General features: G+C 44.0%; 3 protein-coding genes across 4 annotated transcripts in view; all 3 read right to left on the bottom strand.

Annotated features, from left to right (window-relative positions):
* Positions 1–295: 295 nt before the first annotated feature.
* On the bottom strand, positions 296–33,557 carry lrp2b (low density lipoprotein receptor-related protein 2b). The gene is made up of 78 exons (XM_053866186.1): positions 33,530–33,557; positions 33,031–33,147; positions 32,822–32,932; positions 30,658–30,774; positions 30,458–30,574; positions 30,235–30,378; positions 29,734–29,850; positions 28,099–28,227; positions 27,694–27,863; positions 26,949–27,172; positions 26,637–26,843; positions 26,370–26,572; positions 26,140–26,280; positions 25,572–25,781; positions 24,609–24,801; positions 24,389–24,514; positions 24,130–24,260; positions 23,867–24,004; positions 23,248–23,526; positions 22,921–23,160; positions 22,725–22,847; positions 22,452–22,568; positions 21,994–22,371; positions 21,483–21,731; positions 20,967–21,175; positions 20,710–20,894; positions 19,725–19,953; positions 19,438–19,615; positions 19,194–19,322; positions 18,950–19,116; positions 18,664–18,807; positions 17,865–17,974; positions 17,569–17,746; positions 17,274–17,487; positions 16,758–16,994; positions 16,492–16,683; positions 15,933–16,405; positions 15,189–15,636; positions 14,909–15,074; positions 14,693–14,851; positions 14,344–14,633; positions 14,060–14,263; positions 13,752–13,994; positions 13,432–13,557; positions 13,220–13,339; positions 12,595–12,726; positions 12,291–12,492; positions 11,663–11,958; positions 11,068–11,584; positions 10,546–10,701; positions 10,006–10,176; positions 9,720–9,943; positions 9,471–9,648; positions 9,092–9,288; positions 8,767–9,012; positions 8,437–8,562; positions 8,193–8,312; positions 7,985–8,101; positions 7,801–7,917; positions 7,253–7,390; positions 6,972–7,094; positions 5,754–5,882; positions 5,532–5,663; positions 5,327–5,452; positions 4,986–5,129; positions 4,751–4,916; positions 4,549–4,677; positions 4,263–4,483; positions 3,694–3,876; positions 3,424–3,543; positions 3,256–3,343; positions 2,861–2,922; positions 2,653–2,788; positions 2,492–2,549; positions 2,292–2,420; positions 2,102–2,188; positions 1,914–1,967; positions 296–638 (listed from the first exon to the last, which is right to left on the bottom strand). Exons 1-78 carry the CDS (start codon positions 33,555–33,557, stop codon positions 600–602), a joined length of 13,473 nt encoding a protein of 4,490 aa, XP_053722161.1. The 3' UTR covers positions 296–599.
* A 9,940-nt stretch (positions 33,558–43,497) lies between these two features.
* On the bottom strand, positions 43,498–44,883 carry LOC128759308 (translation initiation factor IF-2-like). The gene is made up of 2 exons (XM_053866185.1): positions 44,875–44,883; positions 43,498–44,796 (listed from the first exon to the last, which is right to left on the bottom strand). Exons 1-2 carry the CDS (start codon positions 44,881–44,883, stop codon positions 43,498–43,500), a joined length of 1,308 nt encoding a protein of 435 aa, XP_053722160.1.
* Positions 44,884–60,428: 15,545 nt separating this feature from the next.
* The window catches only part of znf281b (zinc finger protein 281b), an 8,889-nt gene continuing 8,369 nt past the window's right edge, over positions 60,429–60,948 (bottom strand). For both annotated transcript variants that reach the window (XM_053865206.1, XM_053865205.1), the window contains exon 7: positions 60,429–60,948. This exon is cut by the window's right edge and continues 2,371 nt beyond it. The gene's annotated coding sequence lies outside the window, so the exon portion shown is untranslated.

The following is a 60,948-nucleotide window of genomic DNA, read 5'->3' as shown; positions in this document are numbered from 1 at the left end:
CAAAATGCTCTTGGTGCAGGTTCAAACCACACCAGCATCACGAGACTGACGTCTGGTCACAGGGCAGCTGCAGTATCTCACAGGCGCATCTGACGCCTCCACTGGGGACCAACACCTTCAAGAAGTGGCTAGTATTTTTATTTATTCATTTATTGTAATGAGTGCATTTTTTTCTTTCAAAGTGTATCTGACAAATATGCACCACATTCTTGTTTTCTTCACACTTCTATGATGACTTTTTAGCGTCTAGTGCTATAGTGACAATGAAACCGACAGTAGTTTTGGTTTGGCACACTTTCTGGGTTTATTATGTGAAAACAATATTGACAATAATCACCACCACATGCACGTCTTGATTTTCGCTGGACATGACTCGATTAAAGCAAACAGAAATTATGACTGAATCATAGGCTTCTATGAAGTTGCACACCAGTTAAATTGTAAAGATGGACTTACAGGATTGTTTCACTCAGAAGGGTCACTGTTATAAAAGTGGCCAGCAGATCAGCATATTTGCTCTATAAATATGAAATGGGAGAACAATATGCAGCAATAGTGTCCAAGGTGAAGTGGGACGAACATAACGTTGGCGACACGTCTTATATCTCAGAGTCTGAAGAAGTGCCGCGCATGTTTTCCTGTTGGGCAGCAAAAGAAAAGAACCGGTCAACTTGTACTCTGCGTACACAAAGTAGCAACAGTGTTATTCAGAAATGTAAGTCAAAAATAGAAAAAAAATAGCTCAACCAAAACAGCTGGGAGGCTATATATTATAGCACATTTGGAATAAATTATGACTAAATAAGGGGGATCGTCATCCTTTAGCAACCAGCTTTGAAAAACAATATTAATATGCTGTTTCTGCACAAAAGGCTAGCACCACTAAAATGTAGATTTCCATCGCTTTCATCATGTTCTAATGAGTCTATTTACATCATTACTATGCCAGGTTCCAAGCCAAGCACACTGCCCATTGGCAGATTTTTCTCATGGCTTAAATGGCCCGAAAATCTGGAAATTGAAGGGCTACATCATTGTTCTTCAAAGATCTGGATCTCTGTAACTGCAGAAATTCAAATGAAGCTGGGACATCATCAACAACACAATGGGATTAGATGAAATGCTTGGCTTATATTCAGATATGAAAAAGGGACAGATGCCCACTGCAGAAAACGACAAATACAAACTGGGTTAGTTGATGTCAATCAAATGACTTTTCAAAAGGACATTCAAATTATGATTTCGAGTACAATTTTATGTCCATTTCCAACCTCATGCAAGGGGACAAAATCTCAGCTACAGACCAAGTCGTGGGCCGAACAAAACATGACTGAAGGAAGACCACAGCAACAGAGACCAAGATATTCGGAGGTCGAGACCGAGACAAGACCAGACAGTAAATCTGAGGAGTCTCAAATGGCTCCACAGATGAGCCGCAGTGGGTGCCGGCACACATTGGTTCACCAATCAGGTGTCAACACCAGTCTGACATTTAAGTCTCAAGACACCTGATTGGTGCTTGGGTATCCTCCTGTTCAGTTGCAGGAAACACCAGCACCCAATGCGGCGCATTTGTGGATCAGTTTGAGACCCTAACAAAAAGACCAATCTCGAGTACTCCAACACTAACTGAAGGCTAATTTTAGCATCAGGCGACTGTCCACTTAGCCATCAGCTTAAATACACTGAAACTGTCCTCCTTCACCACCGCCCCCCCCTCTCAGGAGACAGCGGCTTTATCTTTATCTTCTTCAAACATTCATCCTAGGCCATGTGATCCAGCTTTTGGTGAACTTAAAATAATAGAATTTGACTTGAAATATATGTTTATGTAGCTCTTGCAGGCCTCAACTTGGCGGCCCAGGTTTGACACACATATAGTTCATTGTCATGGTTCATCAAGAGTCACCTACAGTGTATGCTGGGTTTTGGAAACCAGGAGTGTCGTCTATGATGGGTTCAAACTGCTGTAAAGAGAAAATGAAAGCTTGATAAGTGCAGTTCAGACACTAAAATGGAAAACATTTTCTCATCATTTTGGAAAACTTTCATGAAGTCACTGCCAAGACAAAGTCAATTATTGACATGTTTCCATGGTTACCAGTGCATTTGGTGGAGCGAGCTGTTCAGATGGAAATGAGTCTGCATTTGTCCTCGCCACGCTGTAGGCAGGGTTTTCAAAGGCCTCCTGGTGAGGACAAGATAGAGCATCAGAATAATTGCAAAGGAGAAAAACATCCAAGAACAAACCAACTTTACTAACTTAAAACATAAGGGACAGTTTTAATGACCTTGTCAGCTGCAGGATGAGCTTCAGTGGCAGCTGCCACGTCGCCTTCGGCTTGTTGGTCTGCTTCATAACCAGGGTTCTCAAAACTCTGGCCATTGGAGTCCATAATGGACACAGACATGCACGGAACCTGATGGTAGGAGAATGAGGGCTAAGCACAGTCGCACATCTTGAACAAAAAAAAGTGGCTGAAAGACTGACCGGCTCAGGATTTTCCCTCACGGCACCATCTTGTTCTGGCTGGCGGTTTGTCTTTGTTCTAGACCGAACGCAGCCGCATATGTCCATTACTTTCATTTATCGTTCACCTCCTTTTAGTCATGTCTTCAGGGAGACACATTTGAAAACTTGTTTGTTCTCACCTGAGGCCCACCAGGGTGGGCATGGACGGCATCCTGCTCCTCACGCTCTGCAGCAGGTGTGGCTTCTTCTTGTGGGCGCACACTGCACTGACCAGCAGAATGACCAAAATGATGACGACAGCGAGGACGATCCCAACTGTCGACATCCAAACAGGTTGTTAAGAGTCTCAGAAGAGCGGAAGCCTCAATAAAATAGCCACAAACATACCTGTTGATGCAACTGTGAAAATGCTGATCTGGCACTGGTCACCGCTCCACTTCGGTGGACACCTGTGACAAATGTGTATGAGCAACCACAAATTCTCAGGGTTAAAAAAATATCAGTAGTCAAATTCGGCGACGCGTGATAATAAGTTCAGTTACAAAAGCTATTGATTATATTGATATTTCTACTGTACAATCCATGTAGCACTAACCAGTGCTCAGTACGTTGACAAGACATCCAGTTAAATCAGTTAGACAATTTCAAACATCAGAAGCACAAAACTCTTGTACTTCACATAAGAAGTGTACAGAAAAAAGCTTGTTGAACATTACATGCAGATGCACACAGAAACTTCATTTCCATTATCTGTTAGATAGTCGGAAAAAATGATGCCATACATGCAAAGAGCCTGGTTGTCGTTGAAGTAGCACGTGCCGCCATTTACACATTGGCAAGGTGGAGGCATGGTGGGCGGTGGGTCAAATCCTGAAATTGCAATCCAAAATTATAAACGATTTCACCGCAGTCGACTGTTGATGTGAGGAGAAATCCCTCGTTTCTCCTACCAGCGTCACAGTCTGTTCTACTTCCAGTGAGGAAGCCGGTTCCTTGAGGACAGGCGCAAGAGTAGCCCCCAGGCCTGAGCAGACACAGATGACTGCAGGTTCCTTTGCAGGGATTTTTTGCTGTCGACAAAATAAATAGTTCAATAAGCAGAAACTGAACAGAACCCACACCCCATATTTCCTTCTTGCTTCGCTATCCAATAACAGTTTATCTAAACTAGATGCAGGACCAAATGCAATGTTCTCTGTTCATGGTTCAAGTCCACTTACTGTCCAGTGAGTTGTATCTCTGCTGCTGGAACACAGACACCTGGGTCAGCCAGGGCCCAGCTGTCAGCAGCTTCACTTTGGTTCCACGCCCAAACTTGTCCTGTCGGAACACCTCGCCTTTCTCCTGAGTGCTCCAGTAAACGTGGTCCTCAAAGACAGCTACACTGAAGGGGTTCCTCACATCTGCAGGAGACACCGGAAACGATAAGTGGAAGCCAAGGCTCTCGGTGGACTGCTGCAGCTGATGGCCGCGTTGGTTCTTCCAGCCATATATAAAATAAGGACACACGGCAACATGGATTTCTATACTATTCCAGAGGGCCAGAGAATGCTTGGAACCTGCAGACTCAAGAGTTGTTTCTATGGATGTGTTGACTGAAAAGTCAACCTTTGGGTTAGAGTTACAATTTCTCATTCATACTCAACATGTTCCCATCACATGTTGAGTATAAATGGGTTTCCGAGGTTGATCTACAATATTTTGAGGAAAGCAAAGTTCAAAGAAAAAATATTGTACTTGAATTTAAGTTGGAAGAATTTGATGAACACACAGAGAACGCCCTCCTCACCGATGTAAACAGCCGTCCTGCGGTCCTCCCCTGATGGCAGAACAGACTCAATACGACTCTCTTTGGAGTCTGACCAGTAAATCCTGTCCCCGTTGGTAAAGTCAACAGACAGGCCAGTGGGCCAGCCCAAGTTACTGTCCACCAGGACCGCCCTCTTCTGTCCATCCATCCAAGAACATTCGATCTTGGCCGCTTCGCCACGGTCAGCCCAGTACAACATCCTGTGGCCATTGAAAAGGGAATGAGAGGCGTAAATACTGAACCAGTGAATCAGAGTCTGTCTCACCCCAGTCGCGGGTTGATGGCCACAGCAGATGGGTGACCCAGCTCTGTCGTGACCAGATGCTTCCTGTAGCGTCCGTCCAGCAAGGCCACCTCCAGCCTCTTTAGCTGGGAGTCAGCCCAGTACAGGTTCCTACAGGAACGGTTTGGCAGGTGGATTAAGAAAAGATGAAGTCTAGATATTAAGTCTACTGCCACCGCCATACCTGCCCACCCAGTCCACAGCAATGCCATCGGGCTTCGTGATATATTTGACGCCCAGATCCACAGCGGCACCAATGTTGTTACTGCCATCGTCCACAGATGGAATGTACGCCCTCTTTATGGCTCCAGGTTGAGCGTCCTTGCTGGCCACCGTGAAGTACACCATGCCTGAGACAAATAACATTTTCGATCGGACAAAGTCAGTCAGGCTTCAGCGTTTGAGTCAACGGGTCCTACTGTAGCCGGTATTGTTGTGGTCCCAGTCATAGTCCAAAGACATGATGCGCTCATCCTCTTGGATGAAGTCGTGGTAGACCTGCGTTTGCAGGTTGAACCGGCGGATGCGGATGTTCTCTGGCAGGAGGAGCACGGGAGGCGCACCTGTGGAGGGCAGTAGTTACTTGACTGGCTGTGAGGGCATCAATGCCCACCAAGGAGGTGATGTTCTTGCATGTGGAGTAGAAGGCTACTGCCACCTGCTGTCCAACTGAGCTCATTGCTATCAACAACATTTCAAATGTGAAAATGGTCTGGATGACATGACTGTAGACAATCTATTTTTTATTGAATGAAATTACCTTTAGCTTCGCACATGTCTCCGTTGCCAACTTTGCGATAGCCAGGAGCACATTCGCAATCGTAGCCCCCTTTTGTGTTCTTGCAGTTCTGTGGGCAGGTCCCGTAAATCGCACACTCGTCAATGTCTAGTGAAGCACAAAAGGTGGTTCATGTCATCTGGAGACGACTGAATCTAAATTGGTGATGGTGGATGCGAGGGTCTACCCAGGCAGTTGTAGGTGCTGTCCGGGTTCACCATATACCCGGGTCGGCAGGAACAGATGAAGCCAGTGCCGTTAAGGTTTGTACAGTCCTGCTGGCACAGATCCTCCTCACAGTAACGGTCATGGCCAAAATCTGGAGCCAGACAAGGAGCATTTCAAACATCCTCAAACCTATCACTGAGTCAGTCCACTAGTTGAGCTTGGTTGTAAGAAAAAGACTCACTGCAGCCAATCTCATCACTTAGATCTCCACAGTTGTCGTTGTGGTCACACACGTAGGGCAGAGCCACACAGTGTCCATTAGTGCACTTGAACTCGTCCAGTGTGCAGGGGGCCAGTGTTGGGGCACGACCTTGACAAGAGTCAGAAGTGTATGATACTCAGGTGAAATCTGTGAATCTCAGACTACAATACAATAAACATCAGATGTCCCCGTATTGACATTAACCACTTTTTTTAAAGGGTTGTAGCTTTAAAAGTGCTTCCATGGAGTTATATTTTGTGACAATGTAGATGCGCTTGTTACAAGCCGTCATAATAAGAATGTTTCTTTTCTTTATAGGGGTATAATAAACTCCAGCTGGTGTGGGGCAGTATAATATACAAAAATAATCAAAAATATGAAGGTAGATTTTTCCACAAAGGCCGACATAAGTGGACGTTTTGACTGTTGAAATCTTGTTTTTTTTTTTTTTTTTTTTAACAGAGCTCTTGGCCAATGCATTACAATGTGAGAGCTGCAAATGCGTCCCACACCACATCAGTCGATTCATGGCAGATCGTCTCTCAAAGTCAGCTGCAATGTGCACCACTGATCTTTGACCTCAGCCTATCCAGGTTAAGCAGACAAGAATAACTGAATGGGGATTGACCTATCTGATCCATCATAACAAATTGATTTATATAATCAGATCCTTTATACACCGAATGTTTAATCTCTTCTCAAAATAATTTGCTCTGATTGATGTTTAAGCTGATTGTGTAATCTTTCTGTAAAGCAGAATACTGTATTATCCCGGCGACACAGTGGCATTTTGGGATTTCCCAGTCTGTTTAACCCATAGGTAAAGTATTAGTGATGTTCATGCTAATCCTAAACCCTTGCTCAGCAGCCTTTTATTGTTTTAGTTTCTTACATAAGTAAGCGCAGATTAAGTACAGAATGTGGTTATTCTTGACCTGTCGGAAATGTCCAAACACATAAACTACAAGGAGAGAATATTTATTCTGAACCGCTCCAACTTCAATAGAAATAGCTGGAAGGAAATGGCTGAGTCAGCATTACTCATGCTCATCTTTTTTTTTAGGAAATAGTGGCGAGAGACACTGTAAAAAGTAACTAAATTAACTATTGAACCAAGGAGTAAATAGATGACAAAAAGTGATATTCACTATAAAAAGCTATATGTCAGATAAGTGTGTTTGTGTGAGTGTGCCATACAAAGCTCTTCCTTTTCATCGCTGCCGTCTCCGCAGTCATCCTTCTGGTTACACAGCAGACCAGAGTATACACAGTAGCCATTAGCACAGCGGAACCTCGACGGCATCTCACAAGTGACGGTCACTGATAAAACACAAAAACTCGTGTTAGGTTAGCAGCACTTCATCACGCAGTTCATGGAGCATCACTTTATCACCATGTATCTTGTATTTTAATATGAACCGGCAAATTCAGCTTTCTATCTTGCGATATAAAATTGTGTACGGAACAGAGGAACTCACGGCATAGGGATAGCTGCTCATCAGATCTGTCCCCACAGTCATCATAACCGTCGCACACAAAGTTCTGGTTCACACACAGATGGTTGGCGCACTGGAACTCTTTCTCAGGGCACCAGCGTCCTCCTGGGAAGCGAGTAGCTGAGAAGAAGGACACAAAAGAGTTAGGTTTGCTCATCCACTCGTATAAATCTTTTTGTTTCACGGTTTAATTTATGTAACATATCAAACAAAGCATAAAAGTGAAAACGCTATTTTCATTTTTGATTTGTGTTTGCCATGTTTCCTGCAAGCTTTTTCTCAGAGCTTACACCTGCCAAAGGGTCACATACTGGACACAGTGGGGTTGCAGGTGCTGCATTTGTATTTCAGCAAACGAAAAACAGCTTTAAAACTTGTAACACCAATAATATGGCATCACATTTTTTATTGTGAAACATTTGAGGCTTTGATGCAGATATTTACTATATTTAACTTTATTTTACTTTCACCGTTTATGTCACTGTATTTCTGTAACACTTTGTTTCTTCCTAAACACTGTAGTCACTCACGGCAGTTGGTCTCATCTGAGAAATCCAGACAGTCAGCCCGACCATCACACTGCAGCTCATCAGAAATACAGTGTCCTGAGTCGCACCGGAAGGTCCCTGGACGGCATGGGCGCAACTCTACGGAAAGCAAAAAAAAGCTTCTTTAAATATCCTTATTTGGAGGACACTTGCTGTGCTCACTCACCGCAGTCTCGCTCATCTGAATTATCTCCACAGTTGTTCTCATGGTCGCAAACCCAATTTCCAGGAATGCATTGAGAGTTGTCGCATCTGAACTCGCTCTCTGAGCAAGGCCTCGGCTCTAAACCAACCAAACCCAAAGTACGTCTCTCTCAGTGGGAGGGAAGGAGTGTATTATTTGAGTGCTGTTAGGAACAAACTGGAACACTCACGGCAGTTCCGCTCATCTGATCCGTCGCCACAGTCATTGTTTCCGTCGCATTGCCACCGGATTGGAATGCACCTGTGGTTGTCACAGCGGAAATCCCCAATGGGGTCGCAAGTTACCGCCTCTGTTGAGAAAGATGGGTCAATAAGGCGTAAATGAAGCAGCCACATTGATTCTATAAAACTCAAAGAAGATCCAATTTTTTCTTCTCATTGATATTCAATTTGCTCAGCAACAGCAACACTGACCGCAGCCTTGCTCGTCGCTGTTATCTAAGCAGTCGTTCGTGCCGTCACATCTCGCCCACTGAGGAATACAGCGATAGTTGGTTTTGCAGGAGAATTCACTCTCATCGCACCTGTGGTCTGGACCCACTAGAGTGAGACAGAAACAAACTTGATGGAACTTTGTACAAAAAGGATTCCATTCATCCATTGGTTCTCGAGTAATCCGACCCTTGTTTGGTTTATTTTGTAACAATCAGGTGCCATTAAAAGCTACATCCAAAGTGCATGAAGAGATGCCTACAATACTTTTCTAATCTTGAAATTGAAAGGGCCAAAGTTGTTTGAACTCACTGCACGTTTCATACGGTTCATCTGATCCGTCTCCACAGTCGTCCTGGACGTCACATACATAGCTCGATGGTAAACAGCGGCCGTTGTTACACTGGAACTCTCCTGGTTTGCATGTTTTCTGCGCACAAGTCTCGGGGTCCTCATCACTACCATCTGAGCAATCGTTGGTTCCATCGCAGTGCCAGGACACAGGAATGCAGAGCTTGTCTTTACACTGGAACTGGTTCACCTGGCATCTGTGGTCACCTGTCAAGACAGAGAACGCAGTCACAACACAGTTGATTTAAAAAAAAAACAACTCTGAAAACAATAGAAATGTCCGCACTGCAGAGGGCAGCGTCCTCATCAGAACCATCGGAACAGTCGGCGTGTCCGTCGCAGAGGAAGCCCGGGTGGGTGCAGTTGCCATCATGACACTGATACTGGCCAACAGGACAGACGCGAGGTGGACATGTTTGAGGCTCATCAGATCCATCACCGCAATCTGATTGGCCATCGCACTTCCACCATATTGGGACACACCTGGTGGTAGGAAAACAGTATTGGTTGAACAACCGGTGACAATGAGAACTAATGTACCGGAAAACGCAAATGAAACAACCGAAAAAAGCATGCTGATTTATTATTATATTATTGAGCTTGTACATTGAGTCCTTCATTTTCTGCTTCATTTTCTTCTCCAAATTCTAGGTAAAAGCACTGACTTCTCGTTGTCCCCACAGCGGAACTGTGTGCTGGAGCAGTCCGCGACACACTGGATCTTGAATCCAACAGCGAGGCCGATGAAGTGATCGGGACACTCACAGGTAGCCCCCTGGCCACCCGGAGCAATGAGACACAGATGGCTGCAAGTCAGGTGGTGGGAGGAACACGGGTTCTCGCCTGCAGAAATCAAAATGATTTCTCAGCTTCTGCAATAGATGGAGGGAATCTAGATCTCAATTGAATCATACTTCGGGGTTGTCTGTAGGGGTGGTAGACATGAATGTCATAGGGTCGATGCGTGTTGTTGCCCATCACGGTTCTCTGTTCACCGCTGTACTTGTGGGCTTTTTCCACAGTGTGTGTGTTCCAGTCAGTCCAGTACACCCAGTCCTCAAACAAGGACACAGCAAACACATGTGGAAGCGAACCGGCTATGGCCCGGTGACGATTCTGTCCATCCATGTCTGCAAAACTAAGATTTGACAAGGCATGTTAGCATCATATATGAAGCAGAGTTGGACAGATCCAACTCACTCCAAAAAGCTGAGGTGAGAATCAGCGAAGAAAATCTTGTTTGTTGTGTAGTCTATAGTCAGAGCGTTGGGCCACTCCAGTTTGGTTGTGATGATGGCTGTCACGTTGGTTCCATCCATGCCAGTTCTGCCAATGTACGGTGTGTCGGCCCAGTCGGTCCAGTACAGCCACCTGCCCCATACATGAAAGAAACATCAACAAAGGTTAATGACCTCTGGTTATCTCTTTCCAAGCTTCATGCTGAGAAGAAAACGCACTTCACATTTCACACTTTTCTACAATATCTTCAGCAAATATGATGACAGGAAGAAAGCCCATTTCTCTCTGGTTAGTTTAAGTGGAAGCTTGTTGCAATTTACACTGCCTTGTTTTTTAAAGGTTTATACCTAAACTTCAGATACATCAAATTGCCAATCTGCTCCTAGTTTTAGATTTAATTATTAAACCTGTAGTGCAACTATATTAAGTTGTACTAGTTAACTTTCTTTTAATTGTATGTATTGACTTTCATATTCCGTCATGAATATTTTTCCGCCGTACCCATATTTGGGGTTCACAGCGACAGCACGAGGCCGACTGATGGTGTAAGTCTTGTTTCCAGTTGTGAAGGTGTCAGTCAGCAGCTTTCTCTGATAACGTCCATCCAGTTCCATCACATGAATTGAACCATAGAAACCGTCTGTCCAGTACAACTTCCTGTGGAAAAAATTGAGAAAAATAATATATAAATAAATTTAAAAAAACTTCAGAATCTCCAGAATGTGTAATATATTGAATATTGAAATAGTGCAACTTAGTTAAATGTTAAAAGCAAAATTAAATATGACTCTCATGTAAAAAGATACATGAAAAATAGTCGCACACAGACGTAGAGAGTGCTTATTTAGCACACTGAAGTTTGTGCGTCTCCCATTGCTACTTAACATTCTGATAAATAATGTTTGTTCCATGAGCAATTTAGCATTCAATATTGCTAACGCTTTGTAGGTTCTTATTTGGACTCTCCACTTGCACATTCCTTGAAGGTAATGTATACAGTATAAACAAAACAAAGCCCATTACCTTCCAACCCAGTCAAGTGCCAGTCCCTCTGTTCCGATCACTCCATTATCTATCAGTGTCTCTTTGCCAGTGCCATCGAACTTCATCCTCTCAATCCTTCCTGTTCCGGCATCGAACCAATAAAGTCTCTTCTCATAGTCATCAAAAGCCAGTGCCACCACATTGGACAGCCCCTGCACTGGGATGCTCAGCTGAGATCCATCGGTGGTCAGATTGCGGATGTAGTATCTGTTTGTGTACAGCAAGTACGGGGCAATGCCACTGTTCTGGCGACAGGTGCGTCCATCTGCCTCTCGGATGTATCCGGGGGCACATTTGCAGTAGTACGAGCCCACGCTGTTTTCACAGATCTGGCTGCAGACGCCCGGCATGTCGACACACTCGTTGACATCCTCGCAGGCTTTTCCGTCTGGCATCAGCTGGTAACCGGGGTTGCAGGAGCAGTAGTAGCCAGTGGGTGTGTCCGTGCAAATCTGAGCACACTGGTGAACGAAAGAGTTCTTGCATTCATTGATACCTTGATGGAAGAAGATGCTCACGTTAGATTCTTCACATTCATCTACAACAAGTGCCCAAACTGGTTTCATGGACTCACCACAGCCCTTTTCATCGCTGTTGTCCTGGCAGTCCTTTTCACCATTGCAGACTTGGCTGGAGGGAATGCACTGGCCTGATGTGCACATGAACTGATGAGGCGCGCACGTGGGCTGAGGTGTGGAGCACAAGCTGTCCGCCTCATCCGAACCGTCCAGGCAGTCGATTTCACCGTCACAAGTGAAGGCAGAGTAGATGCACGCTCCGTTGCCACACGTGAACTGATTGCTCGTGCAGTTTTCGTAAGTACATCCTCGCTCATCGCTTCCGTCCCCACAGTCATTCACACGATCGCAGCTGGAAGAGAAAATCATCCCAAAACAGCGCCAGTAAACAAATCTTCTCATGATGTTTTCCTAACACCTAATCATTCCTTCAGTATTCGGTGTGTTTTTCAAGTGAAGTATAATGGTTAACTGAAGTCTGTTGCGCTCGGAACATATGAAGAGGCCTCTTATGACCTTTACCTCTCATAATTAAAAAGTCATGTTTTTACTGTGCAAGTCAAAACGTTCCCCTCAGATTCATTGTTTCTCTGCTACTCTGCCACTGTTTCACTTTCGGGACACTTTTTGTCTGACTGCTTCACATATATGAACTATGTAAGAAAACAAACAAAAGACACTCACTGGAATGGAATAAGAATGCAGCGACCATTTGAACAAGTAAACTCATCCATGTGGCAGGTCCGGTTGGGGCAGTTCTGAAGCTCGTCTGCGGCATTTGCGCAGTCTTTATCTCCATCACACAGGTACGACATGGGCACACAGCGTGGGTGACCCGGATACCAAGTTGGGCAGGTAAAGTGGTCAGGACTGCAGGTTCGTTCGCCTGCGATTGTCAAAGAAAACTGTTGCTCTTTTCTGCCTCACATTTAACTGAATTGACAACTTTAGTACAAAACAATATCATTGAAAGAAATAGATATCTCACCACACATCAGTTCTGGGGCTTCATCACTGTTGTCCCAGCAGTCATTGTTGCCATCACAGACGAGGGATGAAGGGATGCAGTTCCCATCTGTGCAAGTGAAATCATCCGGCTTACATGTCCGCACTACATCCTCTGAAATACAAAAAGCAATTCAAGTTTAGGACCTTAAAATATATATCAATGGAAATAATCAGCATTTGTACATTACATTATTGTACATCATTCAAACTAAAAACTAGAGTGATTTGGGGTCAAAACCCTTTGAAAAAGATGCCGATGTCAACCCAAAGATCTAAGGAAAGAAATCAATTCAAAGTACACATAGATGGGATCTCAGTGTTGTTGCACTGGTATGCAGTCAAATGTTGAAAAACAGTAGGTTTTGTCTGTAAACTTTAAGTTAAGCTCAACACAGCTGCACTGAAAAACCTGAAAAAGATTTTGAGTCTTGACGACAGATCACTGTGGTTGTCGCACTGAGGCCTGAGTGTAATGTGGCCCATGACTGCAAATCATGACCGATGCGACTAAAGCAGTTTACCATTAAAAACCTGGAGTTTGTCAAAGGTTCACTTTGATGGTTTGCTTTACTACTTGCTACGCTGCTTTGCAAAAATGAGCTCACCACAACTTGAGGGTTCATCTGTTCCATCGTTGCAGTCCAAATACGTGTCACACACCCAAGTGGCAGGAATGCATTTGATCTCGTCACAGCGGAACTCCTCAGGAGCACACGTCCGGCTAGCTGTTGAATGGCACCATGATATATGTGAGATCGCAGATCATATTTCCTAAGAACATTTTCATACAGCTTCTGTAAAAAGGACAAAACTTTACCACAAAACAAAGGATTTTCATCACTATTGTCTCCACAGTTGTTGATGCCATCACACAGATTCCTTGGGTTAATGCAGATGTTGGTATTTTCACATTTCACCTGGCCTTCGGGACATGTTCTGTCAGCTGCAGAGACATCATGACAGGGATGAATGGTAACAGTTTTTCAAGAAAAATGAAAAACATTCTTCACAAAGCACTTCATGTAAATGCAAAAGAAAATGAAAACACATTATATTCTTACCAATGAAGAATGTTTTTTTGAAAAGGAACATAAACGCAACATAAATTGTGTGTTGGGAGGAGAAGGAAATACTCACGGCAGTTAGTTTCATCTGAGGTGGCGTTATCTCTACAGTCATTGAAGCCATCACAGACAAAAGCAGCATTTATGCAGCGGCCGTTGCCGCAGGTGAACTCAGTGGAGGGGTTGCAGGTGGGGAAGGCGCAGTCCTTCTCGTCACTGTTGTCACCACAGTCGTCGATGTAGTCGCAGGCGTAGCTGAGCGGCACACATCGCCCATTATCGCAGGTGAACTCGATGGCAGAACATGTATGGAAGGCTGCAATGCAAGAAGGTTAAGTAATTCCACGCAACACACTCTTGGATTCAAAATCAATTTCTCACCGCAAACCGTTTCCCGCTCATCAGAATTATCCTGGCAGTCATTATGACCGTCACACTTCCACTGTGCAGTGATGCAGTTTCCGTTTAGACAGGTAAACTGCTCTGCTTGACATCGTTTCCCAGTGTCTTGAATACAGTCTTTGCCGTTGTTGGCCAGGTACCACTTCCCCTGGTGAGGACACTGACATTCTGGACCCACAGGACCTAGATAGGTGATGAAGGAATGTGAGAGGACTTCCCCTGAAGACGAAGTAAGACAAACTGGGAACATGCACAACTCTTACCAGCTACACAAACATGACTGCAGCCTCCATTGAACTGTTGACATGGACTGGAGCACATTTCCTGTTTTGATGCGGCATAGACATGGATGTCATTGGGTCTGTACTGAAGGTCTTGGGCTAACACAGTCAACCCAGAGCCATCGTCCTTTCCAGCTCTGAAGACACCTTTTTCCGTCCAGTCAGTCCAGAAGATGTCCTGCTTGAAAACTGTCATGGCAAAAGGGTATTGGACCCCCTGCACAATCACTTCTCTATTTTGACCCGTCAGTGTTGCTCGTTCAATTTTGTCCCTGAGGAAGAACAAACTGGTTAGAAGCCTGCTGCAAGTTTCGGCCAAAAACAAACATACAATGAAGCATCAGCCCAGTACAACATCCTCTCCTCGAAGTCTATGGACAGGCCATTTGGAGTTGTCAAGCGGGTATCAATGATGGGAGTCCTGAAGTTTCCACCCAGTGTTGCCCGTTCAATCTTGGCAGGACCGGCCCAGTCCGTCCAGTAGAGGTAGCTGAGCGAAATAATGTGTTAATAACATTCTATAGGTCTTGGTGAAAACATGTTATACCCATAGCAGGGGTCCACAACGATGCCTCGTGGGCGATTGGCATGGGCAATGACAGAGCGATTCATTCCATCCACCCCAATGGATTGGACATTCTGGCTGTAGTAGTCAGTGAAATAGAGACGCTTGTGGACCCAGTCATAAGCCAGTCCCTCTGGGTCATCTAGATCTGAACAGGAAACACAGAGGCAGTGCTTTATAAACATGGTACAGTATGGGTGCTTCTCACCGGTCATACAGAAGCTTTAAAAAAAAAAGAGTTTAGAACACCGACGGTACTCACTTGCTGCGATGATGACGGGCGGACTTGGGATAGACGTCGTCGTGATGTATCCAATCCTGCTGCGGCCAATTCCCAGGTACTGTGTGAAAAAAACTCTCTTCTCCCTGAAGTCATAATCCAGGGCCACCAGGTTGTACCCGATATTCACTGTTGGAAATGGGCTGCTGTGGTCCTCGGGGTCTAACCTCATGCTGTTCAGTGTGTAGTCAGTGGTGAAAACTAAGAACTCATCCAGTCCATAACCACACGTGACTCCATTACTAAGAAGCGACCCATGAGCGCAAGCACATTTTGGTGCTTCCTGAGCTGGTATGGCAAAACAGAGCTGCTGGCAGCGGCCGTTGTCTTCGTGGCACGGGTTGAAGCCCACCTGGCCGGCAGATGTCGGTTGGAGGTGGGGATCGAATATAGAGACATCCATCAGACCGCCAAGATTGTCGCGGATTACCTAAGCCAAACACAATGTTCACAAAGCAAACATGAGGGATTAAAGTTGAAATGGTTCAGCACACAAAAAGAGCTCCTGAACAAGGGTTGTGTTGGAGGAACGGAGAAGGAAGAAGTACAGGTGAATTCCTATGGAGGATATCGGTGATGATAGGATGACTTGTCATCATTTGACATGTGGTGCAGTATTTGAAGCCAATGTGTTACCCTCTTCATGTTGAACAGAATATCGTGGCAGTGTTTTTTTCTATTGGCCAGTGGCTTGTCATCTGAAGAATGGAAAAATGCATCCCTCACCTCTGGTTGATCAGTGTTGTCCGGTTGTTTGCTTGCTTGGAAGAGTTTCCCGAGCTTGCTATCCACCCACAGCATGTAGTTTCCAAATATCGCAAGTCCTCTCGGAGATGGATACCGACTTCCATAGCGAATTATCTGTCTCATGGAACCGTCTGCAGCCATACGGGAGATCATATCCAGAACGTCGTCCGTCCAGTAAAGAAAGCCGTTGGTGTAATCGACGGTCAAGCCACGAGGCGACGCCAGGCTGTCTGAAGCCAGCACTGTGCGATTAGTGCCATCCAGCAAGGCCTGTTCTATCTTAGGTGTTTGACCGCCATCCACCCAGAAGAGATAGCGAAGCTTCGGGTCGACTGCCACGTCACGAGGCTGATCCTCTGAGGTCTTGAAAAGAACCATTCTGTAGGTGGTGTTTATGGAGAGCACTTCCATGAAGGTCTCACTGTCAAAGGCATTGGTGAAGTACAGGTTGCCTGGGAAGGCGAGAGAAAGAGATTTCCGCATTGACTTAAGTTCTTCAACGTGACTTTGGAGGTAAAAATATACCCGCAATACTAACCAGAAATCCAATCAACAGCAATTCCTTGAATACCTCTTCGGCCAACACCTGAATTAACCACAGCTTTGTAATGCCCACCATCTGTTTTGGCCCGAAAGATGCCCCTGTATGATATAGAGGTACTGTTGTCTGTCCAATAAACAAAGCCTGACGCTATGTGGAGGTCCAGTTTGTTCTTGTTAGAATATGAGGCTACAAAAGAAAGAAAAAAGTCATGTGATTTGAGCAGCATCAACAAGCTTCAAAAGACAAAGTGACAAACTCACGTCCACCGATCGGCACCATGGCCTCAGAGTGGTCGGAGCTGTTAATGTGGAAGCCTCGGATGTGCGTCTGTGTTGAAACGACGGCAAACGATTCATATTGTTGACATTTGGAGCCATCTTGAGAAGGGTAGAAGCCAGTGGTGCAGGCACAGCTCTTCTGGTTTTCTGGCTTTGGTAGACAGAGGTGTGGGCAGCCTCCATTATTGGAGCTGCAGGCGTTGCTGGTTCCTGCCGTGTCTGAGGAACAAAAATGGAAATATTCGTGCGGGACCATTATACTGTGGTTTTATTTTGTTATAGGGAATGTGAAGCCCCTTCTCATCGCAACAAATATGCAAGGATAAAATTCATTGATAAAAAACAAATGATCCAAAACAGAGGACATATTTATATTTTTGTCACACACAAACAAGGTTACATGTGCTAGACATCACAACTCTATAACATTTTGCAATCTGAGAGCAGTTTTAAGCATAAACTTGCAAAAGTGTCTGAATTGAAAAAAGAGTTTCGTACTGTCTCTGGCGTGGACTTTAAGTGCTCGTAGTCCAGACATCCCGCTCCTCATCACGACCATATTTGCACCAGAGTCCTTGTCCACCCTCTCGATCACCTCGAAATCTACGTCAGTGTAATAGAGGTGATTCTGGTAGATGGTCAGCCCCCATGGATGAGACAGCGAACTGACCACAGTCACCCGGCTGTAGCCATCCATCGTGCCGCTCTCAATCTGGGCAAAACATTTCCTAGTGATTAATGAGCAATGCGCATGACTTTGGCGATCGCGGTCAACATTATTACAAGCGCTCACCATCCCAGTGCTGGCCACAGTCCAGTAGAGTTTTGTTGCAGACATATCGGCAGCCAGATATCCAATGTTTGCCAAGTTGCCTGTGTAGAGGTTTTTGAGATTGCTGCCATCCATATCAGCGCTTGCAACTTTTGGAGGAACGCCATTGTCGGAACCTTTGTCCGTCCAAAACAGTTTCCTTCAGAAATGAAATCATGTTTAGCACAGCTCATAACAGTTTGTTTTCAACTGGAAATAGTTTGCATCATAATGAAACAACAGTTTAAGTTTTTTTAGACAGAGGCAGAAGCCTTTACCCTCTTGCTGGATCCACCACGATTCCAACTGGCTCTCCAACTCCCTCAGGTTTCCCAGTGGACACGATCAGCGTTTTCCTGTAGTGCTCATCTCCATCCACACGGATCACCTGGTTGCATTAACATTTTTCACATGGCTAAATTACAATGTCAAGTATGAATTGTCTCCAAGATTTATTCAGTTTCTAGTCCATTGCATTTGATATATAAAGACACATATGAGTGACATAGAAAGCAATGGAGCTCTACAGATCATTCACCATGACAGAATGAAGCATGACCTCCCGCAAAAATACACTAAAAGACTGATCAATTCAATATGTCACACATACATATACTAGATGAGGCTTGAGTTGAATTTCAAATTCTTTTAGTTTTTTTTTTCTTCACTGAAAAAATCTAATTAAGGTCAACTCCTCCTTTTTTTTCTTTGTTTATTTGTACACCAGCATTCAGATATGCAATATAAAGTTGACAGTAAATACTCATGTACCACTAACTGAAGTGTAAATAAAAAGAGGACTTTTAAGAAGAGATTCTTTTCAACTCTGATACTTTAATGGGCATAAAACAAGATTGCTAAAAACCTGAGACATAGTCACTTTGTGCTGGTGATGTAGAAAATATAACACTATTTGTCAAGGCCTGCTGTGAAGGTCTCAGCAAGTTGTTTTTTCTCCTTATATGTAATGTCTGGGAGTGAACACTTTCGTCAGTACGCCTCTCAGCAAATCAATGGACCGTGCTGCAAAATGAAACATCCCTTTTATCTGTATTCACTGATCACCACACAACTTACCTCTATCGCTTTATTAGTAGGGTTGGTGTAAAACATGACTCGGCCAATCCAATCAAAAGCAAGACCAGAGGGTGAGCCCAAAATAGCAGCTGGCGCAAACTCAGACCTGTTGGTGCCGCTGGTTTTAACACGCCATATGGATCCCTGGCATGCGAAGAAAAGGAAAATATGGAGGCAAACACTTCATCACGATTTAGCTTGAGCTCTGAATCCCAAAGCGTCAGAGGGCCCTTTATCATTCAGTATTTACAGACAACATTAACTTCACAAATGTGTTTTCACTCACTGTGCTCTGCACCCAATAGACAAATTGCTCCTGGTCATCAAAGTCAATGTCCCGGCCATGGCTGATGCCTGACACTGGTGCCATGGCGTTGTCAGAGGGGTCATTTGGGTCAAGAGGAATTCCAAATATCGCAGAATCTCTCACCACCATCAAGAATGGAGTCTCATCTACACAAAGAACCAGGATATACTCATAACAACGGAAATGAGAGCATCATCAGAGAATATAATGTCTAAAAATGGACCTTTGATGCAGGTGCGCTGGTCTGAGTCCAGCTTCCAGCCAGACTGGCAGTGGCAGGTGTAGTAGCGCGGCCTGATATTTGACAGTAGGCACAGCTGTGTGCAGAGATGATCTCTGCAAGGGTTGAGCGCTGAAAAGGCATAAACCAACTTGAGAAAAAACCATTCGTTGAACAGTTAACTGAGGACCATTTACTGAAATACCACCATGCATTGTTTGGTGAGTGAGATGAAGATGGTGTTTACCTGCCGGCTGTTTCAGTGGATGGTCCATGACTATTCCCATTGGCTGAGACACGCTGTTCATCAGGATCGTAATGTTGCCTCCGTGGAACTTGTTAGTCTGCATCACTTTTGCTGTGTAGCGCTCTGACCAGTAGATGTGGTCCTCAAAGATGGTCATACCATGTGGGTGTTGGAGTACCTGATATTTCAAATTCCACACTTCAACAGTGAGTCATAACCAATGTAAAATAATGACTGAATATTAATCAATAACTTTGGTATTAACTTTGCATCAAAGAGAGACTCACCATGTCACTTGCCATCACTTGCTGACGGTTATTCCCGTCATAGTCACAGTAGTCAATATATTTCAGATAAGCGTCGGCAAAGTACAGCCTGCGTGTTGTGTAGTCCAGTGCTAAACCGCTGGGCCAGTATAACTTTGTGCTGACAATGACTTTTCTCGCGATCCCATCCATGGCTGCTCGTTCGATTCTCGGGTTCTGACCCCAGTCGGACCAGAACATCAGGTTTGTACTGAAAGGAGTCAGAGAATTTATTAGGTTTGGCACTTTGTTCTTGCAATAACGTCAGTATAAAACACCATTAGTGACGCTTGATATATTTCCCAGAGAAATACAATCGGTTGAATATGAGTGGGCAAAAGGAAATAAACTGGATGGGAAATTAGAAATTATGTAAATTAGATGCTGACCAAACGTTTAAGTGATAAAATAATTCATACATCAAAGGAAAACAACACGGAAGTGCAGGGCCAACAAAATCATTTGGAAATGTGGCAGGCACGACTCAGCTCCGTAAAGCCAAATGGTAAATGTTATCAGCAGAACCAGTAGTCCCGACTCAGATAAGAACCCTACGCGGTCATTTTACAGCTTGACCGGATCCATATGGGAGATCAGAAATCACACGCAGTAGGGTGTAGAGGAACTCAGAAACACTTGTCTGTGTTGGTTAAACTAGGGATGTAAAGGCAACGTGTCACCCGGAAGTTGAAATTTCACCCTGATGATAGAATCTGAGAGATTCTTCTTTCAATATCATATTTTAGATGAAGTTTTAATACAACTTTTAGTTTGATTCACTGTCTGTTGCTCATATATGTCCAAAGGAAGCAGAGAACATTATCAGACTTGACTTCAAAGTCTGATCAGAACATGTCTTATTGTTATTGTCATTAGTCATAACCGACCTGCCTATTTCATATATACAAACTGAGCTTTTTTTATCACAAAACTCGAGGCTAAGTTGGGAATAAAGCCGCCTACTTACTGGTTGCGTGGGTCCAAAACCAGTCCTCTAGGACTAGTGACATTTTTGGAGACGAGAACTTTCCGGAAGCGTCCATCCATAGTTGAAACCTCAATATTCTGATTGACGGAGTCAGTCCAATAAATGTTCCGAGCCACCCAGTCAACAGCTATGGTCTCTGGCACCAGCAGGCCAGTAGAGAAAACCTAGAGAAACAGTGAGCATGGAGGATGAAGGTGAACAGATAATTCAAGATTCTCAGCTTCTTTGTTTCAGACCTCCTTCCTGTCCGTCCCATTCTGGAAGGCACTCCATATCTTCTTCTGAGAGGCATCGGCCCAGAAAATTCTGGATGTAGCTCGGTCAAAATCAACTGAAACTATACTGGAACCAGTGACAACAGGACGAGTGAGAGGCGGCTTGGCGTTGATTTGATTGGCAAGGATCTGGCTACGCTTAGCAACCAGAAGTACGGCAGCAAGAGGGTCTACAAAACACAAATAAAAAATTGCATTAAAGCTTTAATGCATTTCAGTACAGATGTTCTCATTCATTCAAAACACATAACGCAACCAGTAGAGCACAAATATAGAGTTTTTCTTGCTTACTGGTTATGAACAAAACTGAAATGTTTCTAGTCGCCATCTTTTTGTTTCAAATATTATGCAGCTTTTTCATTGCTGTTGTACCTATCACTTTTGTCTTTACTCAACTAAATTGGTCAATAATATTAGTCGATCACACAACATTAGTTTTGTTGGTACATCAGCTATCCAACGTGGCCTGTTGTTTACCTGTAGCTTTGCAAGTGCGGCCGTCAGGCTCCAGCTGGTAGCCATGCGAGCAATGGCACCTGAAGCCGCCACGCTCATTGTAGCACTGCTGGCTGCAGAAACCAGGGATCAGACACTCGTTGATGTCGTCGCAGGTTTTGGAGTCATTAAGCAGCTGGAATCCAGAGGGGCATGTGCACTGAGCCCCAAACGGACCCTGGACACAGCCATTACTGCACCCGCCATTGTTGAGTGCACAGTCGTCTTCATCTGCATAAAATGAAATTGGCTATTTGGTGAGGAACATTTGGTACGCTAAAAGGTTCAGGACTCAAAGTGAAAGTTTAAGAAGATGCACACCAGCTTACACAGAAACAAATGCTTCCAACACAGTAATTCTCAAGTATATCATGGTATATCTATATATATATATATATATATATATATACATATATGTGCAGAAGCTGTCACATTTTTGTCTTCGCAACCAGAACAAAGCTTGTCATTTTAAGGTTGAATGCATGAAACTTACTGCAGATGGGCGACTCATCAGCCCCATTGGGACAGTCTCGCGAACCGTCGCAGACCTTATTCAGGTCAATGCAAACCTGGTCAGTGGGACAAAGCCACTGGCCCGACGGGCAGCTAAATGGAGGGGTAGGGCAGTTCTGCTCATCACTCATGTCACGGCAGTCGTTCTGGCCATCGCACAACCAGCTGTTTGGAATGCATATTTTGTTGTTACACTGGAAATAGTTTGTTCGGCAGGTCACAGGCGGGCAGGAGTTGTGTTCATCCGAACCGTCCTCACAGTCCGGATGGCCGTCACATTCCCACTCATCTGGTATGCACAGCCCGTCAGCCTGACACTGAAACTCATCTTTGTGGCACAAGCCGGGACCTCTGGTGGCTGTGGAGGGGGCGACGCATTTTAGATTTTAGAAGTGAAATGGGGGGGGGCAGACAAAGTTCACTCGATGCTTCACATACGGCAGTTTTGTTCATCCGAATGATCCCTGCAGTCAAAGACTCCGTCGCACCGATATGATGAGCTGACACACTGGTCCCCACTTGCACAGGCAAACTCATAGGAGGCACAGGAAAACTCTAAAAACAGTGGTGAGGAGGGGGGGAAACAACATTTTAATAACATATATGATGAAGTAATGACTTATTTATTTTGGGTTTTTGAGATGGAGTGGCAAGAGAAATGAAAATTTAATCGAGAGAAAAATTCCTTCAGTGTCAAAGCAACAGATTTACCACAGTTTTTCTCATCAGATCCATCCAAACAGTCCTGGTCTCCATCACACACATAGGCGTTGTATATACAGCGGTGATCAGGACACAAGAAGTAGGAGGGCGGGCATGTGGTGATGGTAGAACCTATCAATCAGACACAACTTTACTTTCCATCCGAAGAAAGTCCATCAAAATACTTCTCTTGGCGATAACTCACTGCAGTTGTGTTCATCGGAGCCATCCCCACAGTCATTCTCGCCATCACACAACCACATCTTGGAGATACACCTGTTGTTATCGCAGGTAAAGTACTCAGAAGCGCAGGTGGTCGGAAGCCGAGTAGGACAGTTGACTTCATCCGATCCATCGCCGCAATCGTCAATGCCATCGCAGCGCCAACCTTTTGAGATGCAGTGTTTGTTGTCGCAGGTGAATGCGTACGGAGAACATGTGGCTCCTGGCATGTGAGCAAGAAAGGTGCGTTTTTTTCCTGCTGATTATTTCGTGAAATATAATATAAGATAAACCATGGTGAGACGTGCACCTGTGTCAGTGCAGTTGGCTTCATCAGTCTTATCCACGCAATCAGCATACCCATCGCAACGGTAGGAGTTGGGCCTGCAGCGCCCTTCGTCGCACTCAAATGAGTAGTCGCCACAAATGTTGTCAGGCGGAACAACTGAATCGTCTTTGATGCAGTCATTCCCATTGTCATGCAGTTTCATTCCAAACGGACAGCCGCATACTCGACCGACCGCCGGAGTTGGGAAGCAGAAGTGACTGCATAGACCATTCGGAATCATATTGCACCGGCTCTTCAACGCTGTGGATGAGAATTTTATTTTTTTTTAAACTTTGATATCCACCCACACTTTCCTGTGAATATTGGCTCTGAGTAAAGAAGCAGATCGTGGCCAACAATCTCTGGACATGGAGACATGCATAGGCGCAACCTGTCACTTGAAGCAATTGTTCCACAGATTTGCGGGTCGTACTCTACTGCAAGTGCACTGTTTCTTTTCCTTTTTCTTTAGTGAAAAATCCAAAGTCAGAACAAAATCCTCAGCCAACACAACCAGCAGTACAAGACTACTGAAGTAAACAGAGAACATGGATAACAAAAAAATGTCGGTCACCAAGTGGCAGAACTCGTGCGTACTTACTGCTGTGGATATCAGGTGTGTAGGCTTTGACATTCATTACTCCAAAGACGCCTTGTCTGACTACGACACTTCCGCCTGCATCTCTCTTCCTCAACTCGTAAATGGTTCTGGTCCTTGTGTCAGCCACAAACAAGTAATCTGAATGCAAACACATTGTTATTCATCATGTTAGCACTGACAAGGCAGATTTCTGATCTTTGATATGGCTCTGTCAGTAGGTTTTGGCTGAACCATATTCAGCGATAAAGAACTCAAATACACACCGGAGTAGACAGTCAGTGAGTATGGTTGAGTGATCTGCCCAATATTGCTGAACGTCTGTCTGTCAGCTCCATGAATATTTATGTGACCAATCTGGTCCAAAAGGGAATCGACCCAGTACAGTCTCTCCATCCTGTCCAAGGCAAAGCACGAGGGATTTGCAATTATAATGATAAAAACATTCTGTTAGGTTTACTGGCAGATTCCAGAACAATTTCAGTCCGATTGTATTATAATCCAGCAGATCAGCGTGGTGCTTACAGATAGTCCAAGGCAAGTCCATATGGCCACCCCAGTGTTGTGTTGACCAGAGGAATGGCGTTGCTCCCGTCGGTGTAGGCCCTCATGATGACAGCTGGCCGGTACCAGTCAGACCAGAACAAGTAGCTTCAAAACATGAATGAGCACCAAAATGTTCAGACGAGTACAGACAGGCGTTTATATTCAAACACTCGGATGTTTCTGTGATGATAGAACTCACCCTGCCGACGGGAGGATAGCGATTCCCTTTGGGTTCCTTAACCCAGTCACGATGTCCCGCCTGGACTTATCAGTGACTTTGAAAGCCACCACGGCTCTGTAGGTGCTCGTGGTCCAAAACAAGACTTTGGACGTCCAATCATAAGCCATGGCATCAATGGATCCAACTCTGTACCCCGTTAAAATTTGTTGAACTAGAAATGAAACTATAATAATTAGCAGGCTGCCCAGTAGACACACACTCCATTTGTCAAAGAATTTCAACTAAAATGTGATCCTTTTTATCATTTTGGAAAAATATTTTTGGAAGAAAATGGACAATGGCATGTTGTATAAGAATTAACTATTCCTTAGTGATGGGCCAGTGAAGCTTCATGAAACATTTTTTGAGGCCAGTAGGTGGTGCTGTTGTGGTGAAGTTTCATTGAAATGGCTGTTCAAATCCAAAGATTTTAGAGCAGAGAGAGCCATCTAGTGGGCTCTGAAAATAAGCACACTGTTTCATGAGCCTCATCAGCCCATCACTATTATGCCTGAGCAAGTGCAGATAACAAACACTTACCAGCTAGCACTTTGTTAAACTCCTCCGGACTAAGTCTAACGTCATGAGCTCGAGAGATGCAAAACAACAATTGAAAGATGGGTACAAAGAAGGCTACAGTTAAGTGGTCATAGTTTTATTTAAAAAAGCATTTGCAGATTAAAAAGTAAGCATTTGGGAGGTGGGTCCAAGACCGGTAATAACTATCATAAATAAAATCGAATAAGCTGAGATTTTGAGGAATACTAGACTATTTGAAGCATTTTATATTATCTAATACAGAATTTACTACTTTATGGAGACATACAGTCAAGGAATGATGCCTGGAAAATTACTGCAAAAATATTTTATGCACTTTATTGATATTCACCCACTGTTAATATAAATGATCGTAAACTTTACATAAAATTCAAAGCTGCTCACCTGTGCCATTAAGGCTGGATTTATACACCAGGCCTCTCGTCCTGTCATTGTAGAAAATAGCCTGTTCGTTGCCATCAAACTCCACTGCTGAGCCAGAAAAAGTGGTACTGAGTCCAGTGAGAGGAAGGATGACGTCTTCCTGCTGGGAGAAGTTGAGTGGGATCCCGCGGACCGCCAGAGTCGTAGCCATCAACAAATAGTCCTTCAGCTCTGTTGAAACAGCGGATGATTTATGTTTGATAGATTGTCGGGTTTAAACACGTTAAAAAAATATTTGGTTTCCAGGAAAACGAATAAAATCCAGGCCAAGAAAAAGCCCTGAAGAGCAATTCAATCGATTGGATAACTACATAATTCACACAAATGTAGCTCTCAAGAATCACCACACCAATAGATTCCAGCTTTGTAATAATACATTTTTCTAAATTTAGTTTACCTTTTACTGTTTGTACTGTGATTGACCTTTGCGTATCTAAATTGTTGTCTTAACCACATGTCCTGAGATAGCAACCGCAAAAAAAATCAACAAATACACATGAAAGGCAATCTGACGATTAAATGGACTCACTGGTGCAAGAGTGACGGTCCGGCATAAGGTCATAGCCATGGCGGCACTTGCAACGAAATCCCAGACCCTCGTTGTCCGAGGAGTGGCTCAGAACACAAATGTGCTGACAGCCACCATTGTGTCTGCCACAGGGATTCATTACTAAGACACACCAAAAAAATACTCTTAGAGACGATGAGAATAGCAAGAGAAACTGGACAAAGGTGTTTGACAGCGATGTCCCTTCTCACCGACAGGCTGCAAAACCGGGTGTGAGACCACAACCTGGCCAGGTTGCTTGGCGGTGCGGTAGAGGAGCGAGGGGTTGCTGCCATTGAAGCGGTTTGCTCTGATGACACCCATCTTTGTCCAGTCAGTGAAGAACACGTGGTTCTCAAAAACAGCAAGACCAAAAGGATGTGGCGCCTGGGTTCCTCCATTTAGGACCGTTTTTCTGAAACAAGTAAGTTTTAATGAAGCACATGTGAGTGACGCTGACACATGAACTCGCCTTTTACCTTTCCAAGCCATTGTAGGTGACCGTTTCCACGGTGTCAAAATGGCTGTCTGACCAGTAGACTCTCTTTGTGACAATATCTAAAGTGATTCCTGTAGGACTCCCAAGCCTGGTCTTCACCAGTTGGTGACGGTTACTGCCATCCATGTAGGCCCGTTCAAGCTTCATGTGCTCGCTGTTACTGCCCGTGTCGGTAAAAAACATGTAACTGCAAGCATACAAATCTACTTAGTCCTTCAGTTAGCTGGCACTCTGTGAAGACACAGAGCTGCTGAAACATGCATCACACTCAGAGCTCCAAAGCTCGACCCACCCCACTGTCGGGTCCAGGGCAAGGCCATGGGGGGTGTGCAAGTTTTCTGCCACCAGTGTGACCCGATTCCCTCCATCCAAGTCGCACACGTCAATGCGCTCCACCATGGCTTCTAAAATGTAGAGCTTGAAATTGATCCAGTCCACGGCCAGGTTCTGGACATTCTGGACTGCCAAGGTCAAAATCTCCTTAATGTCACCCCCATTGAAATCAGCAGAGTAAACCTGGTGAAGTGAAATATCAGATGTCAGTGAAGTGAAGAATCTGTATCCCTCATTTGAGATCCAGTTAATACCTCCTATGGCATGGTTAGTATGGTACCTCACGATGCAGTCAGGAGCATCAGAGATGTATGTGAGGGTTGTGCAGAACATGTATGGTTAGAGACAAGTCTGCATGGACCATGATGTTTGTGGATGGTGCAGTGTTTTGGAATGGGAGTAAAGAGGAGAAAAGCAGCAAAGGCAGAGGCGTGAGCTGGAGAAAACACGGATGAAAGTCAGCAGCAACAGCACAGAGGGCATGTGTGCGTATGAAGGTGAGGCAGGAGGAAGGGTGAAGATGCAGGAAGTTGAACTTGGGATCCATCATAGATAATAATGGAGCAAATCAATGGAGGTGAAGAAATGAATGCAGAGAAGTCAGTGAAACAAATATCTATATCCAGTTGAAATAACAATAAACAGTGAAAACAAGTATAAATAGAAATATTAATTCGCTGTTGATAGCATTCCTGCATCATCACCTTTTTGGCGTAGGAATCACTCCAGAAAACCCGGTTGTGGTGCCAGTGGTATGCCACACCGACAGCATACCCTCTCCCCTGGGACGGCACCAAAGTTCGGACAAATCGTCCATGTATGTCGGCCATCTTCACTTCTCCCCCGTCAGTGAAAATCAGCTGTGGCAATCCACCTGAAACATTTGCAACCCAGTTAGCTTAAATCAGACATGGGAAAAGTTTGCACCTTCAAATTTATGTCCACACATCTCATGACCTGGCCTTCATTTTTCATCGCCATTTTTGGGGAAAAAAACCCAGTGTGGATGCAAATGAGTGACTTAGCAGAAGTTCTGTGAGTGCTTTCGAGCTCACAAATGTTTTTTTTCCACTTCATCTTGCTACGCCATGTTTGTATGATTTATTTACCTGACACATTAGCCTTGCAAATTTGACCGTGCTCCAGGAAATATCCGTCAGCACAGCTACAGTGGTGCGTTCCAGGACGATCTTCACACATTTGGTCACAGATTCCCCAGATTTGACAGTCATTGTAATCTGTATGACAGGAGACTCTACGTCAGCAATTCATCACAGACACTTTTCAAGAAGAGACATGTTGATCCCGCTATTGTCACATGGGGACCCTCAGACGCGTGAATCATGCTTTAATGCTCAGGAGGTTATGAACTCATAACAGCCTGGTGGTGGATTGAGAGTTATGTCGACCTCGCGTTAACACATTTACACAGCTTACTGTTGACAACATGCAGCCAGCTGCTCCTGTCGCATCAGACCTTTTTTGTTTGTTTTTTTGTAGAAACAACAATCTTCTATCAGTTTTGATCATGAAAGGTATTTTAGTCAAAGGTGCTACATAAAATTGGTCATATAGAAGAATGAAACTTTCCTAAGCCTGTTATTTTTTGTATTATTTGAAAATGTGTTGTAGATATATGCAAGAAGGCGCAACATTGTATTTTAATTTAATCTCAAAGCCAGTCAGTAAAAATATATAATTTACAATTTCCGATCCCTGTATGACCGGAGCAGGAGCATGGTTTGCTTTGCCGGCAGTAAATCAGACCTGTTCCCGGTGCATGTTGGCCTCCACCAGGGCTGCCCTTTGTCACCGGTTCTGTTCATTACTTTCATTCACAGAATTTCTAGGCGCAGCCAGGGGTCGGAGGGAATCCGGTTCCCTGTAGCTGTGCTCCTCATCGGACTGGGACCTTCAGCATGCACTGGGACCATATGTTAAGCGGCCGGGATTAGGATCACCACCTCCAAGTCTGAGGCCATGGTTCTCGACCGGAATAAGGTGGTTTGCTCTCTCCGGGTTGGTGGAGAGTTCTTGCTCCAAGTGGTGGAGTTTAAGTATCTTGGGGTCTTGTTCTTGAGTGAGGGAAAAGGGGAGAGTGGGATGGATAGACGGGTTGGTGCAGCGGCGCATGGTCGCTGTATCGGACCGTCGTGGTGAAGAGGGAGCTGAGTCACAAGACGAAGCTCTTGATTTACCGATTGATCTACATTCCCACCCTCACGAGCTTTGGGTCATGACCGAAAGGATGAGATCGCGGATACAAGCGGCTGAGATGAGTTTCCTCCGCAGGGTGGCTGGGCGCCACCCTGAGATAGGGTGAGGAGTTCGGTCATCCGGGAGGAGCTCAGCGTGGAGCCGCTGCTCCTCCACATCGAGAGGAACCAGCTGAGGTGGCTCGGGCATCTGATCCGGATGCCCCCTGGACGCCTCCCTGGGGAGGTGTTCCGGGCATGTCCTACTGGGAGGAGACCCCGGGGAAGACCCAGGACTCGCTGGAGAGATTATGTCTCCGGTCTGGCCTCGGGATCCCCTGAGATGAGCTGGAGGAGGTTTGTGCAGATCGGGAAATTTGGGTTTCCCTGCTCCGAATGCTGCCTCCGCGACCCGACTCCGGATAAGCGGCAGAAGAAAGTGAAAAAGAATTAATTTGCATGCTCAGGATCCCACAGTTAATTTCTAAACTCCTCAGTCACTGAACTGGTTGTCAGAAAGTCATGAACATGACACAAATCACTACTCACCGACACATGTTCGGCTGTCGTTGGCCACCACATAGCCCTCCGGACAGTAACACACCCCGCCTTGTGGCGAACTGTGGCATCGATACTCACAGCTCAAGGTTGAGCACCGGTTCAGACCTGGAAAAATGTTGACTCACCAACACATTCCACACACAATTTGTAGTGTTTCATAAAATATATGACGGTCCTTATCTCAGAGGATAATCATAGCTGTCACCACTAAAGCCATCATCATCTAATTTCCGAGGATTTTGGCACGTTAGTAATATAAAAAAAGTTAATGTTAAACTAGAACAAATTTGTAATGAAAAGTGAGATCATAGGTCATTTTATTCCGCACGTTATTTTCCAATCTTGTTGTGTATATTGTAATAAACTACATGACAGATCTGTTCTATGAATTCTTTCTCCTCAGCTATTTCTTGTGTGTTTCTTTTATCTCTATTGAGTTTGTTCAGTTTCCTTTAAATGAATGACAGCTATTGCAAAAGGACAACTCACTGCAGGTTTGTTGAGTTGTGGAGTTGGTTTCATCGGTTGCTCCAGGACAGTCCTGTTTTCCATCACAGACTTTGTTCAGAGGAATACACTCATTGGAGTCAGGACATCCCCATTCGCCAGGATAACAGTCCCGCGAGTCACTGTCTAAAAAACAATACAATATTTGAACAAACCTCTTCAAATACATTGATGAGGGCACCTAAGTTATCGATCCAACTCGTACCACATCCTTTCTCGTCACTGTAGTCACCACAGTCATTGAAATGGTCGCACACCCATGTTTGAGGAATACAACGGCCGTTACTGCAAGTAAACTGACTGCCACTGCAGCTATGATAGACTGCAAAAAAAAAAGAATAACTGTATCACTTTAAGTCACCAAACACATCAGGTAAGTTAGTAAAATCCGGCCCCCATACTTACCACAGCCTTGTTCGTCGCTGAAGTCCCCGCAGTCATCCCAGTGGTCGCACACAAAGGAGTGAGGGATGCAGTAGCCATTTGCACATTGATATTGGTGTATGGGGCAGTGTTGAGTGGCTGAAAAATAAACAATAATCTCCGATGAGCTCTGCTTTACAATCATCACTGACTTCCATTTTCCAGGATTTAAGAAGAAAAGGTGAGTTAAATAATATAATTTCGCTGTTTAATTTCAAAGCTCCGCATACAGCTACATTTTTTTCTTCATTAAAATGAAAGGTCTTATGCTCAACATATTATATGTAGAAATGTCCATGGAAGCAGTTCAGACATATGTGATCAAAATGTTCTCAGCATGTAAAATGCCGTGTCCAGTTATCAAACGATAAGAAATACACATACATGACTTCAGCCCTGGATTCTAATGGTGACACTACATTCATTAGAGGGACATCAATCCAACTGATAAATGGTTCTTATACACTGTAGCGGCTGAATACAAAGTTTGAATGAGATACATGAAAGCCACCTCTGTGTTCGTACAGAGTGCATCTCTCTGTACGAACACGGTGGGAGATCTGTGGTAACAAAACACACACATCAGCACAATTCTCAACTTCGAAGTACAAAGGTCTCAGCCATTCCGTTTTTCCTGTAATATTCCAGTTACTATGAAATGCAGCGTCAACCAGTGCTTTCAGTGCATCATAAAATAATAAAATCTTAAAAACATAGAAGTGGACAGGACATTATTCTTGGAAAACAATAAGCTGGGCTATTTACTGTTAAATGTGCTCATTACTGGACTGTTTTGATAACAGATTTATCAATTTCACACAACTGAAAAACAAAATTGAAATTATTGTTATAGTTGGATCGGAGGACACAAATGAAAGTTATGGTTCAGGTTAACTCAGATATGATAATGTACAACAATTCTAATCTCTGGAAGAAAAACATTATTAATTTAATTTCTAAAGGAGCGTTATTCAACCAGTGTGCCCTGGAAAATGATCCAATTTCACCTGTTTTATCCGGAGACAGAGGTGGATGATGACATGATAACATTTAGACAGTGTTGACTATTTACCAACATGAGGAGATTACATGGATTCTGGCCATTTTTTCTATGTTCTATAGATCTATGTAGATGCGTCCACCAGGATGGTGTGTGGTGCTCCACTTCCCACGCGCAGACGGCGAAGAAGCCAGTAAAATGCACAACTTCGAGCTGTTTTTAACCTGATGCGCCTCTAACTTGACCACACAGCTTCACGAGAGAATGATGATGGCTTGTTCTTTGCAGGTCCGTGACTCCGAGGTTGTGTCCATCGCAAGCGCTAACAGAGCTAACGGCTAGCGTGACGTCTAGCGTGACGTCTCATTTCAAAGCTTTTTTGTAGACTAACGAAAAACTAAATGCAGAACCAAATAAATGCACTTCAAAATTCGAAGAGATAAAGAAGCATTGTTGTTATGAAGTTGAGGCAAAGAATGTTTAAGATTCGTCTGAAAATTCCCCAAACTAGAATAAAGTCATGTTTGTGTTAAATTCGAAAGTTATTTAAAAATAAATCATTCAAATAATCCTGATATATTTTTTGGCATAGTGATCACCCTTATGGAGACATTTTTGAACAAATTAAATTTCTCCAATTTGTGTCTGCAATATAAATCGAATGCTAGTAGCTACATTTTTTTCCCCCATGAATTAAAAGGTATGTTCTACAGGACTTTCAACCAAGCACAGTTACGCCACGGCCAAGGTTCCTTTGGTGGTGTTTCTTGGGGTTGTTTTTATGAACCAAGTGTGCGCCGTGGCTGGAAAAAGTTTGAAAAGCACTGACCAGTTTTCACTGCTTATACTAAAATTGCATTTTTAGTTGACATTAGCAATGACTTTTGAAGGAACTGTAGGATTAAAGCGTGAAAAATGTGATCTTACTATACCCTGAACACCGGCCCAGTTCTAATCTAATAAAAAGTATTTATTTCTAATTAGTTCTTAAAGCACAAAAACAAATATGTAACATAACACATAAGACAATAACGTACATTGATAACAATGACTCCCATCATCCCTTGCCCTCAAACGTTTTGGACATTGACATAAACAGTAGACGTTTGGCCTTAAATGTTTGTCAGTGTGACATTTTCAACTCACTGCAGTTGTATTCATCAGATCCGTCCCTGCAGTCCTTCAGTCCATTGCAGCGCTGGGAATTGGTGTAGCAGGCTCCATTAGCACACGTTTTTTCTGTGCATGTTGGATAGTCTGCAAAAGAATTCACACTGTGGCATCACTGCGTCCTGAGTACAGGGCATTTTTTTTTGCCATGTTTTCACAATAAATTCTTGTGATTAAACACTTACTGCAGTTGTTCTCATCTGAACTGTCCACACAGTCTTTGACATGGTCGCATCTGTACTTGCTGGGGATACACTGACCCTCCTGACAGGTGAACTGGTCTGGTTTGCACGTGCGACCACCTGTGTGGCGGAAACCACAAATGCTGCTCTGGGGTTTGCTTATTCACTTCAACACATCAATTGTTTGTCTCCGAAAATAACACCTAAATGGATATTCTAATACAGGTAACTGTAAAGCGTATGGGTTTATAAGGAGTATATCATATTTAACAAACCACATGTCCTTTGTTCATCAGAGCCATCGTCACAGTCCTCCTCCCCATCACAGACAAATCCCAAAGAAATGCATTCACCACTTGTCACACACTGAAATTCCTGGGAGCTGCATGGTGGATGCGCTGCCACAACAACAAGACATTCATCAGGGATTTAACTTGAACACTTGTTTCTGGATTTAGGTGGGAATGTTGGCGAGCGAGCTCCATCGAGCTGAAATACTCACGACAGTTGAGCTCATCGGAGTCGTCCATGCAGTCCTTTGTTCCATCACATCTCCATTCAATGTTAACGCATTGTCCATTGGTGCACTGGAACTGCTCGCTGTTGCAGCCGCCTGCAAGTCAGAACAAGGAGAATTTGTCACAAAAACAATAAGGAATTTGGCTGAAATAGAGAAAAAAAATGTCATTAAAGTAAGATCTAAAGCCGTGTGTGATGTTTCAAATTGTCTCTACAAAGATTTTTATTGTTTTTGTTTACAATATAATGTTCAAGGCATCAGATGACCACTCATGTGTTTCCTCTTTAACCATTTTCCTCTTTAACCTTCCAAGCATGTGATTTTAGGATTTTATGGGACAGTTAATTCTTCACCCTGCATGAAGTCTCTCATATGACCTGGGATAAAGTCCAGTTTTGTCCATCCAACCTTCACCTTCCATCCAGTTTGAAAAAACAATTCATGGTTCACAAATGGAAGTCAAATATGTGCAGTAAAAAATAAAGGCTCTTGGAGATAAAATTGTACAAAATGTCACACCTAATATGAAATAAATTCAAATCAAAATGTTTCAATTCGAAATAAAACATTCTGAAATATTAATCTTTTCTTCTTTTTAAAAAAGATTTCTATACAAAAAACGAATTTATTGGCTCCAAAGACCTGTATTTATTTATATTTTTTTAAAATAATAAATGCAAGAGCTTACCTTGAACAAGTCTTATTATTACGCACAGCAGGAGAGGAATTACAAGATGAAGACCTCTGTGCTCCATAATTGACAGAGCGGACCCCCAACTTGCGTCTCACTGTCTACGGTGGAAATCGGTCATGCTACCTGCGCTCCGTCAATGTCTGAGTCCAAATGAGCCCAGGTTAGAGCCACACCAATGTCTGAATGCAGCCGTGTGCTGTGATGAGATACAGCACTTTTATGACGCCTCCTTTACATAAAATTCATCGAAGATTAACCTTCACCAATTGGTATGTTGTAAACATCAGCAGAAAATGTAACAAGGCATTTTCATGTAACACTTAACAACTCACGCGGCAGATGTAAAAAGTTGAAACTCTCATTCACCAGTTTGGGAACATGTTCCTGGTGCTCACAGTAGCCATCATAGAAGCATGAATTTCCGGGGCAAATAGAATATTGAGAACGGAGTTTACGGCAAAGATCAAACTTCACATGAAATGTTTCTCAGTTTCCAGTGTACAACTTGGGTCACAGAGGGTAACAGATGACCAGGACTCGAGTGGAAGACTTCAGACGTCTGGGCTGGTCCTGATTTTGTATCATACTGGTAAGTATAGTGATCGTGATTAATATGTGTGCATGTTGAGACAGGATGCTTTGTCAGGTGGAGACAAGTGGCAGGAAGAAGAACCTTCGCAACATGTATCACATCACTGGGGTCAACATTGCCTGTGGCAGTGTCAGACAAGCGCACTCAAAAAGGCCTTCAAAGAAAAAGGCCCATTCACACCATGAAGAAGCAACTTCAGACAATGGCTATGGTTGCATGGCAGCTCAGAAAACTGAATTACTCCATTGATTTTGGACTTTTAAAATGCATACAAACCGCTTAGTATGAGTATGCAGTCGGATTACACGCCCTGGATAATAGCTGAGATCTGGCTGATCTCAGATGTGAAGATGAGCCAGTACTAATGTAAGACCAAATTAAATAACTGGTTAATACATTCATTTCATTTAATTGAATTTGTTAGTCGATCAATTTCTTTCTGCAGGTGGTGTCACAAGGTTGTACATGCCCTAGTGTAGTCAAACAAACAGAAGAGGCTGAGCCTCACTGTGAGGCTTGAATCTCATTTTTTTGCAAAGCATTGTGAACGATCGCAGGTGGGTACGAGCCAAGCAGTGTCGAGCAGGAAATAAGGCCTTTTTATCGGCATTGTTTTATCCGTGTTAGCATCTTCACAAACAATGAGTCAACCTACTGATCCCTGTGTTAAACAGGTGTATTGTCTACACTGTTCTGCCATATTCCTGATTCACTGGTTTTTCATTTGACCTTTGACCTTTGGCCTGTAGGCTCGGATCATTTCCTTTGTCACCTCTGCCTCAGTCAAAATTCTCAAAAGATTTTCTGAATGTCGCCTCTGCCTCAGTCAAAATTCTCAAAAGATTTTCTGAATGTCGCCTCTGCCTCAGTCAAAATTCTCAAAAGATTTTCTGAATGTCGTGTGCTGCATGCAGCTGCTTCATGTGAACTGTAGTTTAAGAATCGATAGGCAATCTGTGTTACACACTTCTTCAATATTTTTGTTCAATGTTCATTCACCTATATTGTTCTTTCATGTATTTTAGACCTTTGCCTTCCAAAAGCATGTATATACATTCCAAAAAAAAACTGACATGCATTTGTTCATCAAATCTGGCAGTTAAATTTTGATTCAACTGTGATGGTAATTCCTTCGCATTTGTACATATTGATATATCTAATATTTGGCAAACAGACACAAAGCAAAAGGTTTGCTATCAATCCAACCATGTTTCTTTTGCTTTCATGATCTGCAGATAAGGTTTTTAGTTTGCGTTAAATATGAGTCTGATCCAGTGTGACCCGGCAGGTAGACCACGTCTGCCTGCATGGCATGATCAATTGCATGTAGCCCAAAGAAATCTTGGATCACAAGGACTGAATGACTACAGACCGGTGGCACTGACGTCTGTGGTCATGATGTTGTTTGAGCGTCTGGTTCTATCCCACCTGAAATCCATTTCAAATGGAAATGACTTCAACACGATTCTCCCAGATTCTTCAAGAGACGCTTCGCCAGCTCAATGTGCCTGACTCCCTCTGCAGGTGGATTACGTACTTCTTGATAGGCCTGAAGCCAGCGCATGCACCTGGGGACAACTGTCTTGCACACTCGGACCCTCAACATCGGGTCTCCTTAGGGCTGTGGTCTCTCTCCATGGCTCCTTCTACACCAACTGCTGCACCTACAGCCACCAGTGAAGCTGATCAAGTTTGCGGACGACACCACCATCATCGGGCTCATCTCAGATGGAGATGAGTCGGCTTACAGGAGGGAGGTGGAGCGGCTGGTGTCCTGGTGCTGCCACAGCAACCTGGAGCTCAACGCCCAGAAGACAGTGGAGATGATCATGGACTTCAGGAAAATCACAGTTCCTCCATCCCCCCTGATGGTGGCCGGTCCGCCCATTTCCATTGTGGACTCCTTCCGCTTCCTGCGAACCACCATCACCAAGGACCTCAAATGGGAGCCGACCAGGTCCCTCATCAAGAAGGCCCAGCAGAGAATATTCTTCTTACTGCAGCTGAGGAAACTCCAACTGCCGACTAAGGACACTTTCACACAGCAGGTTCTGTCTCTAGACAAAGCTCTTTCGGCTAAGAAGTTCAAGATGTGAACACAGGCGAGTCGGGTTTTGGCCGCGGACTTGATACTGGCAGTAGACCTACACTTTGTCTCGGGAAACTCTCTGTCTTTTCACCTCAGGGGACTCGGTGGTAGATGCCGGAAAATATGTGTACAGCGCGACTCCACACAAACATGATAAATGCCAGGCAGTAAAGGGTCTGGTCACTGTCTGGGCAGATAATATTATTCAAAAACAACTTTGCAAACTCCCAGAACACTGAGGTGTGCAGCCGGGAGCTGCAGGTAAATTGCGCTTGGTAACGGGAATGGGAGTGCAGCACAGCGGTCCAGCACTCGCGATGTGTGTGGATGTTTGATAACTCAGATGTTTTCGCCTTTACTAGGCTGATGATTTTATTGACAGATTTGCTTAAATGAATAATGCTGTACTCCACACTAATTGTTTTCACTGCCGTGATGTGGCCGCCAGACTGATGAATTTGTGAACAGCCCTTGTTTTTTGAGGGATATTAATTTGTTACTAATATTATTATTGTTTATTGTTATTCATTTATTTTTTTATTTTATTTTATTTGTTCATTATTGCTTGGTGTACCAAAACACTTACCTAGTTGGGTGGATCCTCACTGACATTCACCAAAAAGACGATTCTGATTCTGATCATCGGGAAAATCGACTATATTCTCCAGAGATTTACTCTGAAACTAAAGGTAGGTATTTTTTAAGGAGCCGAAACAGCACTATTTGCAATGTGTCTTCAATGTCCTGAGCGAGTTGTCCTCTGCAGTAACTGTGGGGAGGGGTCATGCTCTTTGTACTACAATGTCAAAATGGAGTATCGACAGAGACTTGTGTACTTTTGAGGTTCTTCAGAAGATGTGTGTGCACAGCTCGCAATGTGTGCTGGTGTGGAACCAGGACCAATATAATAGACAGACAGACACATAGATACATGGATTTAGTACCGTGTGACTATTTTGGGTTGGTTCAATTTTGCAGCATACCATCCTATAAAATCAAACGCGCTTAAGTGCATCGACCCCACCTCTGTTTTCTTTGACGCACCTCGAAGAGTCGTGTGTTGTGAAGATCAATGTCTGTGGATTGGGGTGCCTGTGCGCTTCTTTTAGTTTTCTACAAACACAGTTCTTCCATGCCTGTGTTCCTCAGCGCTTGGCGCATAGCAAGAAAGTTTGCGAAGCACCCAAGTCTTCAGCAGCTGCCACCAGTGGCCAAGTAAAATGCACTTGACTGCACCTCCTTTTACAGGAAGGTATGCTGCCCCCTCCTGGGTGGCGAGCAGTGCAGCAAAGGGAAATAGGGCGGAGCAGGGCAATAGTGCCGAACAGGAGAATTGCGAATCAACTCAAGTGCGCTTTCCACACTTCTTAGAACGTGGGTAGCATGAGGTAACCTTATATTTAAATACGTTTATATGAAAAAATGGATCAATTGAAGAGTTCCAATTTGGTCAAGTGGAGTGTAATAATAATAATAATAAGAGATGAACTCAATGAAAACACACAGGTCTCACATATCACTGTGTATGTTCAAATAAATTAACTGCACTACAAGTGCAAACAAAGTAACTTTGCCTCAGTCTTAAGCTTTTTCAAAAGATATGTGTTTATCCATGATAATCTTAATCTTGGATTGCTTTTTGGATTTTACATTCATAGTTTGCCAATTTGTCAGTGAGGGTCCTTGTAGGCTGCAATTTACAAAAACTGTGTGACAATATTGTGTATTTTTATGGTTTTAGTAAAACACATTCGTTCACTGGGAGACATCAAAGTCTGCCTCCACATCAGGTCCTTCAACAATCCAGTTTCACATACATACAGACGTGTACACACACCACCGTCCATCTATGGCTGGTAACTGAACTCTGAGTTCTCCAGCAGGGTTCTAAGCATTTACAGTGTTATCATTTTATAGTGTCACCCACATGACCGGAGATACCGAAGACTCGAAGGCAGGTGACACCAGGATGTGTCTGTGTATGGACGATTGGCATGAGCAATCAGGAGCACTCTTTTTGAGGAAACTTCATCATTTGGAAGTTAACAACACAAACCGTGGCACATTTATAGGTCTTCATACATTAATAATTATAAATTAGGCAAACGTATGTTTAAATTATATTGCAGCAAAAATAAAAATAGTAAAAACAATACTCTGACAATTTACCAATACCATTTACAAAAGTTATAAACGTCACATGAACAACACACGAATATAAATGTAAATACAGCCAGGAAATGCAGGATTAAAGAGAAACAGGTTTTTAGCCCTGAGCGAATGAACAAGTTCCAAAAGCCCTTACAAACATGCCGGTCTTTGATCGAATGCTGGAGAGCCAGGAGACAGCAGTAGGAAGACAGGGTGGAATTGTCCATTATTGGGTCAGACTATCACCTCAAGGAATGTGTTTTTAGCCTATTGCACAAACCCTAAATCAACGGCAGCTGAATCAGTAAACATTTCTGGTCTTTAGTAATTTCTTCTTCCATCATCGTGCAGGTAATTGGGGTTGCTCATGGAGTACGGGTTCGTCTGAGGCCGACTTTGGGCATACGGGTTAGCCTGGGGCCGGCTCCGTCGGTGTCGACTGCCGTTTGTCTCATCCACGTCATCGAAGAGCTGCTCAAATAACATTTGTGTCAGATTTAAAGCCACTGGTTGGATATGTTTTTTCATCGATCTCCTCTGGGTTATCACACACTGCTCACCGAGCTCTGCACCACATCCACTAGGTTGTTACGGCTGTTGCTGGGTGTCATCTCCAATCTGGTCCTGCTGTCCCAGCTAGCAGAAGGTTTGGCTCGAGGAATCCTGATCACGCCGTTGGTGAAAACTTCATAGGTGTTAGTTGGCTCATCCTCAAGGGAAGACCTTCCGCTGTCGGCCGCCAGGGGGGACTTTGCTGCAGAGTGACTGACATACGGCTTTACGAAGTCGCGGTCCCTTGTTGTGTTTGACCTTTGCTTTTTTCTGGGGAAATACAACAAAAATATAAATCACCTCAGCTAAGATGATTCATTCCATCATTTACATCCACAGAGCATCTCATGTAAAAGATGTCAAAAAAAAACAACGAAAAAAACAGCTCACTCTGAAATGGCATTGGCTGAAAACAAAACACAATTTAGATCACAAAATACAAAATAACTGAATTAATACTCAAATATAATTGGATTCCATAATCTTTATGAATGCACACAAACGTCAAGTTTTTAAAGTTTGCTATTGGGGAAAATGGTCAAATTTGAAGAAACCTTGAAGAAATATGATAATAATAATAATAATGATAAGTCGTTTTATTAAATAATTGTGATACAACGTTTGACCTCAAAGGGACACTGAACTGTGACCGCACGGTAGTGATGGGCCGGTGAGACTTCATAAAACATGAGTGCCCTTATTTTTAGAGCCCAGTAGGTGGCGTTGTTGGTTTGAAAATAAGGTGGAGTTTCATTGAAATGGCTGTTCAAAGCGCCATCTAGTGGGCTCTGAAAATAAGGATACTGTTTCATGAAGCCTCATGGGCCCATCACTACCTCACGGTTGCCAAGTCAATGCATACATGAGTCTTTATGCGTCACAAGTTGCACATCCTCTGTCACGAAGCTGCGACAGTACTTGATAATGCATCCACAACATGTCTGTTTAAAAGTGAATAAATAAAGAACCTGACATTTTCTGTCTTTCAGTGAAGCCATTCTGAGTGCCACTGCAGAGAGGCTTGCATGCTCACATTATCTCTTGTGAAGACTCACAACTAATGTGCATCTGGGAAACTTACTTGCAAGCCACAACAGATGAGATGATCACCGTGATGAGCAGCAATGCACCAAAAATTGTGGCCAGGATCACCAGCACCAGAGTCAACGCTACCAAGAGAGACAGAGACCAGGGCATTAAAGATCTTCAGTGCTGTAAACTTTCACGTGGAAGAATTGCAGATTTTTTCATTGTTGAATAAACATTATGCTATTATACAGTATTATGCTATTATACAGTAATTATAGTCTTAATACTGCTTAAGCTACAACTAATTGCTAACGTTTTGTGAGCACGTATGACCTAGAAGAATTTTTTTAATGAATTAATGACTTGAAAAAGGAGGGGCAGAATGTGATCAGCTAATGGTCCACTGTATATGCAGAGGGGTGCATCCAAGATAAAGTAAGCCGTGTGGAAACCAACAGGGATTCTGACTGTTGTGAGGGGGGCCGTAATAAAACTGTATATACCAGCCAATCACTGACCAAGCCAAAGATACCGAAGTGACAAAAATTACAGTCACGAAAGGTTCATACGTGGCCGAAAATACAGTTGTGCTCAGCCAGGCTCAAGTGTAACAACCTAAACAGAATGTACTCACGGTTTTCACAGTTGAAGCCCGTCCTGCCAAAAGGACAACTGAAATTGAGGAAGAAGAGTTGAGTATTAGTGCCACTGGTATTCTAACAAGAATGTAGACATACATGGGTGTCATGCTTCGTTTTTTAAGTCAAGCTTTTGAAGAGACACTTACTCTGTACATTCATCTCCATCGACTCTCTGACCATCGGGACAAGCTGCAGTCAAAGTTGGAGTCATTTAGTAGAGCATCCGAAATACTAAACAAATGAGCCGACTGCACTTACCCACACATAATCGCTGACTGAAGCTAATATTTCGATAGCCTTCCTTACACGGACAACTGAAGACTCCATCACTGGACGTACAGTTTGTGGTGCTGTCATCACAGGGCTTAAAATTGCAAATATCACCACCTGCAAATATTTACACTCAGTCAATGCACTTTAACAAACTCTGGCTTTTTTCTCCATGATTCCAGACAAATGTATAATTAACAAATAATATTTGAATTAAAAGACCACATGATTTTGCGTTGTCAGGTGGCGGGCTTATTCATCTTGAATCGCTTATTCCATTATGAGGTCACCCTGAACAGGATGTCACAGTTGCCGTTCTGCCTGTTCATCAAAGTGTGAAACAAAATAAAAGCAGCTCACCCGTGAAATTTATGCCAGTGTTTACAATTGTAGCCATCACTTCGGCATCAGTAACGCTGGATTTCTCATCAAATATCACCGCCACACTCGCACTGATTCCGGTCTCGGCTCTTGACAGCAGCTGAGATGATTCAACAGGGCTACATGAAAAAAAAAAAGTGTATGATCAATGTTTCTTCATCCAAAATGTTCATGCGAGCCACCTGAGACTCAACCCACCTGAGACTCAGTACCCTTGAGTTGATGTAATCTGGTCTTTTAAAAGTTGCGTCCAGCTATGATTTGGAAGGAGAATGCATAGGTGAGCGTTGATGGAATTCATGGAAATGCAAATAATAAGGACTTCTGAATGTTCACATTCACACAAAAAAAACCCATAACCCTGCAGTACACTCATTTTATGATCAAATGTCAAATTGAAATTGGGTCCCAGTGCAGCATTGGTCGAAAGCTGAAGGCTCAACGCTCAACACAGAAGTAGGAAGACACATAATACAGTGCACAGCAAAACAAAGCCAAACTGCGTCACTCTTCCGTGTCACTCTTCTTTTACATGCATGCTGACATTCCATTCAACTCAAATAAGAGTTAAAAAAAAAAGCGCTTTTGTATAATATGGACCTTTTGACTGACATTTTTCTGCATACCAATTTTGACATACCATCCACTTATAGTATTATATATGACATTATTGTTTGACTGTGAATGAGATCAGCTGAGGACGACATACTCACCGAATCAGTGATGATTTTTGCAGTGTTTAGGAATTCGTCACTTGTTGAGTCGTTCATATCAGGCAAGAACACTAGGTCAGGTCGAATGAGTGTTCCAGGGAAAACCTTTGCTGCACACACACACACACACACACACACTGATGTCAAGTTCTCTGCACCCAAGTGCCATAAAAATGTTTGAAGATCACAAATGAAGAGTGTAAAATGAACACTGTAGTGGTGTGTTGAGCTTGACTACCACTGGAAATAAATATGAACCACTGGAACCTCTTTATTTCTGGTTGTGTATGGAAATCCTCTTTCCTTCATTGTTCTACTTCTTTCACTTACAAGACACAGTTCATGCAGACATGTCAAAGTCCAGAGCCGTGTAGCACCATAAGCAGTCCACTGACAAGGCTTTGCAGCGGTTATTCATCATGACTGGTCACTACAAAGCACGCATGCTACAAGTGCCATAATTCATCTGAAAAGTCAATACAAGCTAAGAGTTTAAGGAACTTTGTATTTCGGAGTAAACGGGTTGGGCGAACAAAATTCAATCATTCAGACGTTAAGTTCTGGGGCAAAGGTACTCACCAGGCTTACAGAGTTTTAAGTCCTCATCGTAGACGTCGCCAATCACACAAAGACACATGAAGGATCCGCCAGGCCGTGGCATACAGGTGCTTCCACGAACACATGGATTTGGATCACAAGGATCTTGTAGGGAATGATGAAGATAAATCAATATTTACACCAATCCTTTTTCCCCAAAGCAACACAGGATTACCTTTAGGGGGCGGTGTGGGTGTTTCTGGAGCCGTTGTTGCATTAACAGTGACATTAGGAGTCACTGTTATCTCTTGAGGTGTCGTTGTTGGTCCCCCTGTGGGTGGGCCCCCAGTGGGTGGTCCTCCTGTGGGTGGTCCCCCTGTGGGTGGGCCTCCAGTGGTCGGGCCTCCAGTGGGGGGTCCTCCTGTGGGTGGGCCTCCAGTGGGAGGTCCCCCTGTGGGTGGTCCTCCTGTGGGTGGTCCCCCAGTGGGAGGTCCCCCTGTGGGTGGTCCGCCTGTGGGTGGGCCGCCTGTGGGAGGTCCCCCTGTGGGTGGTCCGCCTGTGGGTGGGCCGCCTGTGGGTGGGCCTCCAGTGGGAGGGCCTCCAGTGGGGGGTCCCCCTGTGGGTGGGCCTCCAGTGGGTGGTCCACCTGTGGGTGGGCCCCCTGTGGGTGGTCCCCCTGTGGGTGGGCCCCCAGTGGGTGGTCCTCCTGTGGGTGGTCCCCCTGTGGGTGGTGCCCCTGTGGTTGGTCCACCAGTGGGTGGTCCCCCTGTGGGTGGGCCCCCAGTGACTGGTCCCTCTGTGGGTGGTCCCCCAGTAACTGGTCCCCCTGTGGCTGGTCCACCTGTGGGTGGTCCCTCAGTGGCTGGCCCTCCTGTTGGTGGTCCCCCTGTCGGTGGGCCTCCTGTCGGTGGGCCCCCAGTGGGTGGTCCTCCAGTGACTGGTCCCCCTGTGGGAGGGCCCCCTGTAGCTGGTCCCCCTGTGGCTGGTCCCCCAGTGGCTGGACCCCCTGTGGGTAGTCCACCTGTGGGTGGTCCCTCAGTGGCTGGTCCACCTGTGGCTGGACCCCCTGTGGGCGGTCCCCCTGTGGGTGGTCCCCCTGTGGGTGGTCCCCCAGTGGGTGGTCCCTCTGTCGGTGGGCCTCCTGTGGGTGGCCCTCCTGTCGGTGGTCCTCCAGAGACTGGTCCACCTGTGGGTGGTCCGCCTGTGGGCGGTCCCTCAGTGGCTGGTCCCTCTGTCGGTGGTCCCCCTGTCGGTGGGCCTCCTGTCGGTGGGCCTCCTGTCGGTGGGCCCCCAGTGACTGGTTCCCCAGTGGGTGGTCCCCCTGTCGGTGGTCCCCCTGTCGGTGGGCCTCCTGTCGGTGGGCCTCCTGTCGGTGGTCCCCCAGAGGATGGTCCCCCTGTCGGTGGGCCTCCTGTCGGTGGTCCCCCAGAGGATGGTCCCCCAGTGGGTGGGCCTCCTGTCGGTGGGCCCCCTGTGGGTGGTCCTCCAGAGACTGGTCCACCTGTGGGTGGTCCCCCTGTGGGTGGTCCCTCTGTCGGTGGTCCCCCTGTCGGTGGGCCTCCTGTGGCTGTTGACGATTCTTGTGGTTTGACTCTGTGAACTGATGAAGTCAAAGAAACACAACGTGACCATCATATACTGTTGATCAATGGACAATAAAACATAAAAAAAACTGTACAGGTCTCATTGCAATTTTTCATAAAGTGCCTGAATATATTATAAAACATTTCAATGATTGAAAGAGCCGGTGTCATTGGTTCGCAAGTCAACAGGTGTATGGGGGTATTGAGGAGTGGGGCAAGTGGCAGTGGAATCACTGCGGTGTTTTGATCATATATTTTATCATACCATCTTTTTGACCTCGTCAAAGATTACGTCCGCACAGATACACTGATGGAAGCATGTTTGAAATTACAGCCCCATCTACTAAGAGGTCTAAGAAATAAAGACATCGATTCAGAAAGCTCCTCTTGTATTTTACTGCTTCACTGGATCTTTTATTTATAAAAATAACTACAACAACAACATAATAATAATATGAATACGAATATGATTATACCCAAAATATTTAATATATGTATGTAATTTAGTGAAGGTTGAAGCAATAATAAAGAATAAAAAAATGAAATGAATATCCAAATATAATAAAAAGGTCCCAAGAAATGCCAACATTGGATTAGCACTAATAATTTTAGCTCTCAGTTTTGATTTGACGTAGGGTTCACACTGTCAGTAAGAAATCGATGATGTTAAAATAGTGGTACAAGTAGTAGGAGTAGCATATTCTAGCATATTATTCGAGATAACTTGGTGACTTTCTGTTTATGTCGCTGTATAATCCCTGAATGAACCTTATTTTCCTTCAAACGTCTGAAAATGTAGTTGACTTCGCCGGTCAGACTTTGAATATGACTCCCTCAGGTGCCCTGATGTGAACCATTAAAGTGAAGAGCAAGTCCAAGTTCTTCTTCGTGTCAGGGCCGCAGCTTCAACATAACTTCAATATCAAAAGGCAACTTTCATGCGCGAGAAGCAAAAAAGGTTTTAATGAAATCTTTTAATGGTCTAAACTGACTTTGAAACTGTATTTGATCGAAGACGGATTAAATCAGAGTCATGGAGTTGAAGAGGTTACTTACTGCTGCAGGCAGCAACCAGACAGAGGACGAGCAGAAGTTTCATGTCTTGAGTTACTGTGGGAACCAAACGGACCTGAGAGCCGAGCCACGGATTTCTTGTACTCCAATCTGAGGTCAGTGGTCAGGTGTCTTCCACTTTTAATCATTAGCCACTCCTCTCAGGGTGGCGGTGCACGAAGAAGAACACTCCCCAGCAGGAGTCATATCCTCATGACGTGTATCTACTAAAAGATGTCACGCAAAGCATTGCAACAGCTTGTGTCGGAAACACTTGAGCAACTCCTGAACGTCAAGTGGACTATTATGGGAGGGGATCAACTGCTTGCTGATGTGTGCGGGCCCCCTCACTAACATCAATAGCTCTTTAGGGGCCGCGTATGGGACATAGCCCAGTGTCATTGTGGTGTCTGAAGCAGTGTCATTGTTTTGCTCTCATATACAGACCATTGCCTGACTTGCCTTCTATGTTACAATGCCACCGGTGTGACGGCAAAGATGCCATGCGCAAAGGTAAAAAGGCACATTAAGATCCACATATTTCCAATGAGAATTTTGCTGCCTTAGTAGCTTAACACGCTGACTTCATTACACCAGCAAGTCATGCAGCAGACTGGGTTCAAATCCACCTTAGGGGCCTATCGGGGTGTCAAGTGATACCAGGTCTATCACGGACTGTATTGGACAAAATTCATTTTCAACCTCTCTCTCACACACACACACACACACATATATACATATACACTATATACACTCACTCTCACACATTAATGTACCACTCAAATGAACATGTGTATGAGGAGAGTGAGTAAAGATGTGTGTGGGAAGAGCTCTGCATTAAAAAAAGGCCAAAAAGGATGACAGATGTCAACGTGTGACTGAGTGGTTGCCTGTCTGTCTGGTGTGCTGGCCAGGCTGGGTCCCGTTTCATTACTGTTTTTTATTTGATACATACTTGTCTAGGATATATATATATATATAGATATAGATATAGATATATATATATAGGCATATAGGCCTTCAGGATGGACAAATGTGTGGCACTGAATCCAAAAATTTATATTTTTCATAACTTCCTGTTCCTTGATGACAAATAAAATTCAAAACAATGAGATGAACACAGAAAGGAGGAAACAGGTTTTATGTTGGCAGAACCCATAAAACGATTAGTCATGTCCGATAAAGCGTTGATGAACAGTTGAATAGAGGGCAGGATGTCCATTTTAAATCAAGCCTTTTCTGTAAACAAATATCAGCTGAGTGAGGATCAAATCTTATGAAGCATGACTGAAATTGTGTTGCTACAGTAATAAATAGGGAGCAACACAAATGTATTCGTAGCACAGTTAGAATAGGCAACGTGCCTTTACACTTCCGTAAGATACTGGCACGGCTGTTGCTAGCACACTGTAGTTTCAACCCTTCAGGACAGGTTTTTTTGGAATGTGTTACGTCGATGTTGGACTAGAAGGAAAGGGAAGCATCGATGCTCAGCCCCTGAAAACAACCCTATCCATAACCCTCCGTCATCTAAACACTTGGTACAGGCAGTCTGTGTGGGCCAAGTTACTCCAACAACGGAAGGCATTATTACTTGCTGCTGTCTAACTGCATGTGAATTGTCAGGCATTAGAGCACATTTTCATTAATTTTACAACACTTTCACCAAAGTGAAAATAAGGCGTCAGTGGTTTCTGTTTTTAATGCAGCATATCAGACGTGATGTGGAATGGTACAAGGACAGTACTTTTTAGGCATGTGTCTTACGGTATCATGATAATCTCAGCCTATTTCTAAGATTATTATCCTTTTTAAATGTACTTTTATGTGATCTCCTTGCTTCATTTTGGATACCAGCTTGATGCTAGTTTGGCGACGGTTTGTGGTTCAGATAAATTCATTTTGCAAGTTGCCTGGCGATTGCTGAATGTTCCGGTGTTGACCTAATGACTAAATACAGTCCACCAGTACTTTATTTGATGACGGTACTGAGGTACCAATACAGCTGTTCAGTGATAATATCGGTGGTTTGATAAGAGAATATTGGGGAGCAAACAGGATCATGAAGTCCAAGGAACACAGACAGGGCAGGGATGAAACTACAGAGAATTTTGAAGCAAGGTTACACTCTGAAAAGATTTCCCAAGCTTGGAGCATCTCATGGTGCACTGCCCTGTCCATCATCCAGAAATGGAAAGAATATTCCACAACTGAAAACCAGGCATCCATGGTGACTCCGGAGAAATTGCGTTCCACAGCTCAGGTGAAGGAATCTGTTCTCAAGACAGCAACTAGTTGTGCACCGCTCAAATCTGGCTTCTACGTATGAGTGGTAAGACGAAAGCCATGGATAAAACTCTTGTTTGCAGTTTGCCAGATGCCATGTGAAGGAGGTGCTCTGGTCAGATGAATGCCAAATTGACCTTTTCGGCCTGAATTAAACGCACTATGTGTTGGAAAACTATCACTCCAACATGGTGGAGGCTGCATCGCCCTCTGGGGCTGCTTCTCTCAACAGGGACAAGGAAGATGGAGGGAGCCAACATCTGGGAAGAAAGTCTTTGGCGGAGTATCACCTTCCGTGGTTCTAAACATAAAGCCAAGGCTGCAATGGAACTCTGTGATAGAAACATATTCATGTGTAAGAATGGCCCAGTCGAAGTTCAGACCTAAATCCAATTGAGAATCTGTGGAGTGATCTGAAATCTGCCCTTCTGAAACGCTCTTCATCTAATCTGACTGAGCTTGAGGAGTTTGGCAAGGAATGTTGGGAAAAAAGTCTGGTCTCTAGATGTGCAGAGCAGGTAGAGACATTCCCCCAAATACTTAAAAAATACTTAAAATACAGCTGCGATTGCAGAGCAAGGTACTGACTCAAGGGAGCTGAAGACCTTTGTACACCACGCGTTTCATTCTTTTTGTTGATAAATAAACAGATCAAATCAAGTAGAATATTCTCTCTACTTCACAACTCAATGACACTTTGTGCTGTTTATTTTTTTCCACATAAAATTCCATTAAAACATTCATCAAATATCTTTCAGTGATGCAGAGTGGCGTCTAAATGTCGAGCTTTCACTCGACCAAAATATGTGCCAACACTTGACCTGCACGTCCTTGGTGTAACGTGGTAGGAAAGAAAAACAAATGTGCAAACTGGAAACCACAATGGAATTAATAAAGCAGTGAAGTGACTTTCAGTTAAGATTTATTCTTACTTGTAGGTAAACATATTTTGGAATTTGGTTCATGAAATTACATTACCACTTGTGATTTTGAACCTGTACAGTGGAAGAACAAGGGAAGTTCAAAAGATGCAGAGACACTGGTGGAGAAGTTATCCCCCTTCATTCTGCTCACTGGACAAGAAGATCCATCTATTACAGATGTCAGTCGTATTTGCTGTGGGGATGAATCGAAATAACCACCGATTCATCTCTTTTTAAGACACACTTCATAATACTAGTGGTTTGCCTTTGTTGATAAACTGTTGACAGCAGAGTGACAGTATGAAACTCAGTCACAGAGGAGATCAAAAAACACAGTCTGTCCAAACAGTAAACAAAATGTTTAGCATGAAACACACCGTGTTCATCCAGGAAGACAAAACTGATTCATCTGCTGATGTCTATAGTTCAAAGGACAACAGTTGTTTAAACAACAACAAGCCTCACTGAAATTCACGAGCAACCCGGCGCATTGATCGTCCATATGCCATTAAGGAAATATACAAATAGGTCAGGAGATTAGTCAGTGGTGTGTGTGTGTGTGTGTGTGTGTGTGTGTGTGTGTGTGTGTACGTGCTCGTTTCCCGTAACAACAATGACAACGACAAATCATAAGGAAGTGGTTCTGAGCAAATGCAAGGATTAATCTTGAATTAACTTGCAAAATGGACTGGACAGACACAAACATATGGCTGAATACGGAGTATTTTTTGATGTAATTGTTCAGATTATTTGGGTAATGCGTAAACACTGAGAGATTGTTGAGATCAGTAACAGCAAAGTGGATTCCCAGGGCTCATGAGGAGGGGAGGGGCGTGTTCAGCAGTAGTGTTTCAGTAGGCCGCGACATATCAAAACCATCCTGGTATGAGCAACCTGTTGTTTCATTGTGATGTGATGCATTGAGGTTATAATGTGACAAAAATGCGGAAAAACCCAAGAGAGTACTGTCACAAGGCACTGCATGACTCGTATATCATTACATTTCTTTCCCACCTGGTGTCTTAATTCTGGCAGTACTGTTTTTCGCAGCCAAAAGGCAAAACTCTCTATTTACTGATCAACTTTCATCTCGATCTTCACCTATGGTCATGAGCTTGTTGGAAATACACCTCCCATGTACCGCCGCGTGTCCGTTTACTCTTGAGAATGACTACCGAGAATCCAACAAGTTATATCCAAGATTTATTCCCTGACAGAGGAGTCTAATACAAAAGCAGAATTCTGGGTCAGCAACTACACCTGACTTAGCCTTAGCAGAAGTCCAGTAGAGCGACAAAAAACTATCTGAGGTCTTGAACCTTTATACACAAAAGTTTCTCCACGTGGGCTCCGTCCTCGTCCGATTGGTCCTCCGCTGTTGACGCCAGTTCTGGTCGCTGGCTCCCTCGTAACCATGGCAACGACCACAAGGCATGCAGCCCCGTTCCCGACCCAGGTGGCTCTTATCAGGACCAGCTCCTTCCAGCTGTGGAGAAGATGGTACTTCTCAGCCTCCTCCGTCTGACCTTGGACCCTCTCAGTTCCAATGTTTGTTCCTCCAGTGTGGTCCACTCCTGTCTTTGTACTCCACCTGCAACTTCAAATTCTCACACACACTCAGCCACACTCCCTCATCCAGCATTCCTGCATCTGTAAATAACTTCTTTATTAGTAGTACAAACAATGAATATTATTAATACTGTATTATAAATGCACAATTCCCATTAAGCTGTGGGTCATGACCAAAAGAATGAGATCCCGAGTGGCGGGGATCTCCCTTAGAGATAGGGTGGGAAGTTCTGTCACTCGGGAGAGACTCGGAGTAGAGCTGCTGCTTCTCCACGTTGGGAGGAGTCGGTCGAGGTGGCTCAGGCATCTCGTGTTTCAGGCATGGCCAGCTGGGAGGAGACCAAGGGGTCGACCCAGCACCAGGTGGAGGGATTATATCTCTTCGCTGGCCTGGGAGCTGGTGGATGTTGCCAAGGAGAAGGGCATTTGGTAAGGACTTTTGAGACCCTCTGACTGTAAGAAATCATGAACTAGCAATATTCACAGTAGCTATTTCACTTTAGTCCCATGTGTTCAATTGTCACCCCCAGTGCAGTGTTGGAGACCCGTTTGAGGCATCTCTGCTTTAAAAGGATAGTGACTCTTTTATCATCAGTTCAAGTAAATCAGTGATCCTGCCAAGACAAGAGTAGACAGAGGGAGCAAAGGTTGCAATTCCACCTTGTCATTTTCAGATTTATAGGAGCCCATCCCTCGAGCCACCACGTCAAAACCACTTCTGCAAACATGGCTTAATCTACCATGGATGAACTAATGGCTACACACGAGCTCAACCCATGGTTACTCAGTAAGAGGCATCTTTTAAGTCGTAACTTTGACCGTCAGGATCTTCATCATGGGGGAAAAAGAGAGCCAATAAAATGGGTGGAGGACAGAAAGACAGTCAGGAGTGAAAGACAGGGTGACAGACCTTGTGATCCACGGTATCAGATGATCAACAAGTCTTGTCAGGCTATAATTCTGTATCATCATTCTATTTGTGAACCTCAGACAATGTACTGTAGGAGCAAATCTCAGCTCTTATGTCACAGCATTATAATCTGCTGTAAACGTGCGTTCAGATAGCTCCGTGGAGGTCAAACTCTGGTCACATATATATATATATATGGACACTTGAAGGCAATCATAGTGCTTCGAAGACCATAATAACAAGCTATTAAACAAATGTCATGTCCATCTGTCTCTGCTATGCTTCTGTAACTTATATACTACTTTGGGTCACCTACTTTTTACCATTCAGAATTCACTGGTAAACAACAGCAATTTCAAAACAAATGGGTACGATAAAACAGACTAACAAAGTTTATTATCCGGATCAAGGATAAATGTTATTTTACAAGACTGGTTTATTACCACATTTCCATGGCAACAAAGTCGTCATCTACGGGCAATTAGCGGCCCGTATGTCCGCTGGGGTGAAAGTCCAAAGTCAATGGCTGTTAACTGGGCCCAACCCAGAGTTTCCATGAATAACCATTTTTATTGCGCATCGTCACGATAAGGACATGGTGTTCCATGTGGACAAATAGCCCTGTTCCCGTTTCTGAAAAGCCAAGTGGGACATAGCCGACATGACTCGGGCTGGTGCATCTCAGCTGGTGCATTGGCACTGCCAAAAATACTCTGCTGGTTGTTCCACTTTGATAAGGTGCAAAGATTGACATGAATGGAGACCATCTTCCCATGCAGGTCTTTCTTTTCGAATGAAGCCACGCCTGTCCCTGTTTAGCAACAAATTATACATGCGAAGTAGAAACAACAAATGTTGATGGATGCCTGTCCTCTTGTCACTGACTGGGTAGAGGAGTTGCAGATGAATAGTTTAACTCACTGACCTAGGCACTTTTGATGTAGATAAACACAGCAGTTCGGAGAGATTTAACCTCTTAGGTCCCTTCAGACACATATGTGCACATTACATTTTCGTCTGTCACTGCCATGGCACTTTGATTTTTAAGATGTTGATCTACTAGCCACATCTAGGGACACTTGTAGGGACACAACAACATTGGAGCCATTTCAGTGACAAAAAATGAGGAAGGAACGCAAGCACAAACAAAGACAAAAGACTTGTGCAACCCGTGGACACTTGTGTGTCCTGAATGGAAACAGAACAGTGTGGAACATTCTGTTCAAGTGGTGGGAATGAAACCAGTGTACATCGGATAAAGTCTCCAGCTTCATATGATAAGAACATCTGACACACATATTAGTCATAATAGCATGGTTATTGATAACAGCATTGTGAATAATGACTGTCCACAAACTAGGCCATTTGTCTTTGCAAACACAACTTTCCTTAAAGGACAAAGTTCGGTTATTACTCCTTGTAAGTAATACCTATCTCACATCGCAAAAAGCAAAACTCGAGAAAAGCTCGGGGCTTAGCAGGTTAAACGGACGTCTCATGAGTCTGTGTGTTGTGAGGGGGGTGGTTTGACAAACAAGTCTAATGGCTCCCACTGGATCAGTCAGTCAATTCAGCTATTGCAAAGTCTCCTGAACAGAGCATCAAAATACCCTCATATTTCCATACGCTTCAGAGGTTTTCCCTCGTTTTGGTGATAGAAACTGTTCTGTAATTCCAGAACTCACCACTGACTCCAACAGTAACTGTGGTGGAACGAGTAGGTAATTGACAAGTAGTTTTCACTTCTGGAAAGTTAACTTCAACTTCTTTGCTTCGGTTCTTGAATGTGAAAAGTAAAAATACAAACGTAGGACTGAAAGTCTGAACGGGTCGGTAGACATTTCTCCATCCATTAACATGAATAAACCTATGACTTTTTTGGTCTCATACTGAAGGTGAGATGCCAGTTTCTCTGTCAGAGTGGGATACTGAAGTACACAGAATTATTTAGAGTATTGTTGAGGCAGATACAAAATGAGGCACAGCTCTACAGTGGATGTGTAAAGCCCTCCAAGTTGTGCTGGCTGCTGAGAGATCACCAGACCATCGTACCAGACTGAGCAAAGACAACACAGTGGCAAGCAGCAGAATTGCATCCAGTACAGTCATGTTGAAAATATAGCTTCAAACCTACAGTATATACTAGGTTTCAGCATGACCAGTGAATGCCGGTCACTACCTGCCCTGCCGATCACAACGGATGTGTCCGCTCCTCCCTACTCTCTGCTCACTGAGCAGCAGCCGTGAAGATTCTTTCAATGTGCCATTTAAAGTTTGCATCCTGCCGCACATGTATGGGGAAAAGCTGTGCAGGGAACAGCCTTCAAATGAAACATTCCATCTGACAACACTTGACAGAGCACGGAGAGTTTTCCGGACTCATGAAAGTGACACTACTGGTTCCTCAACAGCAGGCTGGCAGCTTAGCAATAGCCACCAGTCCGAGCGTGACACTCGGAACGCGAAGCTAATTCCCCAAGAAATAATCTTTAATTTCACCGAGCTACATGACCAGCCTTTCTCAGGTGTTGTTTATGCGGAGACGGAAGAAACAACCAGATCCATTGCCATTTTGGAGTTGGTGCATTGTTTGTTATCCCCCTGAATCTGAAACTTTTGAAAACGTCCGGAGTGGAAAACTTTCATAAATGCAGTACTCACTGTCTCGGAGTCCCGCTACAAGCGGCCAGTATGTAAATATTTCACAGACATAGCACGGTCTCAAGAGACGGTCTCACATCAAATGAAATGTTTTACAGTTGTCCTTTTGACAGAATAGTTGCTGCATTCTGCAAGTTTTTTTTCTCTATATTTTTTGTCGTCTTGAAGAGGTATATTAAAACGTGTCTGAATTTAAAGGATTCATGTTTTCACATCATGCACACAGAAGGCCACATCATTTTGATTACAAATTCATTGTCAGTCCATGTGATCGGCACTCTGGCTGATCGGCATCGGCGATCTGAGCATCCCTTGTAAATACCATCAACTATCTTGACAGGTCCACTAAAATTACACTTAGGATGAAATACACAATACACATTTTACCAGGCTATTTTCGTTATGTTTTAGTTATGAAAAAGATTGAGGCGAGGTGTTGAAGACAAAGTATCTTGAAATCCATCTGAGATTAGATACTTTTAAAATTAAGTAATTGAGTAACTAAGCAAATGCAGCCGTGAGGGGGGGCAGGCCAGTTTTCTTCTTACGCTGGTTAAATGCAGAGGGTTGTGTCAGGAAGGGCATCCGACGTAAAAACTTGCCGCACTAAAAATGCGGTTCAGACAAATGTACCTCATACCGGATCAGTCGAGGCTCGGGTCACCAGCGACCGCCACCCGTCTGTGGTGCTGTTAACCAGCAGGGTGCTGATGAAAGTTGGACTACTGTAGGTCAGTGACAGAGAAGGAGAGGGGGAAGCCTGCCAATAGACAGAGGGAGAAGAGAGAAGACAAGAGAATAGGATTGAGAGTAGGGACTTGGAATGTGGGAACTATGACAGGAAAGCTAGAGAGTTGGCTGACATGATGCAGAGGAAGAAGGTGGATATTCGATGTGTTCAGGAGACCAAGTGGAAAGGTAGCAAGGCTAGAAGCTTAGGAGCAGGGTTTAAACTGTTTGGTGTAGATGGCAAGAGGAATGGAGTGGGAGTCATCTTGAAGGAGGAGTTTGTCAGGAATGTTCTAGAAGTATCAGACAGGGTGATCTGTCTGAAGTTTGAAATTGAAGGGGTCATCTTCAATGTAGTTAGTGCTCATGCCCCACAGGTGGATTGTGACCTTGAAGGGAAGGAGACCTTCTGGAGTGAATTAGATGAACTCCAGGAGAGTATTCCCAGAGGTGAGAAAGTGGTCATTGGGGAAACAGAGGTCAAAGTTTGGTATCCAGGACAGGAAAACGGAAGGTCAGATGGTTGTGGACTTCGCAAAAAGGATGGAAATGGCTGTGGTCAATACTTTCTTCCAGAAGAGAGAGGAGCATAGGGTGACCTACAGAAGTGGAGGTAGGAGCACACAGGTGGATTACATCTTGTGTAGACGATGTCACTTGAAGGAGATTAGTGATTGTAAAGCAGTAGTGGGTGAGAGTGTGGTCAGAGAACATAGGATGGTGGTGCGCAGGATGACCATGGTGGTGAGGAAGGTGAAGAGAGCAAAGGCAGAGAAGAAGGCAAAGTGGTGGAAGCGTCTTATGTTGCTTTCAGGGAGGGATTGAAACAAGACTTTGGGTGGCCAAGAAGGACTTCCAGATGACTGGGAAACTACAGCTGAGGTGATCAGGGAGACGGGTAGAAGAGTTCTGTGTCATCTGGAAGAAAAGTGGATAAGAAGACTTAGTGGTGGAACAAGGAAGTGCAGGGGTGTGCACAAAGGAAGAAAGTGGTACGTTGAGAGAACAGAAGTAGAGTAGGCAGGAGTACAGGGAGGCCCAGCAATAGTCAAAGGTAGTGGTGTCAGTGGCCAAACAGAGGATCTACGAGGACTTGTATGCGAGGTTGGACAGTAAGGAAGGTGAGAGAGATTTGTACTAGACTGCAAGGCAGAGAGATAGAGATGGGAAGGACGTGCAGCAGGTTAGGCTGATCAAGGATAGAGAGGGAAATGTTTTGACTGATAACAGAAGTGTGTTGGGAAGATGGAAAGAATACTTTGAACAGCTGATGAATGAGGAAAATGAGAGAGAACAAAGAGTAGAAGGAGTGGCCATTGTAGATCAGGACGTGGCAAAGATTAGTAAGGCGAAGGGCGAGAAGGGCATTGAAGAGGATGAAGAGTGGAAAGGCAGTGGGTCCTGATGATATACCTGTGGAGGCAGGAAGAGTTTAGGAGAGGTGGCCGCTGACGTTTTGACCAGAACATTTAATAAGGTTTTTGAGAGTGAGAAGATCCCGGAGGAATGGAGGAGAAGTGTGCTGGTGCCCATCTTCAAGAACGTGGGAGATGTTCAGTGTTGTGGCAACTATCGAGGGAAAAAGCTGATGAGCCATACAATGAAGTTGTGGGAAAGAGTCGTGAAAAGTAGACTAAAGGCAGAAGTTAGCATATGTGAGCAACAGTTTGGCTTCATAGCAAAAAAGAGCACCACTGATGCAGCGTTTGCTTTGAGGATGTCCATGGAGAAGTACAGAGAAGGTCAGAAGGAGCTCCATTGTGCCTTTGTGGACCTGGAGAAAGCGTATGACAAAGTGCCAAGAGAAAAGTTGTGGTATTGTATGAGGAAGTCTGGAGTGGCAGAGAAGTATGTTGGAGTGGTGCAGGACATGTATGCCAGGTGTAAGACGGTGGTGAGGTGTGCTGCAGGTGTGACAGAGGAGTTTAAGGTGAAGGTGGGACTGCACCAAGGCTCAGCTCTGGCGGTGATGGACAGGTTGACAGATGAGGTTCGACAAGAAGCCCTTTTGACAATGATGTTTGCAGATGACATTGTGATCTGTGGTCGTAGCAGGGAGCCAGTGGAAGATAAGCTAGAGAGGTGGAGGTTTGCCTTAGAAAGGAGAGGAATGAAGGTTAACCTCAGCAAGACAGAATCCATGTGTGTGAATGAGAGGGGGCCAAGTGGACAGGTGAAGTTACAGGATGCAGAGATAAAGAAGGTGGAGGATTTGAAGTACTTAGGCTCAACTGTCCAGAGCAATGGAGAGTGTGAGGAAGAGGTGAAGAAGCGGGAATAATTGGAGAAAAGTGTCAGGGGTGATGTGTGACAAAAGGGTGTCGGCAAGGATGAAAGGGGTGGTGTACAAAAGGGTGGTCAGGCCAGCAATGTTGTATGGTTTGGAAACAGTGGCACTGAGGAAAAGACAGGAGGCAGAGCTGGAGGTAGCGGAGATGAAGATGCTGAGCTTCTCTCTGGGAGTGAGCAGGATGGATAGGGTCAGGAAGCAGTATATCAAAGGGACAGCACAGAGCTTGACACAAAAAAAGGTCATTTGTGCTCGGATAAATCACATCATTGTAACAAGCGGCTGTTCTTGCAAAAATATATCAATAAAAAAGACTAATCCGCCCTGATCGCCCTGAGAACCTTCACCGTTCAAAAATGGTCAAACAGGAACCCAATAATGCGTGAAACATCTCCACCTTGTGGCCTTTTTTTCCCCCATACACGCTTCATATTCACGTTATTAAAACGCCAATGCTGCAACAAGGTGCTTTTGAAAAATGTCGCCCAGTTGGGTTCATGACTCTGCAGCCTTCCAGTAAATTATTGAGCTCATATTCACTCATTTTTCAATCTGAGACCATCCTGTCCAATCCTTTAGTATCTATCTCTGAGTTTATAACTAGTCCAGGACAACAGGAATTATTTGTATGTATACTTCTTGCAAATGAATATACTTACTATTCACTTGTCCAAGTCAAAGGTCAACTAAAGTCATGTCACAGACTATGGTGAAAAAAAAAACAGTTGCTACTTGATGTCTTAATACTACATTGAAAACACTGAAAATCATTTTTTGTGTCACTAAGATTCAGTTCCACGTGAAGGTGGGATCTAATTCCAACTGAGCCCATTCTGGGAACTTTACAAACATGCGAAGACAGAAAAGTACATCTTCCCTTCTTGGTTTACATCATATGATCTAAGAATGCCATGATGTGTCAATCTGAAGGCTCGAGGACCAAACCTGGAGCCTTGTTTGTTCTCCGATGAGGAAATTCTAAAAGGATGCCAATATGCTGAATAAATACACATTTCAGGCTCAAATATCACTGTCAATATCGTCTTCAATTTTGGCCCCATCTGGATCATAATCCTCAAGAAGACCGCTGCTTTTTAGCCAACAATTTAAGTGTCTGCCTTCCTTTAGTTGGAACTAAAGCCAGTTCAAGTGAATATGCTACTGAAGCAAGAATACATTTTGTTTTCTATGCAAGAGGTAGGACTCCATCTAAAAAAAAAAAGATTGACTTTTCAACCCCTGTCTGACAATTTCCTCTTCATTTGATCATTTATTTGTTGTTCATGATGTCAAGTACTAAGCGCCGCTTCCGACTGTCATCATGGCGACAGCGTGAAGTGTGATCCAAAGTCTGTAGATTGTTGACGTTTTCTGTTCTTGTGTGTGTTGGAGTGTAAGATTAGAATTTGTTCAGTCAGTGTTAACCCAAACAATCTATTGCCTTCTGTTTGTCACTATAAGATAGTGATGGGCTGATGAGGCTTCATGAAACTGTCCTTTTCAGAGCCCACTAGATGGCGCTCTTTGCTCTAAAATCTTTGTATTTGAACAGCAAGTTGAATGAAACCTAACTTCATTTTTAAACCAAGAGCGCCACCTGTTGTCTGTGGTGGGGAAAAAAAGACATTTTCTTATTTGAAAAGCAAAGTCTGCCATGAAAAACGCCAAAAATATTCTATCATCTCAACATTAACCTTCTTTGAAAAACATATGTAAATACGGTGTCAACTATTTATGCAATAACTAAAAAAAAAATAATACATTGGACATTTGGCTTTATATGGCTTCAACCTCAAAGTCTCCACTTGGTGCATCCCTAGATGACATCACGTTATGTCATGCGGTGCCCCTGCAATTGTACTACAAAATGCTCCTGAGTTCGACACTTAATATCCAAATCATGTGGGATATTTGCATCAGGAGATGACTCAAAATTAACAGGTCGAAATCTTAGCCCTGGTCTATACATAGAGGGAAGGTATCCTTTCAGGGAACTACAATGGTCAAGAGATGGCAGAGGTCTTGTCAGATTTATACCGAGCTTGACAACACAGAAAGAAGAATGGCAAAGCGTCGGATGTGAAGATGCAGGGACAGACTGAAACTGGCAGGGATTAAGTTGTACACACACACACACGTTGATATTGTTAAGGGGGTTAGCGCAACACAGAGCCAATATGGTATTATGGTATAACGCTTCAACACATAGAAGACTTTCATGCTGACAATTGTTTTTGTAACAAAACTTTATTGGCTTCTCTAGTCCGTTCATCATCTCAATAACAGGTACAGCCTGGGAAATCATACCACGTAAGGTCGGGGGGGGTGAGAGGGGGCCTGTGGAGAGGGAACCTAGAACAAAGAAGACAGGTATGGGAAGGCTTCTGCTACAAAATTTGGTATTGAGGTGACAGTCAGAAAAAAAGCCATACAAAAATGTCTTTGTCATGCATACTCGAGAAAAACAAAACTAAAAACAAAACAAAAGAAAGCAAAAACAAAAAAAACACACATTTTTAGTGTTTTTGTACATTTTTGTAAACAATATCCTTCTAGAGATCATATCAAAACACATTATGGCAAGTAACAAAAATAAGGGATATAACACGAAGATGAATGTTCTATGAGGCATCTATAATGCAACACTGCTTGGCGTGGATGAATGTACAGAAAAAAATACATTTGCATTTTGATGAATCACTTGCTCTAGAACTGTAAACACAGGCAGTGTAAAAATGATTATACAATATGTCCAAATCTATACTACAAGTATTTCCACTACATACATGAAACGCATGTCCCTGCTTTCTTGCGCCTTTGTGATATGAGGTATATTTAGGTCAATCGTATTGTCTTCTTTTTTTTCTCCATTCATCACTCACTATTTTTCTCTCCTTTCACAAAAAAAAAGCATCGTGCTCGGAGTGAAGCGGCTGGTCAGTCAAGTCTTTGTTCCCTGTGATCTGAGCAGCTTCAAAGTCCCTTAGCTGTGGAGCTCACAGACGCAGGAAAAGGAAAGGGGGGCTGGAGTGTGGGCTCACAGGAAATCAACTAAATTAAATATCAACCCTGGCTGCCGGGGAAGAATGGCTTTAACCACGGAAGACAAAGAAGGCCATTGTTGTCGTTTTGCTTCAGAGTGCAGGGCTGCATCGACTTTCCTGTATTCATGAGGTTCTGGTGATTATTTGCCAAAAACAATTGCAGTTCTGTCTGTGACTTATGGAGAATAAATAAGAGGTGACGTCCTCGTATGCAGTCAACATACTCAGGGGGTGCAGCTACGGATTCCAGCATGTCAGCCTGACTCTTAGAACACTTAAATACAAAGAGCGACTCTCAAAACAAAAATTATGGCAAGTCATCTTTTTACACCACATGACAACCTCGAGAAAGCCCCGCCCCCAACCCCGTTCTACCCATGAGAAGAAGCAAAAAATAATACATTTAAATGCCCGTATTCATGCCTCGTCGCCCCCGACCACCCACCCAGCGCCCGCCCGACCCCATTCACAGTTTTCTCCTCTTAAAATAAAAAATAATCATTAGCATAATAGTCACTTATCACATATGCAAATGAAATGGGTGGTTGCCGTTTCCAATGCTGATATGTTTTTAAAAGTGCTTGCTTGAATCCACTGACGAGAAAAGCAACAGCGTGAACAAGGTGGCGTCTTACGGTTTCTAAGTGACATCATAGAGAGAGGATGAAGCATTTAGACCCCACTGCATTTGAAAATGCACATTT

Source organism: Synchiropus splendidus, chromosome 5 (assembly GCF_027744825.2).
Source record: "Synchiropus splendidus isolate RoL2022-P1 chromosome 5, RoL_Sspl_1.0, whole genome shotgun sequence".
NCBI lineage: Eukaryota > Metazoa > Chordata > Actinopteri > Syngnathiformes > Callionymidae > Synchiropus > Synchiropus splendidus.
Note: the sequence above shows the minus strand (reverse complement) of the source record. Positions and strands in the feature narration are given on the sequence as shown.

Coding starts and splice junctions, on each gene's coding strand:
- lrp2b (XM_053866186.1), bottom strand. CDS start 33,557: ATGGACGACTCCGATGAGCTCAACTGTC. Junction 27,173..27,693: donor GTGATTCCTACGCCAAAAAG/GTGATGATGCAG, acceptor TCACTTCACCAG/GTTTACTCTGCTGATTTCAA. Junction 1,968..2,101: donor TCGCTCCACCAAATGCACTG/GTAACCATGGAA, acceptor TTCTCTTTACAG/CAGTTTGAACCCATCATAGA.